General features: G+C 38.2%; 1 protein-coding gene across 2 annotated transcripts; it reads left to right on the top strand.

Annotated features, from left to right (window-relative positions):
* The first annotated feature begins 3,714 nt into the window (after nt 1-3,714).
* brpf1 (bromodomain and PHD finger containing, 1) lies at nt 3,715-41,140 on the top strand. Of its 2 annotated transcripts, XM_079467237.1 has the most exons (17): nt 3,715-3,883; nt 6,823-7,583; nt 12,238-12,427; nt 13,223-13,510; nt 15,407-15,930; nt 24,776-24,947; nt 25,022-25,153; nt 28,112-28,240; nt 28,736-28,915; nt 32,462-32,813; nt 34,904-35,206; nt 36,082-36,354; nt 37,809-37,950; nt 38,587-38,720; nt 38,818-38,933; nt 39,204-39,358; nt 40,209-41,140. In XM_079467237.1, the coding sequence occupies exons 2-17, from the start codon at nt 6,868-6,870 to the stop codon at nt 40,390-40,392; spliced, it is 3,990 nt and encodes a 1,329-aa protein (XP_079323363.1). In that variant the 5' UTR covers nt 3,715-3,883; nt 6,823-6,867; the 3' UTR covers nt 40,393-41,140. The 2 variants fall into 2 exon arrangements, with proteins under 2 accessions (XP_079323363.1, XP_079323364.1); XM_079467238.1 differs by lacking the exon at nt 28,736-28,915.
* The last annotated feature ends 15,588 nt before the right edge of the window (nt 41,141-56,728 follow it).

Genomic DNA, 56,728 nt, shown 5'->3' with positions numbered 1-56,728 from the left:
CAAGACTAGATTACTGTAATGCACTATTAGATGGTTGCCTTGCAGGCTTATTACAAAAACTCAAGATTTTAGATAGCACAGGTACAACTGTAAGATGTCTGCTAAAGATCTGGGCCCGAATCCCTAAAGAATTTTTGTGCAAAAAGTGGCTCCTAGCGGCCAAATTCTAAGAAAATTCTCAGAGTCATGACGTTTTCTTAGAATTTCCCCTAAAAGTGACACGAAAATCCCAGTTAATATAAAAGCTATTCCTCAAGATTCATAGCGCTTAAAAGGGCTCCTAAGGCGAGATCTGCTAAGAGCAGGGAAGAGGACTTTTAGTGGCTTAGGAGTTCCCCTAAGCTGCTGCACAAAATGGCCAACAGAGGAGGCAGGAGAGATGTCCTGCAAACACTAGATGACAGGGAATTATTTAGACGCTACAGATTGGATCGTGCAGGAATCATGTTTGTGGTGGATCTCCTGAGAGATACAATTACTTCACCAACTCGACGCCACAACGCTATTACACCGGAGATTACTCAATGATTTTTCGCTACTTGTTTTCAATGGGGTCCATATGGGAGTGAAAGTACAAAATATGCCAGCTAGGATATTAATCTGAGCAAATAAAACACGAATCATTATTTGAACAGGGTGTAATGAGCTTAAGTTTTCACATATTTTAGATTCTAATGTTAGGCTATAACCCCTACAGCTAACTATTCATTTTCCAGATATTTTCTTGAATGTGAAATATTATTTACAATTACAGTCTGCATAAGATTAGAGTGTATAATTATGTTTATTGATTTGAGGGTACATCCTTTGCTCATTATCACCAAAACTTCATTTTCATCAAACTTGTAGGATCAACCAATCACGGCTTTTGAAATGAGGACTCATACCTAGCAACGGGGTCAACCACACCTCTTCACTAAGATAGGATTTTCCATCCATTCCTTGCTCAAAGTTCACTGAAAATGTTCTGGAATCACTTCTAAGCTAAAACTCCTGGCAAGGAATTTTTAGGTTAAGTTAAGAGCTCTCTGAGAGGATTCTCAGAATCTTTAGGGATATGGGCCCTGGAGATCTGCAAAACACCCCATGTGGGTTTTGTTTTGTCTAGAATAAACAAAAGTTTTGTTATCCCCAACGCGGAATGCACCTGGGTTCTATGTCCTGATCACAACACGTATAGCCAAGTTGTGGTAATATTTCAAATAAAATTTATGTTTATTAGTTCAGTAGCAATATTAGTTATAAATAACAATATTATTAGTAGTAATGATGAATTTAATCTGTAGCAGTTACAATAGAAACAGTGTCATGTATTAGTATCGCTAGGAGTATTAATAATTTATATGATTGTGTTATTATCGTTATTAATAATTGTAGTAATATTTATTATTCACAATACAAAAAACAACACTTTTAAGTACTGTCATAAATTGTATTATTTCATCAATTGATGTGATTGTAACTTTCGTTTTGTAGCTGTAGAAGTTTGCCGTTCAGAATGAAGATGTAAATATCTTGATTTTCCTTCTCCTTGAGTTTTTCGGTCTTTTGTAGCTGAAGGACTTCCCTCTGCAGTTCCAGTGCTTCTTCTCTTGAAGCAACTGAATGTATATGTTTTCTCTGCAATTCACAAGTTTATAATACAGATATTGTTCAACGTCGAATTACATAGACTATTCTTAAAGAAGCAAAACCCGGCTGTTTCCTGAGCTGCCGCTCTGCCGGTGCTGCAGTTCTTGAGTGCTGTAAAGGTCTATGTGTGAAATGCCAGTGATTACGTTATCATAGATTATGTAACATTAAAATGTATAATCGAAGCGTGATCAGATTAATTTGTCACTACACTGATACATGACAAGAATGTTGATCTCATTCCGTGTTACTTTGTTGCACTGGCTCAGCTTCGCTCTCTAAACAGCCAGGGATGCAAGCCAAGACAGGGGAGTCGGTCCTAAGGATGTCTGGCACAATTTATGCACAGTCCGATGAGTCAGCCGGCGATGGTCCTACACCTGTTTCTTAGTTTCCTTTTCGTAAGTTCTCTGTGTTATTATACGGAAGCACAATCTAATGAAATAAAAAATATTGGAGTAGTGTAGTTTAACTTAGAAGTTTTGTTGGATTCCCTCTTATAATGGCTCAACTCATTTTTTATTCAGCTACGATTTTTTCATATTCTTCTATGACCTCCTGAGCCGTCCTCTTAACATCAAGATTTTGTGAGTTAATTTTCTCCGTTATTTCCTCCCACTCTTTTTTTTTGCTGCAGTTACGATAATTCAGTTTTCTATTTAAATTAGCTTTTCTTTTACCATATTCATCCAGAACAACACATTATCTTCCTCAGTCAAAATTTTCTTCATCCATTTCTTTATCATGTTTATACTTTGAAACCTCTGCCTGCATTGATGTAAACAGTAGCGTTTCTATGGCAAAAACATTTTATAAAACCTTTGTCGAAAGTTTCCCTTACCTAAGATAAGTATCTAAGGGATTTTATGCAACGGCCTTAAATTATTCCCTCAGATAAGTGGAAATATCCCCATAATTGTATCACTTAAGGGAAAAACTTTAGGTGCTTCATGCAAACGAGAATTCATCATTTTACAGTAATAATGCTTTAAAAACTACAGAAATGTGTTACATTTGTTTTCGACCGAAGAAATAAATACAAGGACGGCTTGCATGACATTTCAGATATTTGAGCTGTGTTTTGACTTGCATAACTTTATATGTTATATGTTTTGCATTTAGTCAATATGTTTTCTTGTACAGCTGCTTTGTAATAATGAAAATTGTAAAAAGCGTTATATAAATAAAGCTGACTTGACATGTGGGTGAGTGAATTATCATTACATTTAAATTTTTGAGGCCCTTCAATAGAATCGAAGTCTTTAAAACCCGCATCTTCAATAGAATCGAAGTCTTTAAAAAGGTCCAAAAAAGCATATAAATATCATGCCTCACTAACTCCAAATAGTGAACAAATCAAGAACCAACCGAATATCTTTTGAAATATGTCTGTTTTATGTCCCCTAAAACATTTTCTTTACTTTTTGTAAAACACTGGAGCCCAACTATAAATCTCATGATCTAATGTAATATTAAAATCACCGCCCAAGAGTATAGCCGAAAAATCTATCCATTTAAAATACATTTATTTCCTACTAAGTAGGCTATAGTTGAAATGTATTAACATATTTACTGGCATATCGCTTATTTTGAATACTACTTATACACAATGCACAATATCATTTTCTGAATTTAAATTGTTACCCATATATATTTATAAGAAGGAAATCAGGGTTCTGCCCATTAGTATCAAAGTGTATTTATGAAAGTTTACCAGCGAACAAGTTTGAGAGAGTACACACACCCGCAGAACGATGAGAAGTATGAGAACCAAAATGCCATTTCCCCACTACCTCAATATTACTCCCGCCGTATTTGTTTTTGTACTTGCGTAATAAATAGAGAGGCAACGTGTGATAGGCAACGGCAGATTCGTCATTTTATGCTCTATAAGAAAATGGAGGTACAATTTAAAACAAACACATGGAATGTCTAACAAAGTTTTATGAAACCCTGTTGTAAATTGACTAGAGGTGGAAAATAAATTAATTGTTTATTTTAATTTGAGAAACAGTTTTCCCGTGAGGTGAATTGACGAACCTGCTGACGCGGATCTTGCGTTATCTCCTTTTGTTCGTTTTCAGTTCCTGATGTTGTTGACTGTGTGATGGTCTGAATTCGTACAGGATCCATTAATCTTACTCACATTTTCTTATCAGATTTTAATCAAACTCATCGGGTCTGAATTAAACTTATGTCCGTGTTTCCCGCACTCGGAGTAAAAGTGATATCTGCCGTGGAGTCCGGAGTAGTAAGTGTTCATCATAAAACACACTTTCAGCTGTTAGAGATTTGTGTGTGTGACATTATGTGTTGTTATTTACACGTGATCATATAAAAGCTCATATTTTGTATGAACATATTTGCATATTCACATTGTATAATTTTAATTGTAAAGTGGGACTGTGTTTGCTTATAAGCACGAATGATCAAAAGTACAATGGCAATTGCATGGTTTTTTAACATGTAACATTGGTAACGACAATCATTGACATACTTTGAAGTAACGTTAATAATATTTTGCTGTGGTGTGTACCAAAGTATCAGGGTATTGCTATCTGATATCTAAACCATCACAGTACTAAGGTTCCAGATGAATGTGAACATTTATATTCATGTTGATCACAGGGTTAATCAAATCTGTATTTAGTCGATGTTGATACACAATTGTTGGAATTTGTACATTAAACACAACCTTTTTTTAACTTCAATTCCAGAAATGACCAATGGCATGGTTGAAAAGCTAATAGTGGTGTAAGTTGTGGGTCCCTTTTTGACAGAGATGTAGTAACAGGTCTAAGAATAGATGAGACACTTCAACATCAGATTTATACTTGGGTTGTTACTATTCTTAAATACAAGGAAACATCTGTATGGAATATAGGGAAAGGAAGGTTATAGTTTTTATCTGGGCAGTACTGCATCACGTCAGTTAGTGCAATAACTGTTGTCTTTTCCTGTTTACATTTACATTTATTCATTTGGCAGACGCTTTTATCCAAAGCGACTTACAAGTATTTTTTTTACAGATGCACATTACTGCAGAGCAATCAGGGGTAAGGTGCCTTGCTCAAGGGCACTTCAGTCATGACCTGCTGACTATGAGATTTGAACCAGCAACCTTCTGATCACAAGCCCAACTCTCTAACCACCAGGCCACAGCTGTTTAGTAGCCATTTAACCCCTCTTCTTGTGGGCTGATCAGAAGGTTGCAGGTTCAAATCTCAGTGCCAGCAGGTCATGACTGAAGTGCCCTTGAGCAAGGCACCTTACCCCTGATTGCTCTGCAGTAATGTGCATCTGTAAAAAAAACACTACTTGTAAGTCGCTTTGGATAAAAGCGTGTGCCAAATGAATAAATGTAAATATAGGTATAATGTACAACTTTAATGTAATTAACCAGTATCTTAACAGTACATTTTTAGATTTTTTATTTTGTTTGTAGGTCTACTTAAATTACAGTTTTATTGTTGCAATACACACAATCTGCCACTCTTTCACAGAAAACAAGCGGATTACATATTTTAAAGGGAACCCAGTGTAAAGAAAGATGTATGGCCTAATACTTTGCGTTGTAATAGCCTTACACTACTAGCATTTGTCGTTGGAAACACATCAAATACTTTCAATTCTTTAAAAAAAACCTAAACGTAATACTAATTCAAACTAGAGTCGCTGCCATGTTCTTTTTTTTCAATCATGTAAACTGGTTGCACGCACAGCTAGGCAAATTTAACACAGACACACTAATCAATTCTTCGGTAAATATAAGGTTCTCTAGGATTATATGTATCTATAATTATTATAATGCTAAATAAGAAAGAAAGAAAATATATATGCTATTTTGTGTATTTTCATCCATTTGAATATTGTTGTCAGAAACAATACAAACATGCATATAAATAACCAAAATAATTTGTATCATGTATTGAATGTATTATATACACTATGTTTTAACCAGTATACAATGCATTTTATCCAGATTTTGTCCCTTTGATGTTGATTTATCAACATCAGTAGCCTAACGTTTTTGTCTTCTCTCCCTCGGTCATTAGCTGACGTGGGCTAATATTCACATGTGCTCTAAAACAGAATAAATAACCAAACCGCATGCATTTTATTATTGTTTATCAGTATATTCTCATAATGTATAAAGTGTACGATTATGGTGGATGCTGATATCTTAAATGTCTTAAAGGCGGTAGTTTAAAGCAATGATTTAATGCACGCTTACCCTTAAACAGTCGCTTATTGATACTGAATGCGTTCTTCTTTTATGGCAGGCAGGCTGTCTTGTGTCAAGAGGACATACCACCACCTACTGTCCCTGTGTGTTTATATATCTGATCTTACATTTTACATGTCATATTTTACTGTTATATATGGAAAACGTGCATGCTTTGCTGCTGAGAAAGAGAACAGGTTTAGATTGCAACCATTTGACATCACAGATTTTGATGCAAAAAAGGCGGCCTCCAAGTAAAAATATTTTCAAAGTTTATGAATACAGTGACAGTTAAACTGTTTTATTTATTTCACAATTATAAAGTCAATGCCATTGTTCATACATTAAACCAAACATCGCTCTATACCCAAGGATCCTTTTGACCGCATCGGATTATTTCTAAAGTTATAGCACAATTTGAATTTCATTCAGCGCTACTTTCTGGTTAAGAAACAATACATTTGCCAGATTCCATGCCATTCTGCATTATTCCGCATTGCATTCTGCGCAAATTCCATTTTATGCCTGGATTCTAAGATTTCGTCCGTGTTTTCTGCATTGCGGAAATCATAAGGCCCTGTGTTCCTTAATATTCAGCATGACTGCAAATGTGATATTGCTCATGTACAACAGTTCTGTAAATAAGACAGAAATTTATAGATATTAGTATCAACAAGGTATAAGTGACATTTCATACACAATATTTCCAGTTAATTCAGTGGTTCCAAAACTTTTTATGCCGCGCCCCCCTTCTCGCTGGATCCCCAACACCTACATATACCCTCATAAAGAAACTTTCAGGAAACGTCCCTTACCTGCTAATTAATATAATATTCATTGAATTGATTCACCCCCCCAGTTTTGGGACCACTGAGTTAATTTAAATTCAATATAGCAAACTTGTATAGTTATGCTATTGGCTTGTTATAGAATGAAAGGTTCATGTTTTTGACACTCTCTCGTAGATGTAAGCTGGACTTCTTCCTGACGCTACAGTATCCATTGACACAATGGGGCTGGACTTTGATGTCAAGACATTCTGCCACAACCTGCGGGCTACCAAACCCCCCTACGAGTGCCCAGTGGAAAGCTGCCGGAAAGTCTACAAAAGCTATAGTGGAATTGAATATCACCTTTACCACTACGATCACGACAATCCACCCCCTCCCCAGAGCACTCCTCAGAAGAAGCGTAAGGGCCGACCGCCTAGGGTATCTTTGGCAGGGTCAGGAGATGGCCCTGATTCTAGTACCGGTTCTGGGATTACGGGGCAGGGAACTACGCCAGGTAGCCCAGCCGAACGTTCCGAGCACTCCCATTCGCCTGTTAGAGAGACAATGACCTATGCTGAAGCTCAGCGGATGGTAGAACTGGAGATCCGTGGGCGAGTCCACCGCATCAGCATCTTTGAGAACCTGGATGTGCTTTCAGAGGAGGACAGTGGTGCTGAAGATCCACCATCTTCTGGCATTGGGGGCTCAGCTTCGTGTAATGGGGGTGGAGTCGATGTTGGCATTGGTAAGGACAGATTGGATTGTTCTGCAACCAATGGTGAGAAAGGGCCTCAAAAAACAGGAAAGCACAAAAGCAAAGAGAAGAAAAAAGACATCAGCTCACACCATCACTTGAACCCACCTGGACCAGCTGTGAAGTTGCCTGAAGTGGTCTTCCGAGAGCTGGATGAGGAAAGACCTGATGCGCCCCCTCGACCGACATCTTATTACAGGTAGAGTTCTGTCAACACTGCAGTCTAACAATAAAAAAAAACAGACTGTATTGACATTGTTAATATAATATGGGCAAAGCACGACTTAATTTTAAGTAGGCATCACTCGCTATTTGCATTTTAGGCTTTAGATCTAAGCACATACTTTAAGATATTTTATATGTTTTTTAGGGATGGAACGGTTCATGAAAATAAATCTGTACCGTTCAATTTACTTGTGACAGTTGCATGTATTGTCCTGTCATGCACAGAGCAACATGCTTTTTTTTTCACTGCACAGACAGAGGCGAATGTAAGTAGCATTGTTGCCATGTCTGCCTAAGATACGCGACTTTGGGCTTCTTTTTCTGTCCAGTCGCATTAAAAAATCCCGAAGAGGGTTGCGGGGCTTAAAAAAAATATGGTCGCTTGTTGTTTCAACCTCGTTGCTTTACATTCATTGTTTTTTTTTCGATGTATTGATTAACACTCTGCTCACATTTAGTTTTTTCGGACTTCATGCAGTGCTGCGTTGCTGCTTTGTACCAATCAGAATTGTAAAAAGTGCTAGACAAGTAAAGTTGACTTGCTGTGATGTTGAGGGCCATAGCATTTGGGGAGGGCTCACTTGTCTGTCTTGTCAAATGCGTTACTGTGTTAAGAAGAGCTCCACAGCACGCGTTTTATTGATTTTCAACGTGTGCAACAGTTTTATTCTATTCACTTGCATAAGACAGCGTTTCGAAATAACATTTTCACTTTATAACTTGCCTTATGCGGCCTCCAATTTTTGCAAAGTTTAGACTCTATCAACTGAATAGCATGCAAAGGTAAATTGCATACATAATATTTAAGCAAATAAATAGTAAACAGCGCTCGAAATAAACTGTTTTCCTTGGTAGCACAATATCTATGGGTACCAGTGGTGCTCCCAACTTCTAGAGTTAGAAGCACCCACCTTGAAATTAATACCATGGTCTGTCTGAATAGTTGAATACAAAATAGTAAACATTTTACCATTAAAACATGCATGTGATGTCTGCTGTGTTTTACGTAGTCACAATGGCTTCATGATTTCCTGAAATCATATTTTTTATTATAAAACAAAGGGTTAAATTAGATGATAATGTGACATCCTGATGTGAGAGGAAAGCAATCCTCTTTCCTCTACTGACCCTTATTTCTCATCATTGCATACAGAGAAACAGTTAAAACTAAAAACACATCCTTTTATATGCTTATATTGAGCAAGTATGAGGGGAACATTTTTGAAGATGTTTGCTCGTGAGTGTATGTTGTCTGCAGTTAAATCGTGGATAAATGCAAGAGTCCTAATCACCAAAACATAAGGTCAAATGCGAGAATAGCTTTTAAACGCAGTTTAATGTTTGAAATTATTTTTATCAAAGCTATTAACACGAAAATACACATCGTTTCAATAAACTTGATCGCTTACCAACCTTTAAAACACAGCTGTGTGCACCTGCCATGCTTGTTCTATGCTGCAGGGAAACACCACAAGTAAACAGACTAACTCCAAACTTTCACCCGGACATTGATGTGCCTGTTTTTCTCAACAAAAACATTGTAATAATATAAACAGGATGATCATATATCGACCTAAGTGTTTATTTATAAAAGCAATATTATGCTTTAGGATGAACAATCTGATATTTGAGACGTTTAAAACTATACAAACCATGGAGAAGTTCAGGGAACGTAATTTGTCTATTACTTGAGTTGAGACACCACTGGATCATGTCAAATCCATTCAAAGCAAGAACAAACGACATGCAAATTCTCTTTTAAAGTTTTATTTGAAGTTATCTATACATTTTGTTGTGAACAACATAATAACGTATTAACACAATCCCTTTCTTTTTCCTTTAAAGTCTAAAAGTAGTGAAATGTTTACTCTTTCATATAGCCTAGTATATATAACATATAAATATGGTCTTGAGATGCACCTTTTCTGTTGTTTCAAATGAATTCAGAGTACAAATTTGGTCTGGTGAGTTTAAACAGTCGTTTAGCATCAGTCAATAAAAAGCTTCTCTGCCTCTTTGCTGCTTAAGTAAGCAGAACCAAATCTGCTATCAACTGCATTAAAATATACACTATAGACAAGCAGCATTTTAAGAATATTTGAACACATTTACACACAATTACATCGCGGTTGTACTATTGCAACTCTCTCTACTATGGCATATCGAAACACTCTGTTGCTCGGTCTTCAACTAGTACAGAATGCTGCTGCTAAGTTCCTCAAACGAAAACGTAAATTTGATCATGTTTCACCGATCTTAAAATCACTGCATTGGCTACCTGTGCATTTTAGAATCAAGTTTAAAATTCTTCTCTTTGTTTTTAAGTCAGTACATAATCTGGCACCGAGCTATCTGTCCGATCTTCTCTGTCCACACAATTCCTCACGAAACCTGAGGTCTGGTGATCAGAGACTTCTGTCTGTCCCCAGATCACCGCTCAAGAAATTAGCAGAATTAACATGTAAAGTCTACAGATTCCGTATGTACTTGCTTATGAGGTAAAATAACTTGGAAAAAACCTTAATGTGAGCAAAACGTATTAGGGGAAGATGTACATACAACAGGATAACTAAAAGTAGTTTCAAGTTCATGTTATCTGGCTCTTAAAAAACTATTTGGCAACTGGTTTTCCCCCTGTAAGAGCCAATGTCTCCGTGATTATTATTTTTTTGTCTGGAGCCCAGATTTAAATAAACTGTTAATTAATCGATTACCTGTTGACATTAATACTGCAATATTCCTCTCCAGTGGCATATAGGCATGAGGGTGTGCAAATGCTATGCAAAACGCCAGCTGCCTCATCTGAATATAAAGGTTTCCACATTTAAATAAAAGCCTAGTTGCACTGGTAAAATGAATTTTGTGATTGATAATATAATCATATATAGAATTATGTATTTTATATACAACGTGTCACCGCCTCAGATGTGCAATCTGGCAATTGCATATGAGCAAATTCATATCATTGCAGGCATCTGCGATAAAATAGGTTGATTTGTTTCCGAATGTGCATAGGACACTGCGCATGGACACTAGGAATGGGCATTTTTTTAATAATTTCATATTTGAAAATTTGAGCTTAAGTTAATAATGACATAATTTGTTACGTTTTTATTTTGTCACAATTTCACATCAAGATTATAATTAAATATTCATAACACACTAATATTATATCCTGTTTATATAATGTTGAAAAGATTAGCAACGTTGGAATTCTTTCTTTTCTAAAAACTGCATTTAATCCTTCCCGAAGTGAAATCATACTAAAAACAAACATACAAAACAAAACGATTAACAAGCCGACAGTGTGGAAAAGCGCTACTCTAATTCCCGGAAACAAAACTCAGATCTGACAAGAATATCTGGCTTTATTGTTTATAATGTTGAATATAAATAAAGTAAACAGGTTTGATACCTCCATGCTGTCTGTTAATTGATCCTAAAAACACAGACGGAGCCATTGTAGTGCCTGGTGTCCTGTTTATACAAGACCGTCATCTGAGGAAGAATTAGCCTACTAATATTGCTGATCACCACCGCGTATAAATATTGTTTTCTTTGTCATTTTATGGTCAGTGTCTGTCTTTTACAGCTTTGTATTGCATTTGCAGCAATAAATAAAATCAACTAAGGTAGCCTAACTAAGGAATTACAGTGCGCTTTAAAACACAAACAAAAAAACATCTGTGCAAATGTATTTACAGGTGAAGGCCCTATTTGAAGTTCTTTGGAGGAAAATACAGGCTTAATGTATTGAAAAGGGTACCAGTCATATGCTAACTTATTAACATTAGTTGCAGTTAAATTGACATTTTAATGTTTCAAGTTGTTGAAATACAGCCTAATATATTTCTAACGAAGGGACGGCCGCTCCAAACAAGTTATGGACAACACTACTTATTAACAAAAGCTCTACTCCACCTTGAGCTGTCATTCATCGCACCTCACGGCTGCAGCTCGCTCTGACAGATGTGAGCCCCACAAACTCTAGAGTCCATTGCCGAAATTAACTTTAACTGCTTTAATTTCAGCAAGTATTTGTGTATTTTAATCCCAGTTTCTTTGTTTATCCTATTGAAAGCAGCCATTTTGCTGAGTATTTTGCCACTCAAGGGGGCGTGTCCCAACGTGTTCACATGGAAAGTGACGTCAACGCATACCCTCTATTCGTGAGATTAGATTGTTGACAGCTTCCACACTTAAAATTATCAAAAGATATATTTCTCAAGCATGTGTGTTGGTTGCTGAATAAACAAAAGCTTGCTTCGAGGAGCTCCTGATGATATATCGCCGTATCAATATATTGAACACAGCCCTAACATCTAGCTTGACTAAGAACATGAATGAAGCAGGCAATTTAACAGCTTGAATAATCTCAATGAAATCTATCATATCCCTAAAGAAAGAAGGCAAAGAACACACTAGAGGTTATATATATATATACAAAAATTGACAAAATTTGTCAGGAGCAATAATCCTAATTAATAATCTTGTCAGAAGTAAAAGCACAAATTTGATGCTAGTTAACATTAATGTAATGAGGGGTACTCTCTTAAATGAAATACTCACTTTCATCATCTATTTTGTTTTTTTATGGTTCATTGACTGGGATACTGTTTAATTCTCAGGTACATTGATAAGTCAGCAGAGGAGCTGGATGAGGACGTGGAGTATGACATAGATGAGGAAGACTACATCTGGCTGGACTTTATGAATAAAAAGCGTGAAAGCGATGGGGTTGCTCCAATCACTCAGGAGGTTTTTGAGTATCTCATGGATCGACTGGAGAAGGAATCTTACTTTGAGAGTCACAACAAGGTCAGTGAGACAGGGCTATACGGTAACTTATTTTTTTAGCAGCTCATTTTAAGCATGAAATTTTGGAGCACAGTCAAAAATTTCGGAGCTCGTTTTTGTTTTAACAGAAACATTAGTGAAAAGCATGATGAACTAAGCTTATTTGTTATGATTGATTATATCAAGGGTCAAGGGATGTTTGTATCGCCTCTTTGCCCCGCCTCTCTTTAACCCGTCGATTTTTTTACAAAGCTCGTCACTATGATAACGCCAGTTAACCAGTGTGCAGTGGAAGACGGAAATGTAACATCGTGCTTGAACACTTTTATTCTATGGTGAATACATTTGCAGTTCATCCGTGGGTCACATGCATTCCGAACAGTAGGGTACGGTCTAAACAACTTTATATATAAAACCGCCGTCAAAATCTGCTATTTATCACAGTGGGCATCCATATGTCCTTCAGGTCCGTCTATTGGCTCCTCCGCTGCATTTTTTTGACGACGGCACTCGGGGTTCCCAAACTGCAAAATTCACAGCGGTACCTTACACTAAAAAAACGGTTTATTTGACTAAAATTACTCCTGTTTATTGCTTTACACGTTTCTTGTGGAATAATAAAAATAAGAAGAACAATTAGTGATGCACCGAAATTTCGGCTGCTGTTTCTCTTATGATCAATTACTATAACCATGTTGTGATTTGAAAAACTTTCATTTGGGAAACCTGGATTAAGAGCTTTTGATATTTGGTTTATGTCAAGCCCAAAGATACATGATACTAACTTAAATTCCTCTCTGCCTCTTGCTTCTAAAGGGTGATCCCAGCTCTCTGGTGGATGAGGATGCTGTTTGCTGTATCTGTAATGACGGCGAGTGTCAGAACAGTAATGTCATCCTGTTCTGTGACATGTGCAACCTGGCTGTGCATCAGGAGTGTTACGGTGTTCCCTACATTCCAGAGGGCCAATGGCTGTGTCGGCGCTGCCTGCAGTCACCATCCAGAGCTGTGGACTGTGCGCTCTGCCCCAACAAAGGTGGTGCTTTTAAACAGACGGATGATGCCCGCTGGGCACATGTAGTATGTGCCCTCTGGATCCCGGAGGTGAGCTTGCTTTAAGAATGTGTTCAATCAGTTACAAGGCTTACAGGTAGAGCAAAGAGTGAATGTTAATGGGTTTGAGCTTGGATCTTGTTTCTTAGGCTGTGATGTATCTTGTGATCCGTTAAAGCAACAAGCAATAAATACATTTTGATTTACACTTTTGTCATGAAACTTCCTCATAATAGCTCAATTTTATTAGGTTTGATTGCAATGCCCACAGAACAACCAGATGGATTGATGAGACAAAAAACTACCTTTGAAAGCAACATTTATTCTTTGAAAACAAAACCAAAGTTCAAAGATCAAAACTAATGTAAACACCAATGTCCACTTTGGAGCCCTCTCTTTCACATCCATTAACTAGCAACATGGGTAACCCAAACAATATGTGAACAAAGACAAAAATATTTATAATTCTTTTCAGTGATAACTAATGCATTTTTCAATTTGAAAAATGTAAGTTTATTTTCAGGTGTTAAGATCATTTAAAAAGATTATCTGTTTTTTGCATTCTTAGACATCAACGCAAAGGAGTGGTGGAAATTGAACTAGGGGGACCTTGGGCGCTTTCTCACCTTTAGTTCGGTTCATTTGGTCCGGACCAATAATTCCTTTTCAAACCACACTGATTGCTTTGGTGCTAACCAGTTGAAACGAACCAAAATGCAGTCATGTGACAACTTCCAAATCACTCGTTGGCGAGAACGTATTTTCTAAAGTGCTTTTTCGAACGAAATAATCTTTCTAACACGTGTTTCAGATGTGGTAACGTTAGCCCGGTCAATTGTGCTAGCATCTTTCGCATCATTGTTAGCGGCGATGGCGATCTCAATTAACATCCACCTGATCTACATCCAGTTTTGTCCCAAGTATATTATTGAGGCTATCTTACCAGGGGAACTTGTACATCCCGCACATGGATGTACAGTTTGCGGGGTTTCTGTACCTTAACCCCGCACTGTTCCACAGATCTCAAGATGTTTTTGTGAGTTTTCGAAAGTTGGGATGTAATATGGTAATATGGTAACTCTTAGCTATTTAAGAAGTCATTCAAATTAAATACTCAATGTAAGAGCTGTTTATTGTACTGCATGGTCAAACGCGTAAAGAGAATTGTCCTGCAGATGCTATCCGCACGTCAGTAAGTAACTGGCAAAAAGATGACAAGACGTCATCTTTAGAAACACAATAAAATGATTGATTGTTAAACTCAATCCTAAAGTTAGATTTGTCTACCATTAATATACATTATTGGAGGTTTTATGTGATGTGTAGCATATTTCCATTAATTGTAAAAGGTTTGAAATTAAAAAAGGCAGATCAAGCACAGACCGTGTACTGGACTGTAGGCTACAGCCTTATATTTTTGTTATTAAAGTTTTCTGTAACTGGCGAAGTGATATGGAACACAGTCAAATGTATTGTACTGTATGTGTTTAAAGAACAGAAATGACTGGACCGTTTTAGATGCACATTTACACGTTCAAAGAGCGGTTATAATAATTGTGTGTTTATTTGTGGTTGTTGTATGCCACAAACAAATAAAGGCCAATAAATAAATACCTTCTATAGATCTAGCTATATCGAATTTAAACTGCATGTTTCTATTAATTCTAATAATTAAACAGACAAATTGATGGAATGCCATTTGATTTATGTGCGTAGTGTTCTGAAGAACAATAAATAGGCATGGGGTACAAGGTGAGTAAAAAAGACAACATTTATATTTCTTAGATGAACTACACCCCTCCCAAAAATGTAAGGTCTGTAGTTTGAATAATTCTTTCTTATGATTCCTATTCATAGCTGTGGTCATGGCAAGTAAGAAAAAAACGTAACATTAACACATTGTTTTGTCATGTTGTGCCTCATAACCTGTTCCTTCCTACTTTGCAGGTGTGTTTTGCTAATACGGTCTTCCTTGAGCCTATAGACAGCATTGAGCACATCCCCCCGGCCCGTTGGAAGCTTACCTGTTACATCTGTAAACAGCGTGGCTCCGGTGCATGCATCCAGTGTCACAAAGCTAACTGCTACACCGCCTTCCATGTCACCTGTGCTCAGCAGGCCGGCCTCTACATGAAAATGGAGCCAGTGCGGGAAACAGGTGCTAACGGAACTTCCTTTAGTGTACGCAAGACTGCCTACTGCGACATCCACACCCCACCAGGATCTGCCCGTCCACTGGGAGGGGTGGGAGGCGCAGGAGGCGCTAGTATCGGCTCCTCACAGAGTGAGGGGGAAGCGGAGGATGAGGATGACATGGCAGGTGGTGATGAGGAAGGAAAGGGGTGCAGCTCAGAGCGGGCAAAGAGGGCGAAAGCTAAATCACGGATAAAGATGAAAAGGGCAAGGAAGATACTGGCTGAGAGAAGAGCAGCCGCACCTGTAGTGTCGGTGCCATGCATACCACCACACAAGTATGTAAAACCCTTTTTTAAATAATTTGTCTAATCTGGTATACTTTATATGTGGGTTTATATATATATATATATATATATACATACAGTATGTATACACTCCTGAAAAAAATTGCTGTAAGTACTGCTTCAAAATGCCAAAACTGGAGCAAGAGTAAAAAAACAGAGAGTAGTCAATTTATTGAAAACTTAATTTAATCTCAAACAAGCTGTTCATAAGCTTATCAAACGTTTAAGACCATAGCCCAAAAAACAACAGAACTAAAAGTCTATTTGGGTTTAAATTAAGTTTTCTCTCTTTCTCCTGTTTCTTGTATTGGCATTTTAAAGCAGTACTTATAACCTGGTTACGATCCACCAGCAAGAAAGATTTTAAGATTTTGTTCAGGAGTGAGATTCCTAGAATCATCAGTCATTCCTATAATCTACACATTTTGTAATACAGTAATTCTGAGTATTGTTTCTAAACACATTTAGACATTTATTTTTGAAACACATTACAAAGAGTCTGAAGAATGTTATACTGAATTGTGGAGTTAATATTAATAATACGTACAATTTATATAGCGCCTTTCCCAAGCTCAAGGACACGTCACAATGACTCTGGCAATAGACATTTAGACAATCATACAGACATAATTACTAGGGATGATTCACGATTTTTGAATATTCGATTCTTTGATTTAATTATAGAACATTGAATAGTGTGTGCAGTTGTCGTCAAAAAATAAAGAACAACAAAAACAGTTTTCTGTGTTGATGCGGTGGTGACACGTTCATGTAACCAGAGGGTGGCGCTGCTAATAACTCAACTTAAAATTGTCAACAGTCACTCGAAGAAGTCTCACACTATCTAACATTAAGTAGGCTATGCACACTATGGACTTGCGTGGCAAGTTAATGCTTCACACAGAACTCATTTTTGAGTTGTCATATTTGAGATGTCAAATATGAGTTCTGTGTGGGCTCCTATATAAAATTAATAATAAATTAAGTGCAGTGCAAACTCAAAACTATAGATTGCATATAATAGGTCAATAGCATTAATTTGAGGGTGAAGCATCCACCGGTCAGCGACAGTCGGCTGGTTTCATGGTCAGATCAACCAAGTTGAATGCTAGACGGGCAGAGAAAACAATGGCCCTCATCACTAAGGTGATCGCTTGACGTATGCTTCTGATCAGCTGATACTGTAAGTGCCATCATTCATGCTGTTCGTAATATGGTCAGTCATTTGGTTGTTTATTATATTTATATGTTTCAGCAAGTTATCCTAAAATTACAAACACATTCGCATTATCAGTGCTAACATCCAAGTACAACCATGACAGATTAACAAGAAAACACATGACCGGAAGTATTGGTTAAACAGGTTTTGAGATTAGATTTAATGCATTGTGGAAATTTTCCTAAGAGATATGTGCAGTGAGTTCCAAAGTTAAGGAGCCATTACAAAGAAAGATGTGCATCCCAGAGATGACAGGTGAAATCCAGGTACACATAGCAGTTTACCTTCAGAAGATCAAAGTGATCTGGAGGAAATATAATGAGGGAGTAGGTCGGTGAGATAAATAGGAGCAAGACCATATGGTACTGTTCTCGTTGCGTATAAATTAGCAATTTAACAGCCAGCCAAACTCCATCCTCAAAGTACAGATGAGTCAGGATTCATCTTAGTTTTTATTTTATTTTAAATACGATGCCAGGTACATTATGAATGAGGAGTAAAACTGTAATTCAGTAAATTAACAATAATCAAACATTTTAAAACTTCTGACAATATTTTTAGTTCTAAAACTGAGAAAATGCTTCAAATTAAATTCATGTAATCAAATTACTCACTCTGGATCGTCATATGACATAAAATAGCAAGAAATACAGGTTTAACACTAAGAGCCATTTCAAAGATAGGCTAAGCTAACAGCTAATGATCACCAATAATGTTGGATAAAAGCCTAACACTTAAATAATACGCAAACATGCATCATCAAAGATTATTATATAATCATAAAGTAAATTTACAGACGATGCTTTACCTTGAAAGATTGAGGGCAAAAGCTGACTGGATGACAACTGAACTCACACTTATTTATATGTAATTTATTTAACTGCCACTAGGTGGCACCTAGCTAAACCAAACTGACTCGCATCCAAAGGCTGATAGTAAAGCAGCAAACATTGATGGCATGGAGGATATCACTGATCACGATTACGAAGATGGAGGAATAATTCACGACCTGAACAACAAAGAAGAATTTCCTCCACTTCCCATAACACCCAGTAAACCTCCATTAGCCAAAAAAACGTTTTCACAAACATGTTCGGACAACTTGAAGTCTGACGAGATCGTTGCTAAACTGGCTAATCTCATTAACACCAGAAGCGATGCTCTAGAAGAGATGGTCAAAGCGACACGCACAGAAATCAAGGATTCAAAATATATTGAAAGACGTGTGGAGAAGAATGAACAATCTACCCTGATTTACATGAGTCGTGTGACCGATCTGGAGCGTTACGGTTAGGAGATGGAACATACAATTACACGGCATCCCAGAAGCAACGAAAGAGAATATTCGCGAGGAAGTGATTCGCATCTGTCAAGAAGTTTTACCACAAGATAGAGATCAGTTGCCAGCGGCGATAGATAACGTGCACCACGTGGATTCCAAGCGTCCGAACGAGCCGAGGCCACGAGCTGTCATCATTCGCTTCGTTGTAAGAAGATACAGGGAAGAAGTGTGGAAAGCTGGAAAAAACAACCCATTCCTTCGTAATCATGGTTTGCGCTTCACTGAAGACTTAACGAAGGAGGATAGGGAATCAAGGCAGAAACTGTGGCCATTGATTAAAAAGGCAAGAGAGGAGGGCAAATCGGCATACTTCGTTGGAGATCGAGGTTTTGTTGATGGCATGGAAATAACAAAAGCAATAGACAAACGTTATAGTACAATCCGTCTGAGACGCAAGGTTTGTTGTTCTGAGATTCAGAAAAGTGGTAGGCAAAAAAAAAACATTCCTGTGTTGTTGATTAGGTTACCTGTTATGCATTTAATTCGAAAGTGAAGAAATTTCCTAATGGAAGGCTAAAGGTCAATTATCCTAGTTTAATTGTTTTAATGGGTGCTGATCTTGATTTTCATTTCCTTATATTCTTCTAAAGATTACCTTTTATTATATTTTGTATTTTCAACTTGTTCTGTTAAACCTGTTGGATTTATCTCTTATATCTTTCAACACTAGGGGGCTGCGTAATAATATTAAAAGAAAATCATTATTTCTATTTGCTAGACAATACAGAGGTGATTTCTGTTATATACAAGAAGCTCATTCGGTTAATGATGATGTTAAATTTTGGAATAGTCAATGGGGGTCTTCAATATGGTTTTCCCATGGTTCTGAACATTCAGCAGGGGCAATAACACTTAAGAAGAGATTTAACGGTGAAGTTGTGCAATCGTTTTGTGATCCAAAAGGTCACTTTGTTTGTTTCCTACTTAATTGTAATGATGTGTGTATAATTACAGCAAATATTTATGGGTACAATAGGAAGTCAGAAAATGACAATCTTTTAGGGATCATATAGAATACATTTAAAAACTGGTTAGACAAATTATCCAAATGCTAATATTATTCATTAATGGCCAAAAGTAAAAGATCTGAAGAAACTAAAATAATAACGAGAATAACAATTTTGTCTCAGAAACACCCAGATTCTCTTCTAGAGGACGAAAAATTAGAAATGGTCGACATGACGTGTATAAGAAAAAAGTAGAGGGTGCCTTTATTCGTTCTAAAAGAAAATGGCTTGAGGAAGGGGAACAAAACTCACATTATTTTTTCAATTTAGAAAGTCGGAACTGTTGCCAGTAAATTACTGTAATTGAGATTTACAGTTCCATAACTGTATTTCACTTTTACAGTAATTAAACACTACTGTAACGATATAATACAGTCCAGGTACTGTAAAAACCTGGATTAACAGTGCACTACTGTAATCCTATTCAATGGTTTATATTTTGGGAAATATAAATTAGGTTTTATAATATTTATTTAAAATTTACTTTTATCCAACACATACACAATAATAACTCCCAATACAATATTGAAAAACTGTTCTTTATTTAAATTAATTTAAACATTACAAATGCTTAAAACACAAAAATACATTTAAAACAATTAATGTTATTTGCAGCAATGCATGAACCCTTCTGTCATTCAAACCATTGTATCAAATGTAAAGTAAAATATTGTGAACATTTTACTTGGACTTCATACAGAACGGATTTAAAATGGAATTCACAATTAAATATGAAATCTAAAGAAAATTCATTATTTTAAAGAATTGTATCTGGAATTCAATTCAATTTTATTTATATAGCGCTTTTCACAATTTGCATTGTTCCAAAGCAGCTTTACAGGGGAAAATAAGAAAAAAAGGTCAAACACAGTACATGAATAGTTTAACTTGTTATATAAACACCTAGTAAATAATATCTAATGTCAGCAGTCTCCCGGTGGTTTATTTAGCATATTTTGCATTAAGTGAATAAAACAGAACTGATTTTAAATGGAATTCACCATTAACTGCATCAAACAGCACTTTACAGCATCAAATGTGAAGAGAATTCATATAAAATAAATAAAATAATTGGGAAATCCTGTAGAATAGCATAAAAAACCCATAGTACAGGATACATTCGATCCCTAACGAAATCCTGTAGGTTTCGTTTGGATTCCTGGTCCTATAAGAGTCCTACAGGAATATTATCACCAAAATCCTTTGGTATTCCTGTAGGGCATCGAAATAAATTAATTGCACTCCAAAAAAACTGTTAGTACACAATACAGTTCACTATCGCAATAACATTCTCCAATATTATTTTTACAGATATAGTTTTTTTTGTACTTAGAAATCCCAGATAAACTGGAAACTATCTGTATACTGTACATATCCTATTGAGCAGCGTCTCACCTACAAAGTTCTTCCACTCAAATTCTGTGATGTGGTGAAGGAAGCATGATACCCTGGTGTTTATTGCTGTCGCCAGTCTTTCAACTCACTACGGTCTTTGCTGTCCACTTTTTTCCGTCCTCTGGATAAAAATCTACATTAACAGGGAAATAATAAAAAAATAGGAAAATAAGTAATAAACATCCATATGTTTTACATATTTATTCACCCTTTTATCATTTCAGACCTGCATGACTTTCTTTCTTCTTCAGAACACAAAAGAGGATTTTTGAAGAATGTTGGTAACTGAACAGCAGCGGCACCCATTACCCTTCTATTATATGAACACAAAACCAATGCAATGAATGGAAACCAGCAACCAACATTCTTCAAAATATTGTTTTCTGTGGAAGAAACATGCAGGTTTGCACTGTTAAGAGGGCGAGTAAATGATGACAGAACTTTCTTTTTCATGTAAACAATCACTTAAACTCTGTTTGGCTGACATACACAGCTAAGATGACAGGGGTATGTGTAAAATATAGGAAAATATTTATTGTCAATGTCACATGAAAATCTGCAATTAGCTAGGTTTCTATTACTTTTTGCATTGTCAAAAAAAGTTTTAAACCTGGCAGTATGGTGGTTGCAAACCTTACAGAAATACATATTGCTAGCAGTCTTTTAATGGGTTTCTTACAAAAAAGTAGCAATAATACTTTACCTTGCGTTTTTCTCTCTTGTGAAAACAATCTTCGTTGGAAATGTACGTTTCTCTCAGCGCCGTCGAAAATGTGCGACTCTATCAGCTCCGTAGTAAATGTACGGTTCTTTCGGCTCCGTCGTAAATGTACGGTTCTTTCGGCTCCGTCGGGAAAGTTCTCTCAGCTCCGTCGGAAACGTGCGGTTTTCTCAGCTGTAAAATATTTATTTAAAAGTCACAGTCTCTCTCAGCTCCGCTGAAAAACACACCGTTACAATTTCAGCTTCAGGTGTTTTCAGGAACTGTTAAACTCAAATAGACTTCCCCGGTAAAACCTTCTCCGTTCTGCGGTGGGGTTCCTTTTTCAAAACGTAGAGAGCAAAGCCTATGCTGTCCCTCAGAAATGAGCAAAATAATTACGTTGCGTTTACAGACCGCCAAAGACCGTTAGTGGAAATACAGTATAGTACATCAATTAAAAAAATACAGTAAATCACTGTATTTGTCACACAAAAATCCCACAATGCAATAGAAATTACAGTTATTTACTGTATAGATAAATTGCTGTATTATACTGGGTGATATAAAGTAAATAACTGTAAAAATTACAGAAATGTCTAACAGTGTAGTTACTCTCAGGTGAATGCTAATGCCTTTTTGAATTTGTTGCAAATTAAACCCATCGAAAAATCTGAAAAGGACTCTTGTGATAAACCTGTTACAATATATGAATTGTCGGAAGCAATTAGTCATCTGAAAAATTCTAAATCACTGAATCTGAATTATATATATTATTTTCAAGAGAATTGGCTCCTTTTCTTGTAGAAGTATTTGCTGTAGGCATTGAGAGAGCATTAAAATACTGTTTGACTTTGTATGGAAAAACAAAATACATTACATAAAGAAAACAATTATAATGAATTCATATGAAAATGGCGGCCTAAATGTGTTAGATTTTGAAATGTTAAATAATACATTTAAAGTTAATTGGCTTCGTCAGATGGTCAGAAATCCTTACTCAATCTGGAACTTCATACCCTCCCATACTCTTTCTAACCTTGGTAATATACATTTTCTTCTTAGTTGTAATTATAATATTGATAAAGTACCAGTGAAACTTTCAGAATTTCATCGCCAGGCCTTTTTATCATGGTCATTGATTTTCAAGCATAACTTTTCACCACATAAGTATTATATATGGAACAATAGGGATATATTATATAAGCGCAAATCGTTTTTTTTAAAACATTGGTTTGATAATGGCATCATTTTGGTGGATCAGCTATATAACTCAAATGGTCTTCTTTTCACTTACAATGAATTTTTGGTGCATTATAAGATTCCTGTAACACCAGGGGAATATGCTAAAGTTTTTGGTGCAATTTCTCCTGAAATCAGTATGCTGTTTAGACATAGTACTCAACAATTAGAATTAGTACTCAACAATTGTCCCCACTTAATATAGTGAGTACTTATGTAGGCAATATCTGTTTTTCCCTTAACGCAAAGAACAGATCTATAAGAGAGTTATTTCAAAGAAATTCTGTGACTTTGCCTTATATTTACTGATATTGGAAACGATTTGTAGAAGATATTATGTGGAAAAAGGTTTGGCTTATTCCTAATCAGTATTTAATTACAAACAAAGTTAAGGAGGTATCATTCAAATTAATACATAGAATATATCCTGTTAAACATTACTTTATAAAGTTTAAAAGTGATATTGATGTTAATTGCACCTTTTTTGACTGTTGCCCTGAAACTGTGGTTCACTTATTCTGGCACTACCCATTTATAAGACCATTTTGGCAAAAATGTATGTGATCTTATCACAAGAAACATTGATGACCAATTTATGTTGTTTTGGAAACATATTTTATTTGGTCTTTGGGAGAATAGTAGAATCAAGCATAATCAGGTTTATATAATAAATTTTATTCTCTTAATGACAAAATTTTATGTTTATAAATGTAAATTTTCCTGTAAAAAACCCTGTTTTACCTCATTCAAGAAAGAAACTGAGCTTTATATTGATTCACTCCGATTTTCTAAGCAAAAAGCAATTAAAACATTGAAAATGTGTAAATGCTTTAATATTTTTATGTAAATTAACAATAGCCCCCTACTGTGCAAATCTTTGTTATATTTATGTTGTATTTCATTGTATACACTAATGTTTGTAAAGAACTTTCTTTGTTGTTAATAATAAAAAAAATAAAAAAAAGATGGAGCAGAACACATACAGTGATTTTATAGATAATAAGAGAGGTGACCAGTGAAGATTAAATAGAACAGGGGGATATGGGCAGACCGTTTAGTGCAAGTTAACATTAGTGCAGCAGAGTTTTGAATATATTGCATACGAGAGACAAAGAGGGCATTCCAATAATGGAGGTGAGATGTGTAAATGCATGTACTAATGATTCAGCATCTTTTGGGCTGGCTGATGAAGCGACAGAGCTTGGCAATACGCCGAATTAAAAAAAATGCAGCTTTAGAAAGTAATATAAGCTAATATAAGCATCTAAGTTTAATGAAGAATCAAGAATGACATCTACGTTTTTGACAGTGGCCGATGGTATAATTGATGTAGCTTCAAGGTCGAGTTTGGGAGAATTTGTTATGTTTTTTTGTTAGATTTGGAGGAGCGAGGGCCCTTAAGAGTTCTGTTTTAGTCAAGTTTAAACTAAGACAATTTGAGTTTAGCCAAGTCTTTAAGTCATTAATGCAATACTGTATAGAGTCAGGTCGGCAAGAGATATAAAAGTTCACAACCCACTTCAGTGATTCTTTATTGCTGAATATCGCATGCGTTTGAATTTGAATCCTCATGTAAAACGCTTCGCATATACTGGGGATTCAGTTTGAAAGAGGCGAGTGCGCATGGCTTCAGCGTTGACAGGGGACACGCTCCCAGTGTTTGAGAGCAGAGACTATTGCAAATTTTTTCAAGATTACGAAAACGTATTTGATATACTTGGTGGTTCAAATTTGGTTGTAACACATTTTTTAATGGTGTGACACACCAATTAAATTGGTTTACCCTGACTTAAATATAGTATGGATATGGAAGACATTGTTTTGATTCAAATTGGTATTAAAAATATATGTCCAAAACATTTTTCAAACATCATCTCCAAATGTTCTTGTGTGAATATGCCCTTTAGTAAATCAAGTGACTTCTGATTTAGGTTAAGTAAGATCACAAACAATCTAACAGTGCAGAGGAAGAGTCAGTTCATGCAGAGACTCCATAGCTACTGGACACTGAAGAGACAGAGCCGCAACGGTGTTCCTCTCCTGCGACGTCTCCAGACGCACCTGCAGTCCCAGCGCAACACGGAGCCCCTCCCCACTATTACCGTCAGTGCATTAGCATGTTGATTTATTGGGAAAAATGTAAAGATTTTTTGTTGACATTAAATGTTTGTCAACAGAGGGAAGGTGAAGAGAAACATTCTGTGTTGAAGGAGCAGTTGAAAGCGTGGCAGAGACTCCGTCATGACCTAGAGAGAGCCCGGCTGCTGGTGGAGCTTATCCGCAAGAGAGAGAAGCTCAAGAGAGAGACGGTAAGACTAAAACCAACTTCTGCTTTCCAACAGATGAATACATGGACTCTATACAGTGCATGCATTATTATTAGGCAATTGACATTCTTGTATGTTTTTTTTCAAGCACATTTGACTGATTCCAAACCACACCCATCCTAATAACTACTGGTAATTTTGTATATAATAGTTTATAAGTGATATTAAGGGTTAACAAAGGCTTGAAAGTGAAAAAAATATATATTAAGGTGTCTATAATTTTTGAGCAGGTTTTCGTTTACGTGTGAAATGAGTTAAAAAAATATTTCATCATCATTTACATAATTTAGTTCCAAACCTGTATACATTTATTTGTTCTGAGCGTGCAAGGTAAGATTCACTTCAGTTGGTCCTTGTGTCAATATGGCAGATGGGGACTTGGTTTGGGATTAACAACACCCACAAATGAACAGTGTTACCTTTGGGTGGAGGAGGTACAACGTCTAGAGGCAGCAAGTACAGTCCAAAGCAGTCTTTCAAGCGCAGCAAGGCTGCTGGATCAGGTGGGAAGGCATTGAACGGCACAAGAAATCACTTGGAGTGAGCTGTGGAATATGGAAACAAACAGACTAAGTTTTATCGTAAGAGCCATGTACAGTATGGAGTAACCGGAGAAAGTGGGCTGCAGGGGTTTTGTGGCCAATTCTACTACAAGGCTGCTTAAGGGAGCTGGGGATTAGAGGATATGTCCAGCGGAGGTAATCAAAGAACTTGCCACTGTTGCTGAGAGAAGCAGCCACTGGCCGGGGTTGAAATGTATAGACGCAGTATGGGGGCTGCCAAATGACCTTGTAATAAAGTGCTGTCTTGTGAGGCATGTTATGCCATACGGAACTGGGGGTACTGAGCATGCATTAACGGTGCCAGTGGGGCTGGAACAGCGTTGGCCAATGGGCACGAATGTTTGTGTTGTGCTGCTATGCCATACGAAACCGAGGGCACTGTGTATGTATTTACAGTGCCAGTGGGGCTAGGACAACCTTAGCCATCAGGTTGTCTGTTGAGATGTGATGCCACTTTGATATCAGCAAAGTAAGTGTTGTTGAAGCTGCAGCCACTAATCTGGATGAGCTAATTGATACAGGAAGTGGGAATCAGAGGACCGGTCCGGCGGAGGATAATCAAGAACTGTCCAAAGTTGCTTAAAGAAGAATACACTGGCTGCGGATGGACACAGTATGGGCTGCCAAATAACAATGCAACACACACCCAGGTCTGATCAACCCGGGGTGGGTCTCCCTTAGCTGAGGGTGTTTTTTGGTTAAATGCTCGAAACACCCAAATAGGCTGAGGTACACAACTGATGACGTGTCGCATTGTTGGAAACCATACAAAAGTCGTTATCACCAGTACCTCATCCAAAGGCATCTTTCACCCAGGATAATGGATGTGATGAGGGTGCTATCGGACACACAATTCATTAGGTGTCTCACTGATAATATCATTGAAAAGTAAGTATAAATGTAATATGTATTTATAAACATATAATCCCAAAACACAGAGGATGCCTACCTGACAAACCCAGTGAAGCCATGGACCTCCTTTCCTATATCCATATTCTTAACAACTCCTCTATCACAATTAAAGTGTGGGAAATGCTCAATTGGGCATTTAAACTGTGCTGAAATATTGGGATTATAACTGCTAGTCCTGCTATGCGAATCTGATAATGTACACCTGAACATAAAGCATTTTTCACCTCCAGGCTTTGTTAATGTCATGAGGAATGGACAGAACCAAAGCGCAGGCAGCGGTTTGCTAAATAATAAAACTTTATTCAAACAAAGACCCTCGATGGGGAAAACATGAACAAAAACAAGACGAGACTGAAAACTAAAACTTCCCACAAGGGGGACAAAACAAACGAGGTATAAGAATAATGAATAAACTATAAGTCCACAAACTTTGAAACAGCAACAAGGTAACTCCAATGGAAGGCAGGGTATCAGGACAGACGAAGGTGGGTAAACGTGCAGAATGAACCGACAAGAGACAGAGGGAAACTGGGGCTTGAAAAAGGGAAACACTAACCAGGACTGATGACACAGGGAGAGTGGCGGCAGGTGACATGAATGAAACACTAAAGGAAAGCTAACAGGAGGATTGATGGAACGCTAAGGGAAAGATGGACCAGGGCTGGTGACAAGACTAACACTAATGGGCCGCTAACAGGGAAACAAGGGGGCGGGGCTAAAGGACGCGACACCGGAGAGAGAGCATGGCGTGACAAACCAAAACAATGCTCTTTCTCCACACAAAACACATGGGAATTACACAAGACTCGAAAACCAAGACAAGCAGAGGCAGGATCATGACAGTTAACCACTTAGAAATGATTAAATACAAAATTAAAAGTAGACTGATATAGTTAGGATTTGGTAAAATGTGCTCAGAATAAAATGTGATCAGAATATCATCAGGATTTGGCCAAATGTGCAAGGAAAAAAACATTATCAGAATATCATCAGCTGTAGTAGTGGTTAACCATTTTTTTTAATGGTGGATGCTGCTGTTGAGGAATGAGTGTGTATGTTTGCTTAGTTAGCTGCGTGTAATTTGGCATCAAAGCAAATCAAATGTATTTATGGTACACCATATTCCCAACTGGAGCAAATTATGAATTGGTTATTTTACTGTCTGTCAGATTCTGGTATTTAATACAAGTGGGTTATCTTAAGGAACAAAGTGCTAATGCACTGTTTGGCTGTCAAACATTATGATTCATTAAAAAAGCAATCAATTGGTCTACTAATGCTATATAGATGGTTTCGTCGGACACTACTCAACATTTATAGATTCTTCGCAGAGGTCTACCAGAACTTAAGTTTGGTCCACGTAACATTTATGTTGTTGCCGCTGAAACCGTCTAAAATAGAAATAACTCTGCTGAGTGTCTGTTGTTGTTTTATAATGACTTAAAACTGTTTTCATGTCTTTTAGATAAAGATTCAGGAGATGGCGTTAGAGCTGCAGTTGACACCTTTCCTGGTTTTGTTGCGTAGCACTCTCGAACAGCTGCAGGAGCGAGACACCAGCAACTTCTTTACTGAGCCTGTACCTTTAAGTGAGGTAAAACATGCACTCTCATCGGTTTCGTTTAAGTTGTAAGATGCTTTAATAACTGGATATACCATGCAACGGGAAAAAAATGTGTGAATGGTAGAAATTGTTCTATCCACCTTTTTCTGGGGGTTGTTGCTTTTGAAAACTATTATGGATAAAACTTTTCGGACTAGATGTGCTTATAGTTTAATTTGTTCATAGAGATGCATGTAATAATTAAAGCAACACTATGGGGGAACCGTGAGCAAATGTTACAATGTCACGATTTGCCAGGAAGGATAACCCAAAAGCAGGGGGAGGGTACAAAACTCAGACTTTATTCAAACGATAGACCCACAATGGGGCAAAACGAAAACAGAACAATGACAAATTGCAAAACAAAGATTTCCACGAGGGGGCAAAAACAAAAGAGTCCAGGGGCATGATTGGTTTGCTGAGGCAGCCTTTAAAGACAACCTTCAGCTCCGCCTTGTTGAAGTCCGTCTCCCCCGTTGCCAATAGGAACTCCCGGGCGAACACCCGCACATTGGGGTCCCTCTGGCGAAGGCTGAACAGGAGGTGGGCATGGCGGGATTGCGCCGGGGATTGAGCTCTGGCCATTGTGCTGCCCGCTGGGTTCAGTTATGGCCGTTTCGTTCTGTCAAGATTTACCAGGAAGGAGAACCCAAAAGCAGGGGGCAGGTACAAAACTCAAACTTTATTCAAAAGAAAGACCCACAATGGGCCAAAACGAAAACAGAACAATAACAAATTGTAAAACAAAGATTTCCACGTGGGGGCAAAAAAAAAAAGATTCCAGGAATAACATAATTTAAAACTTTTCATGATCTAGACAGGACTTCGTAAACGTGAACTAGAACACAAGGTAAGTATAACCAAATCAAAATGAAATGGCACAGGACAGCAAAGACAAGGAAATTAACTAGGGGAGCTAACAAGGGATAATTACAATAGGCAGGTGGAGGGGATGAAGACAGGTAGGAAGCTAGACGAGTGTGTGCCGCTTCAGTATCATTTTCAATATTCTTTTTCTAAATATCACCGCTGCACTATGCTAAATTATTCAATGTTAAAAAATACACAGTGCTTGGAGTAAAACATGAATGTGATTTATTACTTTTGAAAAATAAAATACTCGTTGATGAGGACATATTGATTTTTTTTTTCCTAAACAAAAAACGTTACAGCAAAAGAAGAAATAATTTAAAATACCAAACAAAAAATATACACAATAACAATAAACAAACCTATAGCAGTAGCATTATATACTTGCTATACTTTATACGTGTATACTTGCATTAACACAAAAGTCAACTAATGAAGGGTTGTTGATACACTTTTTATCGTCAAAACTATATTTCCAATGCTGAGTTCACTTTCAGAAAAACAAGCTTTTGCATAGTGACAGCCTCTTCTCCTGACCCTGTGCCATCTGGCACTATCTGTAACAACTCCAAAAACACCACTCTGGAAATTCCAGCGTCTGCGAACCTACTCGTATTAGTCATGAATTCACTCTGCAGTGTGATGTCCCTGCATATGTTCAAAGCTAAGCAGAACAGTATGGCCTTTAAAGTTTTCAACAACAAAACGGCATACGATACCCAGAAAGCTGTGACCCCGTCAGCTTGTCCAAATATCAATGGCCAGTGAGATATGCTCCTCTAGCAAAACACGCAACATATTTTCCATCACCAATAAAGCATGTGTCATGGACCGTGCTGTAACAAGGTGTTGTGTGGCCAGGTTGTTTCCGCATGCCTTTTTTTTCCTTTGGTAAATGGCTCGTAATCCCTTCAGACAATTTTAAAGAATGCCTGGTCTAGTTCACTCTTCCTCTCCTGTGATAATGTGATGTATTTTGGTAATTGTTTTGCTGAAAGAAGCTTTTAAATCTACCTCTCTCTGTCTTTGTACATATTTTTTGTTGCACAATTAACTATTTATTCAGTTGGTATTGTTGGTTTAACTCCATAAAAGTTTATTTCAGGGACATTTGAAGATGGCGATAGCATTTTGTAATTTATAAAATTTACACTGTGTTGACCATGCACACTGTGTTAGAATGTATGTTATATGTATATGTCGCGACTGTACGACAGTGACACGCTACAAGAGATCTTACAAAGTCACAGGCATTTACTGTTGACAAACAGCGCTATGTGACAGTATTACCGACCTTCAGATTTTCGTACCATGTGCGAGCAAAACACTTTTTGATCTGCGGCTCTTTGATCAGTAGAAAATAATGCGCAATCTAAAATCACTACAAGATTGAGTCGTTTATAACGTGCATTTTAAAAAGCAACACTCTTCAAACATCATCATTATAAATATGCTTTATTATCATGAAATTACCTGAAAAGGTTGGAAGAACAGTGAAAGATTATGACCATTGGCATTTCCTGGAACTAGGTGTGTAAAATGTTTCTTCTTCTGTGTCCCATATTCGGAGCTTCTGCGCGAGAGCGCCCTATGGCTTTTGGTTGTGGTGGCATTTAACCGCGAAACTGAGCATAAAAAATACACAATATATCATCCCTGCCCTATTAGTCATTTTCCATGAAAACCTATAGAAATATGTATTTTTTAAACATAAATAATCGGATTACGCTGCCTCCTTGATACCTGCACGTACGAAGTTATCACATTGAACTGCAAATGTAATGTAACGTCAACAAACATGCGTGGTAATAAATATACTGAATATATAGACTTATCATAATACAGAAAGCAACAGGTTTATTAGGTTACTGTCACTTTAAAATGCTGATACACATCCACTGACATAACCAAATGTGTTTATGTGAACCCTGTGTGTTGTTCACATAATCTTGTGTGCATTTGATAGTTAAAGAGCAATAAGACCTGAAAGAGAACAGGTACAACTTTAAAATGCATTAAAAAAAGTAACACTTGTCATGATAAATAACTCGAACACCTGTGATAGAGATGTATGCTGTTAAACACTACGAAGGCTGACAGAACATGGCGAATTACATAAAACGGGACCCGCGGAAACACATGTTGTTAGTATACAAGGAAAGGGAAAGCAAAGGTATATTAATTATACTAAAGTGCCTTCCCGATGTCCTTTCTCGGTGGAGTCGCGCAGCTTAAGGCGCACGTCTTTACACTCTTCGGTCTTTACAAGAGAAGGCCTGCACACGAGGGATGACGGTTACCGCGCCAGCGCAAGGCACCGCTTAAGTATGTGTTGAGATTAGCGCAGAATACATCTGAACACGCCTTCTCGATTGGCAAAACAAAGGGCGACTAGAATGGATCAAACAGCGATCATCTAGCTCCGTGCAAAGTGCAAAACTATAATGTCTAGCAGTAACGAGCTGCTAACGAAAACTTAATATGACTTCAGTAACACAGTACCCAACAGAAGAAAAACTTTATACCTTAGCACTTCTGCTGACTGATCGCTACTCATAATCACTTCTTTTAAAGGAATACTCCGTCCAAGAATAATATTGTGTTAAATTATTACTCACCCTTCAGTTGATCAACAACCCTGGGACCTTCGTTTATGTTCGGAACGCAAATGAAGATAGTTTTGACTAGGTCCGGGAGCCTCCTGAGTCCCCCATAGGCATCAACACAAAGCTTATTCAAAAGCATGGAAAATTTGGAAAGACATGAAATAGTCCATGTGACTACAGTGTTTCAAACTTGTAACAGTCAGCCTTATCTGTACAGTGACAAAAGATCAAATTTTGTGAAATTAAAATTGTCTAATATCATGCAAATAAAATCTATTGTGTATAGATCACAATGTAAGGATTCACCAAAACTTAATTTGTAGAAATGTCTCACAATTATTGCAGCTGCATGAACTTCTTGTTGCAAATCGTGTTCTTTCTTACGTAAACACTGCTAAACCACAGTCTACTCATCTTATATTTTCAGTTTTTTGCCATGCAAACACTAAAAGAAAAAAAACAACCACAACAGGTTTCTCCATCACATTTGTTGTGTTATGGTAAAATTTAGCTAGTCTCCTGTCTGGCTCGCCCTGGCCCACCAGTGTAAAAGAGGCTAATGTTTTTGTAAGTGTTGAACTAGATGTACAATCTTCAAGAAACATGCAGATGTTGTAAGGAAGAATTGATCCGTCCCACACAGAACACGATATGCGTTACCAGCTACATGAGTGCTCCAGCTTCATTGCTTTAAATCCCTTCACAGCTCTGTGTTTCTATTCTTCCATTTTGTTAGGTCCCTGATTACCTGGATCACATTGAACGACCGATGGACTTTCAGACGATGTGGAAGGGTTTAGAATCACATCACTATCTAAGCTTTGATACTTTTGAGAGTGACTTTCTGCTCATTGTCAACAACTGTCTGAAATACAATGCCAAAGACACAGTCTTCTACCGCGCTGCACTGCGATTGCGAGAAGTTGGTGGTGCTGTTTTACGGCAAGCGCGCAGACAGGCAGAAAGAATTGGCTATGATTACGAGACAGGCATGCATCTTCCCAGAGAGCCGAGCCCGGAGTCACCACACGAGAGAGAGAGATTCAGAGAAAGAGAAAGAGAGAGATCAGCGTCTGCTGCTGAAGATGGTCAGTTGTGTTTCTTCTAACTTGTTTTACCGAGTCTTGTCTATTTTTCAAAAATAGTGTACTTTTGTGATCCATCACTTTTTTAATCTTTAGAGCAACCTTATACTCTACCATGAAATCATGAAAAATATAATTACATAAAAAAGATTTTGTCCTTCCAAGCTGTATCTAACTTTGTGTTCACACCAAGCGCTAATGAAGCGTTAAGCGCAAGTGATTTACATGTTAAGTCAATGCAAAGACGCGATAGACCTACTTGCGGTGCGATTCGCGCAAATGACGCTGTGCGCATATGACGCGAATTGTTGGAAAGTCTGAACTTTGCCGAAAATTTTGCCGCATTAACCAATCAGGAGCATGCTCTAGTAGTGACGTGACTATGAGATAGCGAGCGGAGGCAGAAATCTGAAACAACAATGAAGGAATGCGCCTCCGAAGGATCTGATGAACCCAGACACGGCGCCGAACGAGTCTATGTCTATCTTAGCCTTCTATAGTACATAATGCGCAGCTACCCTCTCAACAAATCCATGTCCGCAATTTCGCAATTAGATGGGAGCCGCCTGGCAGAAGCACCTCCCAAGACGCAAATTTTTCGCGCGCGAATGAAGCGAGTAAAATCCAAATGTTCAAGCGTCCAACTACTCGCGAATAGTGCGTTTTATTCGCGCAAGTCGCGCTTGGTGTGAACACACAGTAACAATTAAACTCATAATTCAGGATTGTCTATTTAATCACATAATTGTGGCATAATATTATTACATCTTAATTAATAATTTTAGGAAATAAAAACATTATATTCGGGCACACAGCCCTGTCCCTTATTGAAAATTCTGTTTCCATTTGAAATCCACTGAATTTTGACACTTGTCCAACTTACACATAATAAAAGTTGGTCAGCATTACTTTTTACTTATAAACCAACATTTATTTCTTAATTTGGTCAAATGTTTAGAATTTTCATTGATTATGCTTAAATGCAACAAAATCACAAAAAGTTGCACATTTTCCTAACAGGGAAACCTCACATTAAATACAATTATTCATACCCGAGTCAAATACAGTTGAGCTCAAAAGTTTACATTCCCCTTGCAGAATCTGGAAAACAACATGCTGAACATTTTGGAAAAATAAGAAGAATTTTTTTAATTAAGGTTTATTTTTAATGTAGTCCTGCCCTAAACAAGTTACTTAAAAAAAATGTGTTTACATAAAGAAGAATAAAAATAGCCCAGGTCAAAAGTTTACATCACCCTTATTCTTAATACTGCGTGATGTTAGCTGAACAGTCAATGACAGTTTTTATGTTTCATCATAGTTGTTTAAGGGTTTCTAGTTTGTCCTGAAGCTTTAAACGGTCCACTGATCTTCAGAAAAATCATACAGGACCTCCAGAATCTTAGCTTTTTCTGCATTTCTGTATATTTGAGTCATGTTGTGCAGTAACTGTTAAATGATGAGATTAATATTTATAAATTAAGGACAATCAAGAGACTCAAAAAACAACTATTACAATAGATCGAAACATTCAGGGATGCACACGATTCATTTAAAGTTAGGTGGTTGTTAAACTCTGAAAATGTTTTGTGTTTTAAATTGTTAACCTGCGAAACATATATGTATGTGTATAGCTTCTAAAGTACATTACTTAATGTTAAAAATAAGATATGTAAACAAAACAATGATAATAAAAATCACAGTTGTTATTTTTGCAAAAAAGAAGGTTGCAAAAAGTATGAAATAAAAGGGTATGATTAGTTATGAGCAATGTGTATTAGAGAAAAACATTAATTTCCTAATGAGATATTCTTATTCTTTTATGAAAGGTTATATTTTTGTATATTTTTAAATATAAGATTAAAAGGCAGATCCAGATTTATTTTCATTGTATTTTTGGTCATATTTACCTAGGTATGAATAGGTTTGAGCACAATTGTGTAAAATAACAACCCGTTTAGTATTTATATTAAGCTCCCGAGGTTGAGGGTCAGTTTCTTTTTAAGCTTCAGGAGATTTTTTTGTCAGGGGGTCAAAAGTCTTGTTTTGAAATGCTGTTATGTGCCTCTGATGTTTTCTGTTCCTGTTCACAGATATTTTGCTGGAGAACCGACGGCGTTTGCCTCTGGAGGAGCAGCTGCAGATCCTGCAGGCACGTTATGATGAAGTAATGTCAGGGAAGCACAGTATCGGCCAGTCCCGGCGAGCTAAAGCCTTGAGGAAGGAGATGACCGTTATTAAGCGTAAGCTGGCTCATCAGCGTGAGGGCAGTTGTGGTTTTGGCAACCATGAGTCGGGCTTGTCGCTGGAACGCAGCTCAGTCCATGCGCATCATGCCTCTGCGAGTGGCCGTCACGATGATGGAGAGAGCAGCAGCCATGAGATTGGTGGAAAAGGTCAGTAAACATCTTTAATGAAGAGTCCACAGACATGTTAAAATTCGGTCAAAAATTACTCATGCCATACCACATGTGTCTTTAATGTGTCCTAGACAAGCTGTCTATGATTGGTTGTAATGCTCAACACTGTGAGTAAAACACCAAAAAACTTCGGGATCGTAATGTTGATCCACAGCTCTTCACAATGAAACCGTTTTTCATCGAAGTCGCAATCTTTTTCTAAAATAAAAGTTAACTTTATCTCTTTGTATCTGACCGTCTGAATATCCGGCCCACATGTGCAATGTTACATCGCCTAAACGTGCTGTATATTTGACGAGAAATTTGCTGCGCTATTGATTTGGCTCCAGCAGAACATTTATTTGTTTAAATTTGTTCAAATATGTATTTGTTAATTTAAAAGTAGACACTCCAAGCTTTCTTTAGACATATGGGGGGGATTAATATTTGATCCCCTGCTGATTTTGTAAGTTTGTCTGCTTACAAAGAAATGAAGGGTATAAACAATGTTAAATCGTTATGGTGCTCGCACTACGCAACAAGATATCTGTTGTAGCAGTACAAAGTACAAGACCTCTGGTAGTCCCGACCAAGATTCACATGAGCGAACGCAGAGGGGAAGCCCTATATGTGTTTGTTAGCTCATTCACTCTCCCGCTTCGATATTCTCCAAAAACATCAAACACATTTGGAAAAATATTCAAAAATTGCAGCTTTGTGTAAAACAAAACAAAAAATCGCATCATTTGATCCAGTTTTCTGCTTTAACATTTATTTCAGTCTCGATGCTGCCCGGCCATGAAGCAAAATATATCATGTGTAATAAATGTAATGAAATTTGTGATTTTTTTTTTCCCGGGTTTTCTTTGTAGACCTTAGCGTGTCCTCTTGTGCGCTGGCCCCTGAGGTTGGACGTCGTACATCTGTCCTCTTCTCAAAGAAAAATCCCAAAGCCACCGGCCCTCCGAAGCGCCCAGGTCGACCCCCTAAGAACCGAGACATGATGCATGGCCCAGGGGTGCTGGGCTCCAGTCCAATTGGCCCACCCCAGCTTCCCTCTCTCCCCCAATCACGCAAGAGACTCCACAGTCCACAGTCCAGCTCCAGCTCGGATTCAGACAGCGAACAAGATCACCTCATACTGGGTATGTATCTCTTGGATAGGTAGCTGCATTAAAGAAACAGCTTACCCAAATCCTTTTTTCTGAAATCAGATCAGAAAGATTTTCTGTATTTTCAGTGCTTGTTGACACAATGAGCCTTTGATTTGACAGAGTTTGCCATAAAAGTAATGTCAGTTTCTTTAAAAGTTGAAAAGATATTTACAAACAGTACTGTATATTACACGCTTTACCAAATCATGTCTTAAAAGAAATTAAATAAGAAAAGTGTTTGTCCATTTTCCACTGTTTCATTAGGCCTTTGTTTAATATGCAACCAGTGTGGTACTGAAGATTTTGGGCATGAGATTTTATTCGGCTCTTGCATTTGTATGAAATGTGCATCAGATGTGAATGATCTTATGTGTCCACCAAATGATTCCCCAAGCATTTTGGAGAACTTCATTGCAAGTTCTTAATAACACCTAGTTAAAAGGACGGTTCACCCACAACTGAACATTCGTTCATCAATGTCCCCCATTGTGTCACTTTTTTATATATATATACACTCACTGGCCACTTTATTAGGTACACCTTACTAGTACCGGGTTGGACCCCCTTTTGCCTTCAGAACTGTCTTAATCCTTCGTGGCATAGATTCAACAAGGTACTGGAAACATTCCTCAGAGATTTTGGTCCATATTGACATGATAGCATCACGAAGTTGCTGCAGATTTGTCGGCTGCACATCCATGATGCAAATCTCCCATTCCACCACATCCCAAAGGTGCTCTATTGGATTGAGATCTGATTACTGTGGAGGGCATTTGAGTACAGTGAACTCATTGTCATGTTCAAGAAACCAGTCTGAGATTATTCGCTCTTTATGACATGGCCCGTTATCCTGCTGGAAGTAGCCATCAGAAGATGGGTACACTGTGGTCATAAGGGATGGCCATTCTCCTCTGACCTCCATCAACAAGGCATTTGCGCCCACAGGATATTTTCTCTTTTTCTGACCATTCTCTGTAAACCCTAGAGATGGTTGTGCGTGAAAATCCCAGTAGATCAGCAGTTTCTGAAATACTCAGACCAGCCAGTCTGGCACCAACAACCATGCCACGTTCAAAATCACCTTTCTTCCCCATTCTGTCGCTCGGTTTGAACTACAGCGGATCGTTTTGACCATGTCTACATGCCTAAATCCATTGAGTTGCTGCCATGTGATTGGCTGATTATAAATTTGCGTTAACGACCAGTTGGACAGGTGAACCTAATAAAGTGGCCAGTGAGTGTATACAGCCGGGGAAATAAGTATTTGACACATCAGCATTTTTATCAGTTAGGGGATTTCTAAATGGGCTATTGACCCAAAAATTTCCAATTATTTTCCCCGCTGTATATATACAGTATAAACTGTATTTTGATAGCTTTACACAATAGAACTTTTTTTTTGTTGATTTATTCTATAATAAAATATTGTGGTCTTCCTCTCTCAGATCTGCACAGTAATGGTTTCAGCAGTCAGCCGGTGACTGAGAGTTTTCTGGTGTACAGAAATGAACGCAGTCTCCCGCGCTCCAGCTCCGACTCTGAGTCCACCAGCAGTAGCAGCAGCAGTGCCGCATCCGACAGGACCAGGTACACGCACACACAAGCACACTCTACACACTTTTCTTGCCATGAAGATTCAGAATGTTCAGTGTGTTGCACACTGAGGTCCTGTTTACACACTGGTGTGTAAGAGCATGGGGCTAGCAACGCCAATGTCATGGGTTTGATCCGAGGGATTGCACATATTCAGAAACAAAAATGTATAGTATAATGCAACTTAAGTCGCTTATAATGAATGTGTCTGTCAAATGCGTAAATGTAATACGATTTTGAATCGTTCACAGAAACGCAACCCCAATTTTCAAACTAAAACAGTATTAGTATTCCTACTAGTCTATGTTGTTAATATGAATCAAACAAATGAAAAGAGAACCACTCACTGCTGACTCAGTAACTTTTCAATTGGTCGCACCCTTTTTTTATAGTAATTATAATGACCTGTATGTAACATTGCAATATTTAGGTGTAGCATTTTTTTGCTTGCAAAATACTGCATGTTTATTATATTGCCCTGCCCTGCATTAGTTCCTACAGTTCCTACAGAAAAAATGATTTTACATGAAAAACTTATGTGCAAATCAGGCATTACTATTGTAATGTTGCACAGCTGCATTTTAAAAGTGAAAAATGCGAGCATAATCCATATATGTTCCTTTTTTGTAGTACCACTCCCTCTAAACAGGGACGTGGAAAGGCCTCATTTTCCCGCTCAGCATTCCCAGAGGACAGCAGCGAAGATACGTCTGGGACAGAAAACGACTCGTACTCAATGGGCGGGGCGAGAGGAGTTTCCCACTGTGAGTATAGTAGACACACCATCAAATGAGACTCTGCATGTAAGCTGGTCATAGACTCAGTGTGTATTTGTGTGTGCTTGTGTGTGCATGCACGCAGTGGTTCGAGCCAGGGGCCGCTCCGGATGCTGGATGAGTTCTGACGATTACAGTTCTCTGGATGCTCTTGATCTTGTGTGGGCCAAGTGCAGAGGATACCCCTCTTACCCCGCACTGGTGAGTGCTTCTATACGAAATTAGTAGTTGTTAGCACGTTTTCCTTAAAAATGTTTGTCCAGGTCATACATTACCCAAATAAAGAAAATTCATGTTTATATAGTGATGTGTTAAAATGAATTCAAGGCTATTTATCTCTTTGTGTCCTTCTTAGCTGTTTTGTATTAAAGTGATATTTAGGATATTTGTTTAGTGGTTTGCTCTGCTTGACCTGCAGAGGGCGATGTCAATCAATGTGCAACTACCTAATCTGGTTGATGTTCCCTCCAGATCATTGATCCCAAGATGCCACGAGAAGGTGTGTTCCACAGGGGTGTCCCGATTCCAGTTCCACCTCTCGAAGTGCTAAAACTAGGAGAGCAGATGACCCAGGAGGCCCGAGAACACCTCTTTCTAGTGCTTTTCTTTGACAACAAGAGAACCTGGTTAGTCTTACAAACATTTGTGTTTTCACTTATTTGTTTTTTACTAATTAAATCTTGAAAATTATTTATTGTGGTATAATGAACGGAATATTTATCTTATCGCCATACGTAGTTCTGGAAGGGAGAATGATTTATTGGCTTGTTTAAATGCTTGCCATAATTTTTTTCGTTTAAATATTGCAATTATTTTTTTGTTTAATTCTACTGTATGAATGCCCTTGTATAATAACTCTTATTTTACATTTATATTATTTATTATAAAAATGTCGGTTTGTTCTAAACTGGCAGAATTTGGGTGAATTTGTCTGTCACAAGCTTATAAAAAGAAAAGAGAAACATTAAAAAAAAATTCCGTAATATGTACAGTATGTGCACACTAAGTGCTTTTTTATTTAAGTACACAGGAGTTAAAGAAACCTAATATAAAGTGGGAACAAAGAAACATTGAGAACGCTGACTATCTGAAACGTTTATCTGGTGGTATACATTAGAAATGCCAACCATGTAATAAAAAACACCTAATAAAGGTGCCATCTGTGAATAAGGTTTTATTTACTTGACAAGCCTATTTTTACTTTGATGAGCACATGGCGAGTTTTACTTTTGGACTCCTTATAATTATATGAATGTTTATTCCTAGATAAAAGGTTTCCGTATTGACTTGACTGTTCTCAAACTCTCAAGGCTTATTTTGTGAAAGCGATTTGGAGCTGTCAGCATTTTTTAACAGCCTGTGCTTGCAAACAAAGATAAATAGGCCAGAGGAAGCAAGCATGAAAATGCAGTAGACAGCTGTCATTGTGTGGATGCGAAAATAATTATTTTTTTCTAAATGTCTGTCTGTGTACAGGCAGTGGCTGCCGCGCTCCAAATTGGTTCCCCTTGGTGTGAATCAGGATCTAGACAAGGAGAAGATGTTGGAGGGGAGAAAGTCAAACATCAGAAAGTCCGTTCAGGTGGCGTACCACCGTGCAATGCAACACCGTAACAAAGTCCAGGGTGACCCCAGCAGTGATACCAGTGAAAGCGACTGAACACACACAAGTGAACCAGTTTCATTTCCCAACAAAAATTACTATAGAAAGTATGCATTTACATTGAAATACACACTTTACTACTTTCTCTATTCTGGTGCTAAGCTGATGGTAGTCTTTAGACAGGACTGTTGTTTTTTCGTGTACACAGGATCAGTGCAGCTTTGTGTTTTTCCAGTACATTCATAAATAAAGGACAAACATGTGGTCCATTTACCTCACACTACAGCCAGTATTCTGTATGTAAATAAGTTTTGATAGACCTCTGCTTATGACCGAAAAGAAACAACTTGCATAGATTGCGATTTTAAAATGTCTAAAACCACATCTTCAGAATTTCGTACACCTTAACCATGTGTTCTGCTGACTGTGTTTGTGTGGTTATGAGCAAGAGAGCATTCATGTAAGTGTTCATAAATTATGTTAAAAAGAAGCAGTGCATTTTGTGCAAAGGGCACAAACAACGCATAATTTGCGGTACTGTATTTATTTGTTCTTCCAAATGACACAAGATCTCATCCTCCTATAATTGCAGCGACACACATTTCAGCTCTTGAATTTGTGTATCTGTCTGTGTATGTGGTTAACGTTTCTCATACATTTCACATCTGTTGTTTATTGAGGATGAATGAATACATTGATGACAAACTGTTGTCTGCTCATGTGCCAGTTCTATCACTGTAGATCTTTTATATATAAATATAAAATATGTGCGATAGGCTTTAATAAAAACATTTGAGTTTTGTACATCTGCTTTGAGTTATTTCTTTTTAATGATGAATCTACAAGCATGTTTTAGAAATGGTTATCTATGTTGCTTAACTAAATCATCAAGTTAGTAGGAAGAGGTTTTAAAAGGTGAACAGAAACTTTATGAACCGATTCTGTTAAAAAACTGGTTGGGAATATTTAAAGAAATGGGGATCACGATTGACAACATTATTAACAATTTCTAAAGATGCCTTTTCAACAGATTTATATGTTTTATTATTTATTTTAAAGTTAGCAGCACATTAAAAAAAATTTATATTCTCATTATATACTAATACATCTATGTTGCTTCTCGGTGGACTAAGATGGACATATTTGTAGTCAAGATCTGTCAAGTCACCGCGTCCTTGTATCATCTCAGCTTTTGTCAGGTCTGGGCATGAACTGCGTCCTGCCCACTTAGGTAACCTTGGAACCATTTGTGGAGTAGTTCATAAATTCAGCACTGCTATGCTGGTATACAGAATCAGAAGTTGCTGACGATTTATTTTTGGTTAATTTAGCCACTGTGTTAAAAATAAAAACCTAGGGTTGTGCTGGTGTTCTTCTATTAGTAATGAAATGTAGGCGGATCTAGAAGTTTTTAGGGCTTTCCTGTATTTTCGAATTCTATCCTTCCATGTTGTACCAAATACCTCTAATTTAGTTTTCTTAAAGTTGTGCTCCATTTTTCGTGCCACTTTCTTTAGAGCCTGAGTGTGTTCATCATACCACGGTGTTGGGCTGCCATTTTTTATTTTCTTTAAGCGCAGAGGAGCAACTGTGTCTAGCGTCTAGCGGTGGAGTTAAAATTTTCAATGGCAAAGTCAAGATCTTCAACGTTATTACTCATGCTAGAGATTTGTGACAATTCAGGCAGATTATCAAGAAACGCACCTTTGGTAGTTGAAGTTATTGTTCTACCGTATTTGTAACAAGGAGTATGATTTGCAGCCATAAGCCAGGGAAGCAAACATAATACCAGATAATCATCCGAAATGTCTTTTCTCTGCTGAATAATTTTAACATCGCCCACATTTAGACTGTAAAACGGTATTAAACAAAGTATTTCCTGACACATGTTGTCTAACGCCCATGGAGTTAAGAGTGTCTTTAAAAGTCATTCCTAAAGCATCTGTATCCAGCGCAGGCGCTATGGTGGGGCATTCGAGGGCCGTGCCCCCCGTAGCGGTCATTGATGCCCCTGCTTCAGTCCATGGCGTGGCCCAAAAAAATATCCCTTTTAGTTATTATTTTAATATTAAATGTTCAAAAATTTAATAAAATAAAAAGAATGGGGAAAATGCATAATTTTGGTTGTTACTAGGCTTCGTCATGGTGAATGCTTATTGGTCGCCGAGTAAACTTGTTACAAATCCATTTCAAGTTGAAGAACAGTTTTTCAAGTTGGAGCACAGACGCACAATGCTACACGAGAGAAAGGCCAGGTTAGTGCAGCTTGCATTCGTGAAAGACTTGATACGCAAATGCACAAGTGAATGGAACGACACAGTACTTAGACGGTTCAGTAGCAACACTCGTCGCCTGCAACTCTAATGAGGGTATTCCTCTGCATTTCTTGGTTTTGCCTCAGAAACAGTGTTTTTGATGTCACTCCACAAATTTTCTGGAGATGTTAATCTTGTTGGACCCATTACTCAGATTTTCAGAGATAAATGCAAAGTACAACATTTGCCGCATTCGCTCATAAATAAGCGCCACTTGTTTGACACCAGTTTTTTCACAGAATGATTTACCTCTCTAATTGACCTCCACGCTGCTATTACTTTGAACACGCCCTTTCAATTAATGATTCAACTGGACAGAATTAGCAGCAATATGGGTCTGTAGGTTTTCTATTGCTCTACTACACCTACAAGTAAAATAATTGCCAAATAGAAATATAATTTCTATCAAAAACTGTGACTGATCTGGATAGTGATGTTGGACCGCTATTGTTTTGAACTTAATTTTAGATGATATTTTGATCTACTCCCACAAACCATCAGCAGCTCAACAAACGGGTTCTTCAGCAGCTTTGACAACACTGACTATATAACACTATATTTTATCTACATTTCCTACATTATTGAAAATAAGGGAATGCAGATAGACCAGAGGACGGTGAGAGCTGTTAAAACATAGCCACAACCCGCTTCAGTGAAAGAGTTACAACAGTACAATACTCTCTCAGGTTGTAATCTTTAGCCCCATTCAATGGGCAGCGGAAGAACAGATTGAACCTGCTCCACCTGATTTGCACAGTCCTCTAATGGACTCGACTCACACTGTTCTGGGATTGGGGCACCCAGGCAGCCAGCAAAGACTCTTGCTCCTCGCAAAACATTGCCCAGGGCTGGACTAAGACAAAAAAGGCCCTGGCATTTTCGCTCAGACCAGCCCACCACAATCGGTCGGACACAACCAACCAGTACACCATCCTTGCAGTCCGTGTAGATATGCATATCCACTGTTCCTTTCCCAAAAAAAACTACAAAGCTGAGAACTAAGTGCCATGGACCAGTGTACCAGTGCAAGTGGACCAGTGTACTGACTCTCTCTTGGCTGACTCCCTGGTGATAGACCTACACCTACTTGCAGTGTGATTGGCGCGAATGAGGCGAATCACGCAAATTGAGCGTTAGTAAGGAAAGCCAAACAATCCAAAAGTGGGACGAGACAGCGGGGTATTACAGAGCTCGCGCCGCACTGACATGTCATCTGCGCGATTAAATAAACTAATTTACATTTTACCCATAAACCTCTGCTATTATTAACGTAAATAGTTGAGGTAAAATGACTAGGTGCAAAAAGTACTACAATAATAAAATTAATTACCTGAACATGTAAACTGTCCGATATAATTACCAGGAGGTTGGCGTGCTCCTCAAGACTACGATATTGGAAGTCATTGAAGTTTCTGCCATGGACCGCGGAACGCAGCTGAACAAGGGGGGACCATAATTTCAAGTCATGCGGAGGGGGTGGGGGTATGCATTGAAACAGACAATATTACTGATATATTAAATAACGTTGCAGAGCACTTTATTTTATTCCGACACCACACAGTCACATCTACAGTACACACATGATGAACACGCACACATGCTTCCTCAGATTAACCCCTCTGATCCCACTCTAACATTCACACACAACAGGCCAAGCCTATTTACACATAAATGCACAGATGAAACTATAGCAAACACAAAGTACATCCAGTCCACAACTACAACTCATCTTGCTGCCTTGAATCTAAATCATCATCATAGTCATTATCATCACAAGTCAACACCCACATCAGATTGATGTGCAGAGCCGCACACACACACACACACACACACACACACACCCAACATCAAAACAAGTAAAGATTTCTGCTTGTGTCACAAAATGTCAGCCAGTTAAAATCTCTGAACCAAAGACACAAACTGAACCAGGAGGGTGCAGGTGCAGAGGGAATCGCTGACACGATCTAGACGGAGTTTCACCTCACTGCAGCGGAATCGGTTTGTTGTATCACTGCACTTGTACTTTCTTTCATATTAGTGTATTTTATTCATAGCATACATTGTTACTTATCACTGCTGTTGCTAAACTTATCATGATATCTCAATGACCATCTCCTGGTTATTTACTTGAAGATCTTAAACCAAAACACTCAGCGCCGTTAGCATAGCACAAGCGTGCTAGCGGGCTTTCTGATTACACTGCTAAATATCATCTCGCCTTCTAGTTTTCTTGTGTGCTAACGGTTTCTCTCTTAAGCGTATATACTAAGAATCACCGAGCAGCCTTGGTAAGTTAGAATTACTCTTCAAACCCGGTGAGTTATGGCTTCTTCTCTTATTATTGTCACTTGCACCTCATGTCACATGTTTAGCTTAGCCTTCTCTGTCAGCGGCTAGGGCTTTACATGCGATAAATGCAGGGAAATTGCTAGGCTGACAGAGAAGATCTCAGAATTAGAGTCTCGCATCCAATCTTTATCTGAGGATAGTAAGAATATAAGGAGCTTAGAAAACACTTTGGATGCGAGCAATATTATTAGCGCGCACAGTTCGGTTCCGGATGAACAACCCCCGCAGCTGGGAAGCTTTGTGACTGTGAGACGGTGTAGTCGCAGGTCAAAACATCACTCAACCGTTCCGACTACAGTCTCGAACAGGTTTGCCCCACTCAGTGACGCACCGACTGAGAAACCTGCTGAAAGTGCCCTAGTTATCGGTGATTCTATTGTTCGGAATGTTAACATAGAGGCACCAGCCACCATAGTCAAATGTTTACCGGGAGCCAGAGCGCCTGACATCAAGTCAAATTTAAATGTGCTGGCTAAGGCTAATCGTAAATTTAGTAAGATTGTTATTCAAGTCGGCACAAATGATGTTCGACTCCGTCAATCGGAGATCACAAAAGATAATATTAAAGAGGTGTGTGAGCTCGCAAGCACGATGTCAGACACTGTAATATTCTCTGGCCCCCTCCCTGCTTATCGTGGTGATGAGATACATAGCAGATTATCATCACTAAATGGCTGGTTGTCTAAGTGGTGCCTGCAGAATGATATTGTTTTTATAAAAAACTGGAAGAGTTTTGAGGGCAGACCTGACCTGTTGAAAAGTGATGGTCTCCACCCCTCCTGGGCTGGTGCTTTACTACTGTCTAGAAATATGGCACATAGTCTTAATGCTGAAACTTGACTCACTAGGGCCCAGGTCAGGGAGCAGACAGAATGGCTTAACCAACGGTCTGCTTGCCGTCTCACGTTGCAGAACACACTAAATACACAACATGCGATAATACTTTCTCCCAAACATCATAAAATAGAGACTGTGTCTGTCCCCCGGACTAGCAAACATAAAATAATGCGTAAACCTCTCAAAGGTAAATTAATTAACATTAAACTAACTAAACCTGAACATAATACAGATAATCAACTGTTTCGACTCGGATTGCTAAATATTAGATCTCTCTCTAATAAAGCACTTTTTATTAACGATATGATAACATATCATAAAATAGACATGCTCTGTCTAACAGAAACATGGCTAAAGCCAGATGATTATATTGCTTTAAATGAGTCTGTCCCCCAAGATTATTATTATAAACACGAGCCTCGCCTAAAAGGCAGAGGGGGAGGTGTTGCTGCACTTTACCGTAACTCTCTTATCATTTCTCAGAAGTCTAATCCTAAATACAATTCTTTTGAAGTCATGGTACTTGATGCATCAATACCTAATACTAAGGACAAAACATCTTTAAAATTTATTCTGGCTATCGTATATAGGCCTCCAGGGCACCACACAGATTTTATTAAAGAATTTGGTGGGTTCTTATCAGAACTAGTACTGGCTGCAGACAGAGTCCTTGTTGTTGGTGACTTTAACATTCATGTAGATAATGATACAGATGCTTTAGGAATGGCTTTTAAAGACACTCTTAACTCCATGGGCGTTAGTCAACACGTGTCGGGACCCACTCACCTTCGTAATCATACTTTAGATTTAATATTGTCTTACGGTATAAACGTGGGCGACGTAAAAATCCTTCAGCAGAGCGAAGACATTTCGGATCATTATCTGGTATCATGCTTGCTTCACTACCCAATGGTGGCAAATCAAACTCCAAGTTACAAATATTGTAGAACAATAACTTCGACTACAAAAGATTCGTTTCTTGATAATTTGCCTGAATTGTCTCAAATCTCTAGCATGAGTAATAACGTTGAAGATCTTGACTTTACCATTGAAAATATTAATGCCACTTTCTCGGAAACGCTAGACGTAGTTGCTCCTCTGCGCTTAAAGAAGATTAAAAATGACAGACCGACACCGTGGAATAATGAACACACTCAGGCTCTAAAGAAAGCGGCACGAGAAATGGAGCGCAACTTTACGAAAACTAAATTAGAGGTATTTCGTACTGCCTGGAAGGATAGTATTAAAAAATACAGGAAAGCCCTAAAAACGTCTAGATCTGCCTATCTTTCATCACTAATAGAAGAAAACCAGCATAACCCTAGGTTTTTATTTGATACAGTGGCTAAATTAACCAAAAATAAATCGTCAGTGACTTCTGATTCTGTATACCAGCATAGCAGTGATGATTTTATGAACTATTTCACAAATAAAATCCAAGATATTAGAGAAAAAATTATAACTATGCAACCAGAAGTGAATCCCGCTGAACAAACGACTAACTACAGCGCCTCTAAGGAGAAATTACGTTTATTTTCTACTATAGATCACGATGAACTCTCTAAAATCATTAGATCATCTAAATCAACTTCATGCATGTTAGACCCTATACCTACAAATCTACTAAAAGAGATGCTCCCAGAAATTATAGATCCTCTACTTAGCATTATTAACTCATCTCTGACATTAGGACATATGCCTAAAGCATATAAGGTGGCTGTTATAAGGCCCCTTGTCAAAAAACCCCATCTGGACCCTGGAGAACTAGTTAACTACAGACCTATTTCGAATCTACCTTTCTTATCTAAACTTCTGGAAAAAGTAGTCTCAATTCAAATATGCTCCTTCCTCCAAAGGAATGAGATTAATGAAGATTTCCAGTCTGGATTTAGAGCACATCACAGTACAGAGACTGCTCTGATTAGAGTTACAAATGATCTGCTTATGGCGTCCGACCGAGGTTGTATCTCCTTATTGGTGCTGCTAGATCTTAGTGCTGCATTCGACACCATTGACCACAGCATGCTCCTACATAGACTCGAAAATGATGTCGGTATTAAGGGAATAGCTTTGAAATGGCTTAGATCTTATTTATGCGACCGTTTTCAATATGTAGCAATAAACAATGAGGTATCACGCAAATCGAAAGTCCAGTACGGTGTACCACAGGGCTCAGTCTTAGGGCCTATGCTCTTCGCATTATACATGCTACCTCCAGGAGATATAATAAAGCGACACGGAGTAAGCTTTCACTGTTATGCTCATGAAACACAGCAATTCCATCGAATAGTGGAATGCATAGTCGATATATAAAAGTGGATAAGTAGCAATTTTTTATTACTGAACTCGGACAAAACTGAAGTGTTACTTATCGGACCAAAAACCGCCCTACGTAACAACCAAGAATACTGCTTAACTATTGATGGATGTTCCATAAAACCCTCATCTTTAGCTAAGAATCTTGGCTTTATATTCGATAGTACTCTGTCATTTGAGAACCAGGTCGCCAACACCTGTAAAATTGCGTTTTTCCATCTTAAAAATATATCTAAACTACGTCATATGCTGTCACCATCAGATGCAGAGAAGCTTATACATGCCTTTATGACATCAAGACTAGATTATTGTAATGCACTATTAGGTGGTTGCCCTGCAGGCCTATTACAAAAACTCCAACTGGTCCAAAATGCGGCAGCTTGAGTTCTTACGCGAACAAAAAAGTATGAGCATATTAGCCCGGTTCTGTCAACCTTGCACTGGTTACCTGTAAAGCATCGCATTAACTTTAAAATCCTGCTTATTACCTATAAAGCGTTGCATGGTTTAGCTCCTCACTACTTGAGAGGACTTCTAACGTATTATAGTCCATCACGTGCACTACGCTCTCAGGCGTCTAGTCAGTTGGTAATACCTAGAATTTCTAAATCAAGTGCAGGCGGCAGATCCTTTTCCTATCTAGCGCCTAAACTTTGGAACAGTCTTCCCTGCACTGTCCGGGAGGCAGACACACTCTGTCAGTTTAAATCTAGACTAAAGACGCATCTTTTTAATCTTGCATACACTACACTATCATAATATCTATATTTCAAAGATCTAGGCTGCACTAGTTAGATCAACCGGAACCAGGGACACTTCCAATTACAACTGATGCATTTGATGCATCAAAGAGTGCAGAACAGTACTCTACTCTCAGCCAGTCTTGTCTCATTGTTCCAAGGTTAACCAGAGCGGGCAGGACGCAGTCCAAGGTTACCGGAGCGGGCAGGGCGCAATCCATTCCCAGACCTAACAAATGCTGGACGAAGGACGTGGCGACTCTACAAAACTTCAGTCGCTATTAGATTATTAATGATAATTTTAAATCTAACTTTGTTTTTTATTTTGCCTTGTTGTGCAAGCACTGTCGAGCTTGTGCAGAGGCTGCAGTTTTTGCCAGAGGGGAACTGGAATCCCCTGGTTAGGCCTGGTCTCCCTCTGAGGTTTTTTTTCTCCTCCAATGGAGTTTTGGGTTCCTCGCCACCGTTTACATACTGTTTTGCACTGTTTGCCTGGCCGGGGGGGCTGCTAGAATTTGATAGTCTTATTTAATTAATTCTGCATATAGGAATTTATTGTGTGTCTGATATTTGACCTGTGTTTTGACTTCCATAACCTTTTGTGCTTTACTTATAGTCAATGTTTTCTTGTACAGCTGCTTTGTAACAATGAAAATTGTAAAAAGCGCTATATAAATAAAGCTGACTTGACTTGACTTGACTTGAACCACTGATATTGAACTGATCTTGCTCGTTGTGAAGACCCAGTCCCTGTACCTTTTTGGTCTTCATAAGAACAGCAGGGTTTTGTGAGATCCCCTCGCAGCACTCACTTGTACAGTGGCTGTCGGTAGCTTGGCTTGAAGCCGGAGGAGAGTCCGTGGTGGAGATGGACGCTCCGGGTCTGTTGTTGAGGCCACAGTGGAAGCTGGAGTAGTTTGCTCATTTTGTTTTGCTAGTTTATTTGTAAAAAATCTGACATTGACTTCTGTCCCTTCATTGTCGCAGCTTGGTAATGCCGCCAGCGGTTAAACAGGTGCCCGCCGTTAGCTCGGTCTCACATGACAGACCTAGTAACTACGTCTACGTAACGTCGTAGTTGATAAACAATAAACACTAATTTCAAATAAAAATGCAGCAGTCAGTGTGAGTTTTTTTATCGGTAGCAGTTGGTGAGAGTGAGTGAAGCTGTGTGGTGACTAGGGTGGCCATTTCCATAACACCAGAAAGGAGGACACTTTGCGGCATTTAGTGAGGCAAGAATAACTGCATCTGGTGTACTCTCAAATATAATACAATTTTGTCCATCATATCTATGCGCAACTTTAAAAAGACTAAATTAGAGGTATTTCGTACTGCCTGGAAGGATAGTACAAAAAAATACAGGAAAGCCCTAAAAACGTCTCGATCCGCCTACATTTCATCACTAATAGAAGAAAACCAGCATAACCCTAGGTTTTTATTTGATACAGTGGCTAAATTAACCAAAAATAAATCGTCAGCGACTTCTGATGCTGTATACCAGCATAGCAGTGATGATTTTATGAACTATTTCACAAATAAAATCCAAGATATTCGAGAGAAAATTATAACTATGCAACCAGATGCGAAACCCGCTGAACAAACGACTTACTACAGCACCCCTAAGGAGAAATTACGTTTATTTTCTACTATAGATCACGATGAACTATCGAAAATCATTAGATCATCTAAATCGACTACATGCATGCTAGACCCTATACCTACAAATCTTCTGAAAGAGATGCTCCCAGAAATTATAGATCCTCTACTTAGCATTATTAACTCATCTCTGACATTAGGACATGTGCCTAAAGCATATAAGGTGGCTGTTATAAGGCCCCTTGTCAAAAAACCCCATCTGGACCCTGGAGAACTAGTTAACTATAGACCTATTTCGAATCTACCTTTCTTATCTAAAGTTCTGGAAAAAGTAGTCTCAACTCAAATATGTTCCTTCCTCCAAAGGAATGAGATTAATGAAGATTTCCAGTCTGGATTTAGAGCACATTACAGTACAGAGACTGCTCTGATTAGAGTTACAAATGATCTGTTTATGGCGTCCGACCGAGGTTGTATCTCCTTATTGGTGCTGCTAGATCTTAGTGCTGCATTCGACACCATTGACCACAGCATGCTCCTACATAGACTTGAAAATGATGTCGGTATTAAGGAAATAGCTTTGAAATGGCTTAGATCTTATTTATGCGACCGTTTCCAATATGTAAAAATAAACAATGAGGTATCACGCAAATCGCAAGTCCAGTACGGTGTACCACAGGGCTCAGTACTAGGGCCTATGCTCTTCGCATTATACATGTTACCCCTAGGAGATATAATAAAGCGACACGGAATAAGCTTTCACTGCTATGCTGATGATACGCAACTTTATATTTCCTCGAAGCCTCACGAAACACAGCAATTCCATCGAATAGTGGAATGCATTGTCGATATAAAAAAGTGGATGAGTAGCAATTTTTTATTACTGAACTCGGACAAAACTGAAGTGTTACTTATCGGACCGAAAACCGCCCTACGTAACAACCAAGAATACTGCTTAACTATTGATGTATGTTCCATAAAACCCTCATCTTCAGCTAAGAATCTTGGCTTTATATTCGATAGTACTCTGTCATTTGAGAACCAGGTCGCCAAAACCTGTAAGATTGCGTTTTTCCATCTTAAAAATATATCTAAATTACGTCATATGCTGTCATCATCAGATGCGGAGAAGCTTATACATGCCTTTATGACATCAAGACTAGATTACTGTAATGCACTATTAGGTGGTTGCCCTGCAGGCCTATTACAAAAACTCCAACTGGTCCAAAATGCGGCAGCTCGAGTTCTTACACGTACAAAAAAGTATGAGCATATTAGCCCGGTTCTGTCAACCTTGCACTGGTTACCTATAAAGCATCGCATAAATTTTAAAATCTTGCTTATTACCTATAAAGCCTTGCATGGTTTAGCTCCTCACTACTTGAGAGAACTTCTTACGTATTATAGTCCATCACGTGCACTACGCTCTCAGGCGTCAGGTCAGTTGGTAATACCTAGAATTTCAAAATCAAGTGCAGGCGGCAGATCCTTTTCCTATCTAGCGCCTAAACTTTGGAACAGTCTTCCCTGCAATGTCCGGGAGGCGGACACACTCTGTCAGTTTAAATCTAGACTAAAGACGCATCTTTTTAATCTTGCATACACTACACTATCATAATATATATATTTCAAAGATCTAGGCTGCACTAGTTAGATCAACCGGAACCAGGGACACTTCCAATAACAACTGATGCATTTGTTGCATCAAAGAGTGCAGAACAGTACTCTACTCTCAGCCAGTCTTGTCTCATTGTTCCAAGGTTACAAGAGCGGAGCGGGCAGGGCGCAATCCATTCCTAGACCTGACAAATGCTGGACGAAGGAAGTGACGTCCCTACAAAACTTCAGCCACTATTAGATTATTAATGATAATTTTAAATCAAATTTTTTTTTTATTTTCGCCTTGTTGTGCAAGCACTGTTGAGCTTGTGCAGAGGCTGCAGTTTTTGCCAGAGGGGAACTGGAATCCCCTGGTTAGGCCTGGTTTCCCTCCGAGGTTTTTTTTCTCCTCCAATGGAGTTTTGGGTTCCTCGCCACCGTTTGCATACTGTTTTGCACTGTTTTGCCTGGCCGGGGGGGCTGCTAGAATTTGATAGTCTTATTTAATTAACTCTGCATATAGTAATTTATTGTGTGTCTGATATTTGACCTGTGTTTTGAATTCCATAACCTTTTATGTTTTACTTATAGTCATTTTTTCTTGTACAGCTGCTTTGTAACAATGAAAATTGTAAAAAGCGCTATATAAATAAAGCTGACTTGACTTGACTTGACTATGGTATCATGATACAGTGATTCTGAAATAGCCTACTCTATTCATTGCCAGACAATTTGATCAACAACATATCTTGATGTAGACCTATGTGTAACAGAGGCAAAAAAGTGTTTGTTCAAAGTATTTGTATTTATTCATGACTGGTGATGATTGACTACATGATAGACTTTACAAAGGTCTGCAGCGCAGATTTTGTCATCCTGAGGTGATGTTGCCTCTCGAAATTAAGACCTAAGGGAAGACGTCCCAGCAGCTCCTCAGTTACCTTTATATTTTTCAGTGCTGGCATGTTGGTCAATGGTGGCTTTCCCTTTACAACTAATGTCCACTTCACAGCGACATAGTGTACAAAATCAATGGAAAGCATCTCTACTGCTTTTTGATATGAATTCGTGCTCTTTCGTCCATTCCGGATTAAATGATGTCGGACGTTTCGGCATGTTAACGTTATGATGTGACGTAGCCAGTACGTGGACTCCACCTCAATTCGTGGGGGCTTGTTTATGTTTTTAACCAATTATATATCAGATATTTATTTGACACCTCTTTCAGGCAATCATGTTTTTGACCGGAGATCTTACGGCGTCAGACGCTATGCTGCTGCGTCCCAATAAAGGTTTTGAGCGTGTTTTTTAAGGCCGATTCAGCGCAACTCCGAAAAGGAGGAGAAATGAGTGTCCGGCTTGAGGCTGCGCCGGACAGGGGGCTTAAAATCCGGACTGTCTGGCCAAAAGCCGGACGTATGGCCACCCTAGTGGTGACTAGTATTGTTTGGCTCGTAAAAACACAGATACAAATTAGGCTTTTATTCATTTAAGATAGTTTGTCAGAGTACAAAAGTTGCCCGGGCCGTGGCCCCCCTGGTCCCCCCAGTTTGGCGGTCTACGGTTTCTGCTTTGTACAGGTCTTTCCATAGCCTCTATAGTATAGTCTATACATATATGCAGTTCTTCAAAGTATCGATTCACAACACTACCGTTTACTTGTAACACTGTTAAAGATAATAATAAAAAAAGATTATGCATTTCATCCTGATTTCCTTTGTCTTCTGTAGGGAAAAACTGATAGACTTCAGCAGAGAACCAATGTAATTGTTTTTAAGGAATGAGGGGCTTCTTTATTGTACATTTGAGTCTACGGTTTGGTTTAAATTGGCGCCGCGTGTTGGTGGTGGGACTAGGAAACACGTTTGTGTGCACTGACGAGTCGGCTGCGCAGCTCGGTCCATTGAATCACGCAGATGACATGTCAGCGCGGCGCGAGCTCTGTAATACCCCGCTGTCTCGTCCCACTTTTGGATTGCTTGACTTCCCATAGTTGAAAGTTGAAATTCTGAACATTGGCACATTGAACATTGAAAAAAATAATATTATATTATATCGGCCCCAAAGTGCATCGGCCCACCGGGCATTTCCCCGGTATGCCAGATTACCAGTCCAGCCCTGACGTCGGTACCCCATCTTCTGTCCCAAGGCAAGCTTCTACCACAACCCATTCCATTCATGGAAAGCTTTCTTCAGCCTGCTGGAAGTCACAGCTTTCCTGTAGCTCAGTGGTTAGAGAATGGCGCTAGCAATGCCAATTTCATGGTTTCGATCCCAGGGATTGCACATACTTAAATAGAAATGTATAGTATCATGCAATGTAAGTCGCTTTGGATGAAAGCGTCTGCCAAATCTATAAATGTAAATGCAAGAAGATCTGTGACTCCCAAATGCCATCTAGATGAGAAGGTCTGGCTCTCCACTAGGGAGAGAGCCCTGCCGCAAACTCAGTCCCTTGTTCATGGTTCATTCCCCATTGCTTACCAGATCAACACAGCCCCCATTCTAAACTGCCATGACACTACAGAATATCTCCATTATTTCACATCTCCAAACCTGGCTCTAACCCCATCTTTTTTACCCATGGTCAGTTCTTGTTGTTTGTACCATAAGTTCTTGGTTCTGTATGGTGTTTTTATTTACCTGTTAGATTACTTACCTGTTGGGTTTCGATTTGCTGTTTCCAATAAACACACATTTTACCAAAATCTGCTTTTTGCCATCCGGTTCTTGTGACACAGATCTAGACCAATCTGGGTCATGAAATCAGAAAAAAAGAAAACCTGTAAAAAATGTACATCTTAAAAGTGATATGTATTTTCTCGACCTAACAGTACTGAGGTTTTCGTTATTTATGCACAACTTTATGTGACAAAACTATACTTATAGGAAAACTATATATAGTGGTTACAGAAGTATTTTTCACACTGTAGTTGTGGTAAGATAATCATTCCTAATGCGTTGTCGGTTTGTTATCTTTCTTTCATAATGTACAATGTCAATATTGCAAACTCCTCTGTGTGTGATGCACCTGTTACCTCAGAAAGATCGAGAGATACACTGCACAAACCATTGTGCTTGCAGTGCAAGTCTTTTCCTGTTGTAGACTTTGATGTTTTGATATGTATATCTTCAGAACTGCTGATTGTGTGTTTTTGATACGGTCTCAGATGAATATAACTAATTGCACATTTATGACCACAGTTTCAAGCATTCAATGAGGACAGCTAACTGAGGAATAAAACTGCCTTTAAGTACCCTTGTTGTAAAAAAAGGTTTTTAATGTTGATTATATGTCTTTGTGGTGTTTTATATGCTTTAAGACAAATCAAATGCAAATTAATCATTTAAAACCATTACTGAGTGTTTTTTCCATAAAACTGCAGTTCACCAAAGACAATTAAAAAAATATGGTTTAACATGTCCCTGGTTTTAAATGTCACAAACCAATCACGTCAACTCATTTGACATGTGGATTAGTTGGAGCCATAAATATGTAAGGATGGCGCATAGACTCTGATGGCACTGGATGACACTGAATCATTTGCTGCACTGCTGTTTGAGCTCTACTTCTGCACTGTGAGCATGCACTGCTTACATGTGCATTGTAAATGCTTTAACCTATTAACCTCAGCGGCCACTGCGTAATGCGGAATATATGTACGTATATGGTGCAGATGAGTGGAGGAAGGGACTTTATCGTGGATGTCCAAATTTTATATTTTTCAGGAAATAGAAAAACACTGACGTCATAATATTCAATCATGTATCAAGTACAAAGTTCACAAGCACATCATTTTTATTGGTTAAATATTTGCAAAACCCAGTGACAAATATAAAAATCACAAAATATAGAGAAACAAGGTTCAGAAGGACATCAGTGATATAGTAAGGGTGTGGAGTTATATTTAAGTCATTTTAAGGCATGAAGAAATATCTATCAGAGAAAACTCTTACATATGCTTTTTGAAGCTCAAAGGTGAGTTTTAAGTGATAACATTATTGAAGGCAGTGGTACTTTAAATAATTCCCATGTAAAAACCTACGGGATAAAACATGTCATGGTGTGATCCCATGGTTTGACATGGGAATGTACATGGGATTCACACAAAAGAGTTTACAAAATCATGCATTTCACTTATAATCACATGTTTTTTTGCACATGTGAATATCATGGGGCTTTTCTGTAAGGGTGAGTATTAGAATCACATACTATGTGTCAAAATGTTGATTGATTTATGACCCTCCGGTCAAAGATCTGTCAACCTGTCACTCAAATGGTTCTTTTATGGCCTGTCAATCTTAATTAAATTTATGTTTTATGCCCCCCCCCTTCCTACAGTGGTCTAGTTCCCCTCACACTCTAACCAAAAACTTTGCTTTCAGACTGGCTGATTTTCTATTAGGCTACATGCTGTGAAAGACGTATGTGTTTGTAAATTAGAGAGAGATAAAGTAAATGTTTATGTGATGTATATTCTAAGAGTGATTTTTCTTTGTTTTATGACTTTTATCTGGCAAATGAGTGATTGAGACTTTGGAGATCTGCAAAGTGTGATTTGCCCCCTCTCTCCCAGGCAAGTCATGTCAACCAGTAAATCAAATTAGGTTGTTTTTTATGGCTTTTCAGTCTTGAAG

The sequence above is a fragment of the Barbatula barbatula genome (assembly GCF_947034865.1).
Source record: "Barbatula barbatula genome assembly, chromosome: 11".
Classification (NCBI taxonomy): domain Eukaryota; kingdom Metazoa; phylum Chordata; class Actinopteri; order Cypriniformes; family Nemacheilidae; genus Barbatula; species Barbatula barbatula.
This window is presented reverse-complemented; position numbering and strand designations above follow the sequence as displayed.

What these genes read in the sequence shown, in the direction of transcription:
- brpf1 (XM_079467237.1), top strand. Translation starts at nt 6,868, where the DNA reads ATGGGGCTGGACTTTGATGTCAAGACATTCTGCCACAACCTGCGGGCT. An exon ending in GTGCCCTCTGGATCCCGGAG is followed by an intron (nt 13,511 to 15,406) that starts GTGAGCTTGCTT and finishes CCTACTTTGCAG; the next exon opens with GTGTGTTTTGCTAATACGGT. An exon ending in TTTGACAACAAGAGAACCTG is followed by an intron (nt 39,359 to 40,208) that starts GTTAGTCTTACA and finishes GTCTGTGTACAG; the next exon opens with GCAGTGGCTGCCGCGCTCCA.